Source organism: Oncorhynchus gorbuscha, unplaced genomic scaffold (assembly GCF_021184085.1).
Source record: "Oncorhynchus gorbuscha isolate QuinsamMale2020 ecotype Even-year unplaced genomic scaffold, OgorEven_v1.0 Un_scaffold_550, whole genome shotgun sequence".
In the NCBI taxonomy this organism is placed as follows: Eukaryota; Metazoa; Chordata; class Actinopteri; order Salmoniformes; family Salmonidae; genus Oncorhynchus; species Oncorhynchus gorbuscha.
The window spans coordinates 167,501-230,265 of record NW_025745378.1 but is presented as its reverse complement, the minus strand read 5'-3'; the positions used below and the strand labels follow the sequence as shown (position 1 = coordinate 230,265).

Genomic DNA, 62,765 nt, shown 5'->3' with positions numbered 1-62,765 from the left:
ATATCTCTACCACTACACCGTTCCCTCTGTCTGTCTGTCTCTACCACTACACCGTTCTGTCTATATCTCTACCACTACACTACGTTTCCCTCTGTCTGTCTACTGTTATATCTCTACCACTACACTGTTCCCTCTGTCTGTCTACTGTTATATCTCTACCACTACACCGTTCCCTCTGTCTGTCTACTGTTATATCTCTACCACTGTCTGTCTGTCTGTTCCTCTGTCTGTCTACTGTTATATCTCTACCACTACACTGTTCCTCTGTCTGTCTGTGTTACACGTTCTGTCTGTCTGTCTGTCTGTCTATATCTCTACCACTACACCCTCTGTTCCTCTGTTCTGTCTACTGTTATATCTCTACCACTACACCGTTCCCTCTGTCTGTCTACTGTTATATCTCTACCACTACACCGTTCCCTCTGTCTGTCTACTGTTATATCTCTACCACTACACTGTTCCCTCTGTCTGTCTACTGTTATATCTCTACCACTACACCGTTCCCTCTGTCTGTCTACTGTTATATCTCTACCACTACACCGTTCCTGTCTGTCTGTCTACTGTTATATCTCTACCACTACACTGTTCCCTCTGTCTGTCTACTGTTATATCTCTACCACTACACCGTTCCCTCTGTCTGTCTACTGTTATATCTCTACCACTACACCGTTCCCTCTGTCTGTCTACTGTTATATCTCTACCACTACACCGTTCCTCTGTCTGTCTACTGTTATATCTCTACCACTACACCGTTCCCTCTGTCTGTCTACTGTTATATCTCTACCACTACACTGTTCCTCTGTCTGTTATATCTCTACTGTTATATCTCTACCACTACACCGTTCCCTCTGTCTGTCTACTGTTATATCTCTACCACTACACTGTTCCCTCTGTCTGTCTACTGTTATATCTCTACCACTACACCGTTCCCTCTGTCTGTCTACTGTTATATCTCTACCACTACACCGTTCCCTCTGTCTGTACTGTTATATCTCTACCACTACACCGTTCCTCTGTCTACTGTTATATCTCTACCACTACACTGTTCCCTCTGTCTACTGTTATATCTACTCTACCCCTCTGTCTACTGTTATATCTGTACCACTACTGTCTACTGTTATATCTCTACCACTCTGTCTGTCTCTGTTATATCTCTACCACTACACTGTTCCCTCTCTGTCTACTGTTATATCTGTCTGTCTGTCTGTCTGTTCCCTCTGTCTGTCTGTTATCTGTCTGTCTGTCTGTCTGTCTGTCTGTCTGTCTGTCTGTCTGTCTGTCTGTCTGTCTGTCTGTCTGTCTGTTATATCTCTGTCTTCCCTCTGTCTGTTGTCTGTCTGTCTGTCTACACTGTCTGTCTGTCTGTCTGTCTGTCTGTCTGTCTGTCTGTCTGTCTGTCTGTCTGTCTGTCTGTCTGTCTGTCTACTGTTATATCTCCACTACCACTACACCGTCTCTGTCTTCTACTGTTATACTCCCTCCACTACACTGTTCCCTCTGTCTGTCTACTGTTATATCTCTACCACTACACCGTTCCTCTGTCTGTCTACTGTTATATCTCTACCACTACACCGTTCCTCTGTCTGTCTACTGTTATATCTCTACCACTACACCGTTCCCTCTGTCTACTGTTATACTCTACCACTACACGCTGTTCCTCTGTCCACTGTCTACTGTTATATCTCTACCACTACACCGTTCCTCTGTCTACTGTTATATCTCTACCACTACACTGTTGTCTGTCTCTGTCTGTCTACTGTTATATCTCTACCACTACACCGTTCCTCTGTCTGTCTACTGTTATATCTCTACCACTACACCGTTCTGTCTCTGTCTGTCTACTGTTATATCTCTACCACTACACCGTTCCCTCTGTCTGTTATATCTCTACCACTACACCGTATCCCTCTCTACCACTACACCGTTCCCTCTGTCTGTCTACTGTTATATCTCTACCACTACACCTGTTCCCTCTCTGTCTACTGTTATATCTCTACCACTACACTCTGTCTCCCTCTGTCTACTGCTGTTATATCTCTACCACTACACCTGTTCCTCTGTCTGTCTACTGTTATATCTCTACCACTGTCTGTCACTGTTATATCTCTACTCTGTCTACTGTTATATCTCTACCACTACACCGTTCCCTCTGTCTGTCTACTGTTATATCTCTACCACTACACCGTTCCTCTGTCTGTCTACTGTTATATCTCTACCACTACACTGTTCCCTTCCTCTGTCTGTCTACTGTTATATCTCTCCCACTACACCTGTTCCTCTGTCTGTCTGTCTGTCTACTGTTATATCTCTACCACTACACCTGTTCCTCTGTCTGTCTACTGTTATATCTCTACCACTACACCGTTCCTCTGTCTGTCTACTGTTATATCTCTACCACTACACCGTTCCCTCTGTCTGTCTACTGTTATATCTCTACCACTACACTGTTCCCTCTGTCTGTCTACTGTTATATCTCTACCACTACACCGTTCCTCTGTCTGTCTACTGTTATATCTCTACCACTACACCACTGTTCCTCTGTCTGTCTACTGTTATATCTCTACCACTACACTGTTCCTCTGTCTACTGTTATATCTCTACCACTACACCTGTTCCCTGTCTGTCTGTCTGTCTGTGTATATCTCTACCACTACACCGTTCCCTCTGTCTGTCTACTGTTATATCTCTACCACTACACTTCCCTCTGTCTACTGTTATATCTCTACCACTACACCGTTCCCTCTGTCTGTCTACTGTTATATCTCTACCACTACACCGTTCCCTCTGTCTGTCTACTGTTATATCTCTACCACTACACCGTTCCCTCTGTCTGTCTACTGTTATATCTCTACCACTACACCGTTCCCTCTGTCTGTCTACTGTTATATCTCTACCACTACACCGTTCCCTCTGTCTGTCTACTGTTATATCTCTACCACTACACCGTTCCCTCTGTCTGTCTACTGTTATATCTCTACCACTACACCGTTCCTCTGTCTGTCTACTGTTATATCTCTACCACTACACCGTTCCCTCTGTCTGTCTCTACCACTACACTGTTATGTCTACTGTTATATCTCTACCACTACACCGTTCCCTCTGTCTGTCTACTGTTATATCTCTACCACTACACCGTTCCCTCTGTCTGTCTACTGTTATATCTCTACCACTACACCGTCCTCTCTGTCTACTGTTATATCTCTACCACTACACCGTTCCTCTGTCTGTCTACTGTTATGTCTGTCTGTCTGTCACTGTCTGTCTGTCTGTCTGTCTGTCTGTCTGTCTGTCTGTCTGTCTGTCTGTCTGTCTGTCTGTCTGTCTGTCTGTCTGTCTGTCTGTCTGTCTGTCTGTTGTCTGTCTGTCTGTCTGTCTACTGTTATATCTCTACCACTACACCGTTCCTCTGTCTGTCTACTGTTATATCTCTACCACTACACTGTTCCCTCTGTCTGTCTACTGTTATATCTCTACCACTACACCGTTATATCTCTCTGTCTACTGTTATCCCTCTGTCTGTCTACTGTTACTCACTACACCGTTCCTCTGTCTGTCTACTGTTATATCTCTACCACTACACCGTTCCCCTCTGTCTGTCTACTGTTATATCTCTACTACACTACACCGTTCCCTCTGTCTGTCTACTGTTATATCTCTACCACTACACCGTTCCCTCTGTCTGTCTACTGTTATATCTCTACCACTACACCGTTCCTGTCTGTCTACTGTTATATCTCTACCACTACACCGTTCCCTCTGTCTACTGTTATATCTCTACCACTACACCGTTCCTGTCTGTCTGTCTACTGTTATATCTCTACCACTACACTGTTCCCTCTGTCTGTCTACTGTTATATCTCTACCACTACACTGTTCCCTCTGTCTGTCTGTCTACTGTTATCTGTCTACTGTTATATCTCTCTACCACTACACCGTTCCTCTCTGTCTACTGTTATATCTCTACCACTACACCGTTCCCTCTGTCTGTCTGTTACTGTTATATGTCTGTCTGTCCACTACACCGTTCCCTCTGTCTGTCTACTGTTATATCTCTACCACTACACCGTTCCCTCTGTCTGTCTACTGTTATATCTCTACCACTACACCGTTCCCTCTGTCTGTCTACTGTTATATCTCTACCACTACACCGTTCCCTCTGTCTGTCTACTGTTATATCTCTACCACTACACCGTTCCCTCTGTCTGTCTACTGTTATATCTCTACCACTACACCGTTCCTCTGTCTGTCTACTGTTATATCTCTACCACTACACCGTTCCCTCTGTCTGTCTACTGTTACTGTTATCTCTACCACTACACCGTTCCCTCTGTCTACTGTTATATCTCTACCACTACACCGTTATATCTCTACTCTGTCTGTCTACTGTTATATCTCTACCACTACACCGTTCCTCTCTGTCTACTGTTATATCTCTACCACTACACCGTTCCTGTCTGTCTGTCTGTCTGTCTGTCTGTCTGTCTGTCTGTCTGTCTGTCTGTCTGTCTGTCTGTCTACTGTTATATCTCTACCACTACACCTGTTCTGTCTGTCTGTCTACTGTTATATGTCCACTACACTGTTCCTCTGTCTGTCTGTTCTCTGTCTGTCTATCTCTGTCACTGTCTGTCTGTTATATCTGTCTGTCTGTCTACTGTTATACTCTACCACTACACCGTTCCCTCTGTCTGTCTACTGTTATATCTCTACCACTACACCGTTCCCTCTGTCTGTCTACTGTTATATCTCTACCACTACACCGTTCCCTCTGTCTGTCTGTCTACTGTTATATCTCTACCACTACACCGTTCCCTCTGTCTGTCTACTGTTATATCTCTACCACTACACCGTTCCCTCTGTCTGTCTACTGTTATATCTCTACCACTACACCGTTCCCTCTGTCTGTCTACTGTTATATCTCTACCACTACACCGTTCCCTCTGTCTGTTATATCTCTACCACTACACTGTTCCTCTGTCTGTCTACTGTTATATCTCTACCACTACACCGTTCCCTCTGTCTGTCTACTGTTATATCTCTACCACTACACTGTCTACTGTTATATCTCTACCACTCCCTGTCTGTCTGTCTACTGTTATATCTCTACCACTACACCGTTCCCTCTGTCTGTCTACTGTTATATCTCTACCACTATCTCTACCACTACACCGTTCCTCTGTCTGTCTACTGTTATATCTCTACCACTACACCGTTCCCTCTGTCTGTCTACTGTTATATCTCTACCACTACACCGTTCCTCTCTGTCTGTCTACTGTTATATCTCTACCACTACACCGTTCCCTCTGTCTGTCTACTGTTATATCTCTACCACTACACCGTTCCCTCTGTCTGTCTACTGTTATCTGTCTCTCTACCACTACACCGTTCCTCTGTCTGTCTACTGTTATATCTCTCCCACTACACCGTTCTCCTCTGTCTACTGTTATATCTCTACCACTACACCGTTCCCTCTGTCTGTCTACTGTTATATCTCTACCACTACACCGTTCCCTCTGTCTCTACTGTTATATCTCTACCACTACACCTGTTCCCTCTGTCTGTCTACTGTTATATCTCTACCACTACACCGTTCCCTCTGTCTGTCTACTGTTATATCTCTACCACTACACTGTTCCCCTCTGTCTACTGTTATATCTCTACCACTACACCGTTCCTGTCTGTCTGTTATATCTTATATCTCTACCACTACTGTCGTTCTGTCTGTCTGTCTGTCTGTTATCTACCACTATCTGTCTGTCTACTCTCTCTGTCTGTCTGTCTATCTGTCTGTCTGTCTGTCTGTCTACTGTCTGTCTGTCTGTCTCTCTGTCTGTCTGTCTGTCTGTCTGTCTGTCTGTCTGTTATATCTCTACTGTACACTGTTCCCTCTGTCTGTCTACTGTTATATCTCTACCACTACACCGTTCCCTCTGTCTGTCTACTGTTATATCTCTACCACTACACCGTTCCCTCTGTCTGTCTACTGTTATATCTCTACCACTACACCGTTCCTCTGTCTGTCTACTGTTATATCTCTACCACTACACCGTTCCCTCTGTCTGTCTACTGTTATATCTCTACCACTACACCGTTCCCTCTGTCTACTGTTATATCTCTACCACTACACCGTTCCCTCTGTCTGTCTACTGTTATATCTCTACCACTACACCGTTCCCTCTGTCTGTCTACTGTTATATCTCTACCACTACACCGTTCCCTCTGTCTGTCTACTGTTATATCTCTACCACTACACCGTTCCCTCTGTCTACTGTTATATCTCTACCACTACACCGTTCCCTCTGTCTGTCTGTTATACTCTACCACTACACCGTTCCCTCTGTCTACTGTTATATCTCTACCACTACACCGTTCCCTCTGTCTGTCTACTGTTATATCTCTACCACTACACCGTTCCCTCTGTCTACTGTTATACTCTACCACTACACCGTTCCCTCTGTCTGTCTACTGTTATACTCTACCACTACACCGTTCCCTCTGTCTGTCTACTGTTATATCTCTACCACTACACCGTTCCCTCTGTCTGTCTACTGTTATACTCTACCACTACACCGTTCCCTCTGTCTGTCTACTGTTATATCTCTACCACTACACCTGTTCTCTCTCTGTCTACTGTTATATCTCTACCACTACACCGTTCCCTCTGTCTACTGTTATATCTCTACCACTACACTGTTCCCTCTGTCTACTGTTATATCTCTACCACTACACCGTTCCTCTGTCTGTCTACTGTTATATCTCTACCACTACACCGTTCCCTCTGTCTGTCACTGTTATATCTCTACCACTACACTGTCCCTCTGTCTGTCTGTTGTCTGTCTGTCTGTCTGTCTGTCTCTCTACCACTACACCGTCTGTCTGTCTGTCTGTCTGTCTGTCTGTTATATGTCTCTACCACTGTCTGTTCCTCTGTCTGTCTGTCTGTTATATCTCTACCACTACACCTGTTCTGTCTGTCTGTCTACTGTTATATCTCTACCACTACACTGTTCCCTCTGTCTGTCTACTGTTATATCTCTACCACTACACCGTTCCCTCTGTCTGTCTACTGTTATATCTCTACCACTACACCGTTCCCTCTGTCTGTCTACTGTTATATCTCTACCACTACACCCTGTCTGTTCCCCACTCTGTCTGTCTACTGTTATATCTCTACCACTACACCGTTCTGTTATATCTCTACCACTACACTGTTCCCTCTGTCTGTCTACTGTCTACGTTATATCTCTACCACTACACCGTTCCTGTCTCTGTCTGTCTACTGTTATATCTCTACCACTACACCGTTCCTGTCTGTCTACTGTTATATCTCTACCACTACACCGTCCTCTGTCTGTCTACTGTTATATCTCTACCACTACACCGTTCCCTCTGTCTGTCTACTGTTATATCTCTACCACTACACCGTTCCCTCTCTGTCTACTGTTATATCTCTACCACTACACCGTTCCCTCTGTCTACTGTTATATCTCTACCACTACACTGTTCCCTCTGTCTGTCTGTCTGTCTGTTGTCTATCTCTGTCTGTCTGTCTGTCTGTCTCTGTCTGTCTGTCCCTCTGTCTGTCTACTGTTATCTCTCTGTCACCGTTCCCTCTGTCTGTCTGTCTGTTATATCTCTACCACTACACCGTTCCCTCTGTCTGTCTACTGTTATATCTCTACCACTACACCGTTCCTCTGTCTGTCTACTGTTATATCTCTACCACTACACCGTTCCCTCTGGGACTACTGTTATATCTGTCTACTGTTATATCTCTACCACTACACCGTTCCTGTTATATCTCTGTCTGTCTACTGTTATATCTCTACCACTACACCGTTCCCTCTGTCTGTCTACTGTTATATCTCTACCACTACACCGTTCCCTCTGTCTACTGTTATATCTCTACCACTACACCGTTCCCTCTGTCTGTCTACTGTTATATCTCTACCACTACACCGTTCCCTCTGTCTGTCTACTGTTATATCTCTACCACTACACCGTTCCCTCTGTCTGTCTACTGTTATATCTCTACCACTACACCGTTCCCTCTGTCTGTCTACTGTTATATCTCTACCACTACACCGTTCCCTCTGTCTGTCTACTGTTATATCTCTACCACTACACCGTTCCTGTCTGTCTACTGTTATATCTCTACCACTACACCGTTCCCTCTGTCTGTCTACTGTTATATCTCTACCACTACACTGTTCCCTCTGTCTGTCTACTGTTATATCTCTACCACTACACCGTTCCCTCTGTCTGTCTACTGTTATATCTCTACCACTACACCGTTCCCTCTGTCTGTCTACTGTTATATCTCTACCACTACACCGTTCCCTCTGTCTGTCTACTGTTATATCTCTACCACTACACCGTTCCCTCTGTCTGTCTACTGTTATATCTCTACCACTACACCGTTCCTCTCTGTCTACTGTTATACTCTACCACTACACCGTTCCCTCTGTCTGTCTACTGTTATATCTCTACCACTACACTGTTCCCTCTGTCTGTCTACTGTTATATCTCTACCACTACACCGTTCCCTCTGTCTGTCTACTGTTATATCTCTACCACTACACTGTTCCTCTGTCTGTCTACTGTTATATCTCTACCACTACACCGTTCCCTCTGTCTACTGTTATATCTCTACCACTACACTGTTCCTCTGTCTACTGTTATATCTCTACCACTACACCGTTCCCTCTGTCTACTGTTATATCTCTACCACTACACTGTTCCCTCTGTCTGTCTACTGTTATATCTCTACCACTACACCGTTCCCTCTGTCTACTGTTATACTCTACCACTACACCGTTCCCTCTGTCTGTCTACTGTTATATCTCTACCCACTACACCGTTCCCTCTGTCTGTCTACTGTTATATCTCTACCACTACACTGTTGTCTGTCTGTCCTCTACCACTGTCTCTGTCTGTGTCTATCTGTCTGTCCCACTCTGTCTGTCTGTCTGTCTGTCTACGCTGTCTGTCTCTCTACCACTCTGTCTGTTCTGTCTGTCTGTCTGTCTGTCTGTCTCTACTACACTACACTGTCTGTCTGTCTGTCTACTGTTATATCTCTACCACTGTCTGTCTGTCTCTGTCTGTCTGTCTGTTATATCTCTACCACTACACTGTCTGTCTGTCTGTCTGTCTGTTATATCTCTCCACTACACTGTCTGTCTGTCTGTCTGTCTACTGTTATATCTCTACCACTACACCGTTCCCTCTGTCTGTCTACTGTTATATCTCTACCACTACACCGTTCCCTGTCTGTCTACTGTTATATCTCTACCACTACACCGTTCCCTTTGTCTGTCTACTGTTATATCTCTGTCTGTCTACTGTTATATCTCTACCACTACACCGTTCCCTCTGTCTGTCTACTGTTATATCTCTACCACTACACCGTTCCCTCTGTCTACTGTTATATCTCTACCACTACACCGTTCCCTCTGTCTGTCTACTGTTATATCTCTACCACTACACCGTTCCCTCTGTCTACTGTTATATCTCTACCACTACACCGTTCCCTCTGTCTGTCTACTGTTATATCTCTACCACTACACCGTTCCCTCTGTCTGTCTGTTATATCTCTACCACTACACCGTTCCCTCTGTCTGTCTACTGTTATATCTCTACCACTACACCGTTCCTCTCTGTCTACTGTTATATCTCTACCACTACACCGTTCCCTCTGTCTGTCTACTGTTATACTCTACCACTACACCGTTCCCTCTCTGTCTACTGTTATATCTCTACCACTACACTGTTCCCTCTGTCTGTCTACTGTTATATCTCTACCACTACACCGTTCCCTCTGTCTGTCTACTGTTATATCTCTACCACTACACCGTTCCCTCTGTCTGTCTACTGTTATATCTCTACCACTACACCGTTCCCTCTGTCTACTGTTATACTCTACCACTACACCGTTCCCTCTGTCTACTGTTATATCTCTACCACTACACCGTTCCCTCTGTCTGTCTACTGTTATATCTCTACCACTACACCGTTCCCTCTGTCTACTGTTATATCTCTACCACTACACTGTTCCCTCTGTCTGTCTACTGTTATATCTCTACCACTACACCGTTCCCTCTGTCTACTGTTATATCTCTACCACTACACTGTCCCCCCTGTCTGTCTGTCTGTCTGTCTGTCTGTCTGTCTGTCTGTCTGTCTGTCTGTCTGTCTGTCTGTCTGTCTGTCTGTCTGTCTGTCTGTCTGTCTGTCTGTCTGTCTGTCTGTCTGTCTGTCTGTCTGTCTGTCTGTCTGTCTGTCTGTCTGTCTGTCTGTCTGTCTGTCTGTCTGTCTGTCTGTCTGTCTGTCTGTCTGTCTATCTGTCTGTCTGTCTGTCTGTCTACTGTTATACTCTACCACTACACCGTTCCCTCTGTCTGTCTACTGTTATATCTCTACCACTACACCGTTCCCTCTGTCTGTCTACTGTTATATCTCTACCACTACACCGTTCCCTCTGTCTGTCTACTGTTATATCTCTACCACTACACCGTTCCCTCTGTCTGTCTACTGTTATATCTCTACCACTACACCGTTCCCTCTGTCTGTCTACTGTTATATCTCTACCACTACACCGTTCCCTCTGTCTGTCTACTGTTATATCTCTACCACTACACCGTTCCCTCTGTCTGTCTACTGTTATATCTCTACCACTACACCGTTCCCTCTGTCTGTCTACTGTTATATCTCTACCACTACACCGTTCCCTGTCTGTCTACTGTTATATCTCTACCACTACACTACACCCCTCTGTCTGTCTACTGTTATATCTCTACCACTACACCGTTCCCTCTGTCTGTCTACTGTTATATCTCTACCACTACACCGTTCCCTCTGTCTGTCTACTGTTATATCTCTACCACTACACCGTTCCCTCTGTCTGTCTACTGTTATATCTCTACCACTACACCGTTCCCTCTGTCTGTCTACTGTTATATCTCTACCACTACACCGTTCCCTCTGTCTGTCTACTGTTATATCTCTACCACTACACCGTTCCCTCTGTCTGTCTACTGTTATATCTCTACCACTACACCGTTCCCTCTGTCTGTCTACTGTTATATCTCTACCACGACACCGTTCCCTCTGTCTACTGTTATATCTCTACCACTACACCGTTCCCTCTGTCTGTCTACTGTTATATCTCTACCACTACACTGTTCCCTCTGTCTGTCTACTGTTATATCTCTACCACTACACCGTTCCCTCTGTCTACTGTTATACTCTACCACTACACCGTTCCTGTCTGTCTACTGTTATATCTCTACCACTACACCGTTCCCTCTGTCTGTCTACTGTTATATCTCTCTACCACTACACCGTTCCCTCTGTCTGTCTGTCTGTCTGTCTGTCTGTCTGTCTCTCCACTGTCTGTCTGTCTGTTATGTCTCTCTGTCTGTCTGTCTGTCTGTCTGTCTGTCTGTCTGTTATGTCTGTCTGTCTGTCTGTCTGTCTGTCTGTCTGTCTGTCTGTCTGTCTGTCTGTCTGTCTGTTATGTCTGTCTGTCTGTCTGTCTGTCTGTCTGTCTGTCTGTCTGTCTGTCTGTCTGTCTGTCTGTCTGTCTGTCTGTCTGTCTGTCTGTCTGTCTGTCTGTCTGTCTGTCTGTCTGTCTGTCTGTCTGTCTGTCTGTCTGTCTGTCTGTCTGTCTGTCTGTCTGTCTGTCTGTCTGTCTACTGTTATATCTCTACCACTACACCGTTCCCTCTGTCTGTCTACTGTTATACTCTACCACTACACCGTTCCGTCTGTCTGTCTACTGTTATATCTCTACCACTACACCGTTCCCTCTGTCTGTCTACTGTTATACTCTACCACTACACCGTTCCCTCTGTCTGTCTACTGTTATATCTCTACCACTACACCGTTCCCTCTGTCTACTGTTATATCTCTACCACTACACCGTTCCCTCTGTCTGTCTACTGTTATACTCTACCACTACACCGTTCCCTCTGTCTACTGTTATATCTCTACCACTACACCGTTCCCTCTGTCTACTGTTATATCTCTACCACTACACTGTTCCCTCTGTCTACTGTTATATCTCTACCACTACACCGTTCCCTCTGTCTGTCTACTGTTATATCTCTACCACTACACCGTTCCCTCTGTCTGTCTACTGTTATATCTCTACCACTACACCGTTCCCTCTGTCTGTCTACTGTTATATCTCTACCACTACACCGTTCCCTCTGTCTGTCTACTGTTATATCTCTACCACTACACCGTTCCCTCTGTCTACTGTTATACTCTACCACTACACCGTTCCCTCTGTCTGTCTACTGTTATACTCTACCACTACACCGTTCCGTCTGTCTGTCTACTGTTATATCTCTACCACTACACCGTTCCCTCTGTCTGTCTACTGTTATATCTCTACCACTACACCGTTCCCTCTGTCTGTCTACTGTTATATCTCTACCACTACACTGTTATATCTCTACCACTACACCGTTCCCTCTGTCTACTGTTATATCTCTACCACTACACCGTTCCCTCTGTCTACTGTTATATCTCTACCACTACACCGTTCCCTCTGTCTGTCTACTGTTATATCTCTACCACTACACCGTTCCCTCTGTCTACTGTTATATCTCTACCACTACACTGTTCCCTCTGTCTGTCTACTGTTATATCTCTACCACTACACCGTTCCCTCTGTCTACTGTTATATCTCTACCACTACACCGTTCCCTCTGTCTGTCTACTGTTATATCTCTACCACTACACTGTTCCCTCTGTCTGTCTACTGTTATATCTCTACCACTACACCGTTCCCTCTGTCTGTCTACTGTTATCTCTCTCTCCCACTACGCTGTTATCTCTCTCTCCCACTACGCTGTTATCTCTCTCTCCCACTACGCTGTTATCTCTCTCTCCCACTACGCTGTTATCTCTCTCTCCCACTACGCTGTTATCTCTCTCTCCCACTACGCTGTTATCTCTCTCTCCCACTACGCTGTTATATCTCTCTCCCACTACGCTGTTATATCTCTCTCCCACTACGCTGTTATCTCTCTCTCCCACTACGCTGTTATCTCTCTCTCCCACTACGCTGTTATCTCTCTCTCCCACTACGCTGTTATCTCTCTCTCCCACTACGCTGTTATCTCTCTCTCCCACTACGCTGTTATATCTCTCTCCCACTACGCTGTTATATCTCTCTCCCACTACGCTGTTATATCCCTCTCCCACTACGCTGTTAGCTCTCTCTCCCACTACGCTGTTATATCTCTCTCCCACTACGCTGTTCTCTCTCTACCAGGGACTACGCTGTTCTCTCTCTACCAGGGACTACGCTGTTCTCTCTCTACCAGGGACTACGCTGTTCTCTCTCTACCAGGGACTACACTGTTATATCTCTACCAGGGACTACACTGTTATATCTCTACCAGGGACTACACTGTTATATCTCTACCACTACACTGTCCCCCCTGTCTGTCTGTCTGTCTGTCTGCTGTTATATCTCTACCACTACACCGTTCCCTCTGTCTGTCTACTGTTATATCTCTACCACTACACCGTTCCCTCTGTCTGTCTACTGTTATATCTCTACCACTACACCGTCTACTGTTATATCCCCACTCTGTCTACTGTTATATCTCTACCACTACACCGTTCCCTCTGTCTGTCTACTGTTATATCTCTACCACTACACCGTTCCCTCTGTCTGTCTACTGTTATATCTCTACCACTACACCGTTCCCTCTGTCTGTCTACTGTTATATCTCTACCACTACACCGTTCCCTCTGTCTGTCTACTGTTATATCTCTACCACTACACCGTTCCCTCTGTCTGTCTACTGTTATATCTCTACCACTACACCGTTCCCTCTGTCTGTCTACTGTTATATCTCTACCACTACACCGTTCCCTCTGTCTGTCTACTGTTATATCTCTACCACTACACCGTTCCCTCTGTCTGTCTACTGTTATATCTCTACCACTACACCGTTCCCTACTGTCTGTCTACTGTTATATCTCTACCACTACACTACGTTCCCTCTGTCTGTCTACTGTTATATCTCTACCACTACACCGTTCCCTCTGTCTGTCTACTGTTATATCTCTACCACTACACCGTTCCCTGTCTGTCTACTGTTATATCTCTACCACTACACCGTTCCCTCTGTCTGTCTACTGTTATATCTCTACCACTACACCGTTCCCTCTGTCTGTCTACTGTTATATCTCTACCACTACACCGTTCCCTCTGTCTGTCTACTGTTATATCTCTACCACTACACCGTTCCCTCTGTCTACTGTTATATCTCTACCACTACACCGTTCCCTCTGTCTGTCTACTGTTATATCTCTACCACTACACCGTTCCTCTGTCTGTCTACTGTTATATCTCTACCACTACACCGTTCCCTCTGTCTGTCTACTGTTATATCTCTACCACTACACCGTTCCCTCTGTCTGTCTACTGTTATATCTCTACCACTACACTGTTCCCTCTGTCTGTCTACTGTTATATCTCTACCACTACACCGTTCCCTCTGTCTGTCTACTGTTATATCTCTACCACTACACCGTTCCCTCTGTCTGTCTACTGTTATATCTCTACCACTACACCGTTCCCTCTGTCTGTCTACTGTTATATCTCTACCACTACACCGTTCCCTCTGTCTGTCTACTGTTATATCTCTACCACTACACCGTTCCCTCTGTCTACTGTTATATCTCTACCACTACACCGTTCCCTCTGTCTGTCTACTGTTATATCTCTACCACTACACCGTTCCCTCTGTCTGTCTACTGTTATATCTCTACCACTACACCGTTCCCTCTGTCTGTCTACTGTTATATCTCTACCACTACTACACCGTTCCCTCTGTCTACTGTTATATCTCTACCACTACACCGTTCCCTCTGTCTGTCTACTGTTATATCTCTACCACTACACCGTTCCCTCTGTCTGTCTACTGTTATATCTCTACCACTGTCTGTCTACTGTTCTCCCACTGTCTGTCTACTGTTATATCTCTACCACTACACCGTTCCTGTCTGTCTACTGTTATATCTCTACCACTACACCGTTCCCTCTGTCTGTCTACTGTTATATCTCTACCACTACACCGTTCCCTCTGTCTGTCTACTGTTATATCTCTACCACTACACCGTTCCCTCTGTCTGTCTACTGTTATATCTCTACCACTACACCGTTCCCTCTGTCTGTCTACTGTTATATCTCTACCACTACACCGTTCCCTCTGTCTGTCTACTGTTATATCTCTACCCACTACACTGTTCCCTTCTGTCTACTGTTATATCTCTGTCTGTCTACTGTTATATCTCTACCACTACACCTGTTCCCTCTGTCTGTCTACTGTTATATCTCTACCACTACACTGTTCGTTCCCTCTGTCTGTCTACTGTTATATCTCTACCACTACACCGTTCCCTCTGTCTGTCTACTGTTATATCTCTACCACTACACCGTTCCCTCTGTCTGTCTACTGTTATATCTCTACCACTACACCGTTCCCTCTGTCTGTCTACTGTTATATCTCTACCACTACACCGTTCCCTCTGTCTGTCTACTGTTATATCTCTACCCTACACTGTTCCCTCTGTCTGTCTACTGTTATATCTCTACCACTACACCGTTCCCTCTGTCTGTCTACTGTTATATCTCTACCACTACACCGTTCCCTCTGTCTACTGTTATATCTCTACCACTACACCGTTCCCTCTGTCTACTGTTATATCTCTACCACTACACCGTTCCCTCTGTCTGTCTACTGTTATATCTCTACCACTACACCGTTCCCTCTGTCTGTCTACTGTTATATCTCTACCACTACACCGTTCCCTCTGTCTACTGTTATATCTCTACCACTACACCGTTCCCTCTGTCTACTGTTATATCTCTACCACTACACCGTTCCCTCTGTCTGTCTGTCTGTCTGTCTGTCTGTCTGTCTGTCTGTCTGTCTGTCTGTCTGTCTGTCTGTTATATGTCTGTCTGTACTGTCTGTCTGTCTGTCTGTCTGTCTGTCTGTCTGTCTGTCTGTCTGTCTGTCTGTCTGTCTGTCTGTCTGTCTGTCTGTCTGTCTGTCTGTCTGTCTGTCTGTCTGTCTGTCTGTCTGTCTGTCTGTCTGTCTGTCTGTCTGTCTGTCTGTCTGTCTGTCTGTCTGTCTGTCTGTTATCTGTCTGTCTGTCTGTCTGTCTGTCTGTCTGTCTGTCTGTCTACTGTTATATCTCTACCACTACACCGTTCCCTCTGTCTGTCTACTGTTATATCTCTACCACTACACCGTTCCGTCTGTCTGTCTACTGTTATATCTCTACCACTACACCGTTCCCTCTGTCTGTCTACTGTTATACTCTACCACTACACCGTTCCCTCTGTCTGTCTACTGTTATATCTCTACCACTACACCGTTCCCTCTGTCTACTGTTATATCTCTACCACTACACCGTTCCCTCTGTCTGTCTACTGTTATATCTCTACCACTACACCGTTCCCTCTGTCTGTCTACTGTTATATCTCTACCACTACACCGTTCCCTCTGTCTGTCTACTGTTATATCTCTACCACTACACCGTTCCCTCTGTCTACTGTTATATCTCTACCACTACACCGTTCCCTCTGTCTACTGTTATATCTCTACCACTACACTGTTCCCTCTGTCTACTGTTATACTCTACCACTACACCGTTCCCTCTGTCTGTCTACTGTTATATCTCTACCACTACACCGTTCCCTCTGTCTGTCTACTGTTATATCTCTACCACTACACCGTTCCCTCTGTCTGTCTACTGTTATATCTCTACCACTACACCGTTCCCTCTGTCTGTCTACTGTTATATCTCTACCACTACACCGTTCCCTCTGTCTACTGTTATATCTCTACCACTACACCGTTCCCTCTGTCTGTCTACTGTTATATCTCTACCACTACACCGTTCCCTCTGTCTGTCTACTGTTATATCTCTACCACTACACCGTTCCCTCTGTCTGTCTACTGTTATATCTCTACCACTACACCGTTCCCTCTGTCTGTCTACTGTTATATCTCTACCACTACACCGTTCCCTCTGTCTGTCTACTGTTATATCTCTACCACTACACCGTTCCCTCTGTCTGTCTACTGTTATATCTCTACCACTACACTGTTCCCTCTGTCTGTCTACTGTTATACTCTACCACTACACCGTTCCCTCTGTCTACTGTTATATCTCTACCACTACACCGTTCCCTCTGTCTACTGTTATATCTCTACCACTACACCGTTCCCTCTGTCTACTGTTATATCTCTACCACTACACCGTTCCCTCTGTCTACTGTTATATCTCTACCACTACACCGTTCCCTCTGTCTACTGTTATATCTCTACCACTACACTGTTCCCTCTGTCTGTCTACTGTTATATCTCTACCACTACACCGTTCCCTCTGTCTGTCTACTGTTATATCTCTACCACTACACCGTTCCCTCTGTCTACTGTTATATCTCTACCACTACACCGTTCCCTCTGTCTACTGTTATATCTCTACCACTACACTGTTATATCTCTACCACTACACCGTTCCCTCTGTCTACTGTTATATCTCTACCACTACACCGTTCCCTCTGTCTACTGTTATATCTCTACCACTACACCGTTCCCTCTGTCTGTCTACTGTTATATCTCTCTACCACTACACTGTTATATCTCTACCACTACACCGTTCCCTCTGTCTACTGTTATATCTCTACCACTACACCGTTCCCTCTGTCTACTGTTATATCTCTACCACTACACCGTTCCCTCTGTCTGTCTACTGTTATACTCTACCACTACACCGTTCCCTCTGTCTACTGTTATATCTCTACCACTACACCGTTCCCTCTGTCTGTCTACTGTTATACTCTACCACTACACCGTTCCCTCTGTCTACTGTTATATCTCTACCACTACACCGTTCCCTCTGTCTGTCTACTGTTATATCTCTACCACTACACTGTTCCCTCTGTCTGTCTACTGTTATATCTCTACCACTACACCGTTCCCTCTGTCTGTCTACTGTTATCTCTCTCTCCCACTACGCTGTTATCTCTCTCTCCCACTACGCTGTTATATCTCTCTCCCACTACGCTGTTATCTCTCTCTCCCACTACGCTGTTATCTCTCTCTCCCACTACGCTGTTATCTCTCTCTCCCACTACGCTGTTATCTCTCTCTCCCACTACGCTGTTATCTCTCTCTCCCACTACGCTGTTATATCTCTCTCCCACTACGCTGTTATCTCTCTCTCCCACTACGCTGTTATCTCTCTCTCCCACTACGCTGTTATCTCTCTCTCCCACTACGCTGTTATCTCTCTCTCCCACTACGCTGTTATCTCTCTCTCCCACTACGCTGTTATATCTCTCTCCCACTACGCTGTTATATCTCTCTCCCACTACGCTGTTATCTCTCTCTCCCACTACGCTGTTATCTCTCTCTCCCACTACGCTGTTATATCTCTCTCCCACTACGCTGTTCTCTCTCTACCAGGGACTACGCTGTTCTCTCTCTACCAGGGACTACGCTGTTCTCTCTCTACCAGGGACTACGCTGTTCTCTCTCTACCAGGGACTACGCTGTTCTATCTCTACCAGGGACTACACTGTTATATCTCTACCAGGGACTACACTGTTATATCTCTACCACTACACTGTCCCCCCTGTCTGTCTGTCTGTCTGTCTGCTGTTATATCTCTACCACTACACCGTTCCCTCTGTCTACTGTTATATCTCTACCACTACACTGTCCCCCCTGTCTGTCTGTCTGTCTGTCTGCTGTTATATCTCTACCACTACACCGTTCCCTCTGTCTGTCTACTGTTATATCTCTACCACTACACCGTTCCCTCTGTCTGTCTACTGTTATATCTCTACCACTACACCGTTCCCTCTGTCTACTGTTATATCTCTACCACTACACCGTTCCCTCTGTCTGTCTCTGTCTGTCTGTCTGTCTGTCTGTTCTGTCTGTCTGTTATATCTCTACTACACCGTTCCCTCTGTCTGTCTGTCTGTTATCTACTGTTATATCTCTACTGTCTACTGTCTGTCTGTCTGTCTGTCTGTCTACTGTTATATCTCTACCACTACACCGTCCCTCTGTCTGTCTACTGTTATATCTCTACCACTACACCGTTCCCTCTGTCTGTCTACTGTTATATCTCTACCACTACACCGTTCCCTCTGTCTGTCTACTGTTATATCTCTACCACTACACCGTTCCCTCTGTCTGTCTACTGTTATATCTCTACCACTACACCGTTCCCTCTGTCTGTCTACTGTTATATCTCTACCACTACACCGTTCCCTCTGTCTACTGTTATATCTCTACCACTACACCGTTCCCTCTGTCTGTCTACTGTTATACTCTACCACTACACCGTTCCCTCTGTCTACTGTTATATCTCTACCACTACACCGTTCCCTCTGTCTACTGTTATATCTCTACCACTACACCGTTCCCTCTGTCTACTGTTATATCTCTACCACTACACCGTTCCCTCTGTCTGTCTACTGTTATATCTCTACCACTACACCGTTCCCTCTGTCTACTGTTATATCTCTACCACTACACCGTTCCCTCTGTCTGTCTACTGTTATATCTCTACCACTACACCGTTCCCTCTGTCTACTGTTATATCTCTACCACTACACCGTTCCCTCTGTCTGTCTACTGTTATATCTCTACCACTACACCGTTCCCTCTGTCTACTGTTATCTCTCTCTCCCACTACGCTGTTATCTCTCTCTCCCACTACGCTGTTATATCTCTCTCCCACTACGCTGTTATCTCTCTCTCCCACTACGCTGTTATCTCTCTCTCCCACTACGCTGTTATCTCTCTCTCCCACTACGCTGTTATCTCTCTCTCCCTGTTACGCTGTTATACACGCTCTCTCTCCCACTACGCTGTTATATCTCTCTCCCACTACGCTGTTATCTCTCTCTCCCACTACGCTGTTATCTCTCTCTCCCACTACGCTGTTATCTCTCTCTCCCACTACGCTGTTATCTCTCTCTCCCACTACGCTGTTATCTCTCTCTCCCACTACGCTGTTATATCTCTCTCCCACTACGCTGTTATATCTCTCTCCCACTACGCTGTTATCTCTCTCTCCCACTACGCTGTTATCTCTCTCTCCCACTACGCTGTTATCTCTCTCTCCCACTACGCTGTTCTCTCTCTACCAGGGACTACGCTGTTCTCTCTCTACCAGGGACTACGCTGTTCTCTCTCTACCAGGGACTACGCTGTTCTCTCTCTACCAGGGACTACACTGTTATATCTCTACCAGGGACTACACTGTTATATCTCTACCACTACACTGTCCCCCCTGTCTGTCTGTCTGTCTGTCTGCTGTTATATCTCTACTCACTACACGCTGTTATCCCTCTGTCTACTGTTATATCTCTACCACTACACTGTCCCCCCTGTCTGTCTGTCTGTCTGTCTACTGTTATATCTCTACCACTACACTGTTCCTCTCTGTCTACTGTTATATCTCTACCACTACTACCGTGTCCCTCTGTCTACTGTTATATCTCTACCACTACTACGCTGTTCCCTCTGTCTACTGTTATATCTCTACCACTACACTGTTCCTGTCTGTCTGTCTGTCTGTCTGTCTGTTATATCTCTGTCCACTACTGTCTGTCTGTCTGTCTGTCTGTCTGTCTGTCTGTCTGTTGTCTCTCTGTCCTGTCTGTCTGTCTGTCTGTCTGTCTGTCTGTCTGTCTGTCTGTCTACTGTCTGTCTGTCTGTCTGTCTGTCTGTCTGTCTGTTATATCTCTGTCACTACACCGTTCCTCTGTCTGTCTACTGTTATATCTCTACCACTACACCGTTCCCTCTGTCTGTCTACTGTTATATCTCTACCACTACACCGTCTGTCTACTGTTATATCTCTACCACTCTGTCCCTCTGTCTACTGTTATATCTCTACCACTACACCGTTCCCTCTGTCTGTCTACTGTTATATCTCTACCACTACACCGTTCCCTCTGTCTGTCTACTGTTATATCTCTACCACTACACCGTTCCCTCTGTCTGTCTACTGTTATATCTCTACCACTACACCGTTCCCTCTGTCTGTCTACTGTTATATCTCTACCACTACACCGTTCTGTCTGTCTACTGTTATATCTCTACCACTACACCGTTCCCTCTGTCTGTCTACTGTTATATCTCTACCACTACACCGTTCCCTCTGTCTGTCTACTGTTATATCTCTACCACTACACCGTTCCCTCTGTCTGTCTACTGTTATATCTCTACCACTACACCGTTCCCTCTGTCTGTCTACTGTTATATCTCTACCACTACACCGTTCCCTCTGTCTGTCTACTGTTATATCTCTACCACTACACCGTTCCCTCTGTCTGTCTACTGTTATATCTCTACCACTACACCGTTCCCTCTGTCTGTCTACTGTTATATCTCTACCACTACACCGTTCCCTCTGTCTGTCTACTGTTATACTCTACCACTACACCGTTCCCTCTGTCTACTGTTATATCTCTACCACTACACCGTTCCCTCTGTCTGTCTACTGTTATATCTCTACCACTACACCGTTCCCTCTGTCTGTCTACTGTTATATCTCTACCACTACACCGTTCCCTCTGTCTGTCTACTGTTATATCTCTACCACTACACCGTTCCCTCTGTCTGTCTACTGTTATATCTCTACCACTACACCGTTCCCTCTGTCTGTCTACTGTTATATCTCTACCACTACACCGTTCCCTCTGTCTACTGTTATATCTCTACCACTACACCGTTCCCTCTGTCTACTGTTATATCTCTACCACTACACCGTTCCCTCTGTCTGTCTACTGTTATATCTCTACCACTACACCGTTCCCTCTGTCTGTCTGTTATATCTCTACCACTACACCGTTCCCTCTGTCTGTCTACTGTTATATCTCTACCACTACACCGTTCCCTCTGTCTACTGTTATATCTCTACCACTACACCGTTCCCTCTGTCTACTGTTATATCTCTACCACTACACCGTTCCCTCTGTCTGTCTACTGTTATATCTCTACCACTACACCGTTCCCTCTGTCTACTGTTATATCTCTACCACTACACCGTTCCCTCTGTCTGTCTACTGTTATATCTCTACCACTACACCGTTCCCTCTGTCTGTCTACTGTTATATCTCTACCACTACACCGTTCCCTCTGTCTACTGTTATATCTCTACCACTACACTGTTCCCTCTGTCTGTCTACTGTTATATCTCTACCACTACACCGTTCCCTCTGTCTGTCTACTGTTATCTCTCTATCCCACTACACCGTTCCCTCTGTCTGTCTACTGTTATCTCTCTCTCCCACTACGCTGTTATCTCTCTCTCCCATTACGCTGTTATCTCTCTCTCCCACTACGCTGTTATCTCTCTCTCCCACTACGCTGTTATCTCTCTCTCCCACTACGCTGTTATCTCTCTCTCCCACTACGCTGTTATCTCTCTCTCCCACTACGCTGTTATCTCTCTCTCCCACTACGCTGTTATCTCTCTCTCCCACTACGCTGTTATCTCTCTCTCCCACTACGCTGTTATCTCTCTCTACCAGGGACTACGCTGTTCTCTCTCTCCCACTACGCTGTTATCTCTCTCTACCCACTACGCTGTTATCTCTCTCTCCCACTACGCTGTTATCTCTCTCTCCCAGGGACTACGCTGTTCTCTCTCTACCAGGGACTACGCTGTTCTCTCTCTACCAGGGACTACGCTGTTCTCTCTCTACCAGGGACTACGCTGTTCTCTCTCTACCAGGGACTACGCTGTTCTCTCTCTACCAGGGACTACGCTGTTCTCTCTCTACCAGGGACTACACTGTTCTCTCTCTCCCAGGGACTACACTGTTATCTCTCTCCCACTACGCTGTTATATCTCTACCAGGGACTACGCTGTTATCTCTCTACCAGGGACTACGCTGTTCTCTCTCTACCAGGGACTACGCTGTTATATCTCTACCAGGGACTACGCTGCTATATCTCTACCAGGGACTACACTGTTATATCTCTACCAGGGACTACACTGTTATATCTCTACCAGGGACTACACTGTTATATCTCTACCAGGGACTACACTGTTATATCTCTACCAGGGACTACACTGTTATATCTCTACCAGGGACTACACTGTTATATCTCTACCAGGGACTACACTGTTATATCTCTACCTGGGACTACACTGTTATCTCTCTACCAGGGACTACACTGTTATCTCTCTACCAGGGACTACACTGTTATCGCTCTACCACTACACACACACACCTGGGGCAGCGATGGGTACTCCGTTGATGCTGGTGAGTTCCTCGGCAGGGCGCTCCTCGATGACAATGTGCCGGCCGCTCTCCAGACTCAGGTCACATGACGTGCTGGGCGCCGCCACGTAGAACGGGATCCCATGGTGCTTTGCGGCGATGGCCAGCTGGTACGTGCCGATTTTGTTGGCCGTGTCACCGTTAGCAACCACCCTGTCCGCCCCTACGACAACAGCTGAGACGGGGAGAGGAAGAGAGAGGAAGAGGGGGAAGGGGTAGGCAGAGGAGAGAGAGAGAGAGAGAGAGAGAGAGAGAGAGAGAGAGAGAGAGAGAGAGAGAGGGGATAGACAGAGAGAGAGAGAGAGAGAAGGGATAGACAGAGAGAGAGGGAGAGAAGGGATAGACAGAGAGAGAGAGAGAGAAGGGATAGACAGAGAGAGAGAGAGAGAGAGGGAAGGGATAGACAGAGAGAGAGAGGGAAGGGATAGACAGAGAGAGAGAGAGAGAGAGAGAAGGGATAGACAGAGAGAGAGAGAGAGAAGGGATAGACAGAGAGAGAGAGAGAGAGAGAGAGAGAGAGAGAGAGAGAGGGAAGGGATAGACAGAGAGAGAGAGGGAAGGGATAGACAGAGCGAGAGAGAGAGGGAGAGGGAAGGGAGAGAGAGAGAGAGAGAGAGAAGGGATAGACAGAGAGAGAGAGAGAGAGAGAAGGGATAGACAGAGAGAGAGAGAGAGAGAGAAGGGATAGACAGAGAGAGAGAGAGAGAGAGAGAAGGGATAGACAGAGAGAGAGAGAGAGAGAGAGAGGGATAGACAGAGAGAGAGAGATAGACAGAGAGAGAGAGAGAGAGAGAAGGGATAGACAGAGAGAGAGAGAGAGAGAGAAGGGATAGACAGAGAGAGAGAGAGAGAGAGAGAGAGAGAGAGAGAGAGAGGGAAGGGATAGACAGAGAGAGAGAGAGAGAAGGGATAGACAGAGAGAGAGAGAGAGAAGGGATAGACAGAGAGAGAGAGAGAGAAGGGATAGACAGAGAGAGAGAGAGAGAGAGAGAGGGATAGACAGAGAGAGAGAGGGAAGGGATAGACAGAGAGAGAGAGAGAGAGAGAGAGAGAGAAGGGATAGACAGAGAGAGAGAGAGAGAGAGAGAGAGAGAGAGAAGGGATAGACAGAGAGAGAGAGAGAGAGAGAGAGAGAGAGAGGGAAGGGATAGACAGAGAGAGAGAGGGAAGGGATAGACAGAGAGAGAGAGAGAGAGGGAAGGGATAGACAGAGAGAGAGAGGGAAGGGATAGACAGAGCGAGAGAGAGAGAGGGAGAGGGAAGGGATAGACAGAGAGAGAGAGGGAAGGGATAGACAGAGAGAGAGAGAGAGAGAGAGAGAGAGAGAGAGAGAGAGAGAGAGAGAGGGATAGACAGAGAGAGACAGAGAGAGAGAGAGAGAGAGAGAGAGAGGGAAGGGATAGACAGAGAGAGAGAGAGAGAGAGAGAGAGGAAGGGATAGACAGAGAGAGAGAGAGAGAGAGAGAGAGAGAGAGAGAGAGAGAGAGAGAGACAGAGAGAGAGAGGGAAGGGATAGACAGAGCGAGAGAGAGAGAGAGAGAGAGGGAAGGGATAGACAGAGAGAGAGAGGGAAGGGATAGACAGAGCGAGAGTGAGAGAGAGAGAGGGAAGGGATAGACAGAGAGAGAGAGGGGAAGGGATAGACAGAGAGAGAGAGAGAGAAGATAGACAGAGAGAGACAGGGATAGACAGAGAGAGAGAGAGAGAGAGAGGGAAGGGATAGACAGAGAGAGAGAGGGGGATAGACAGAGAGAGAGAGGGATAGACAGGGAGAGAGAGAGAGAGGGAGGGATAGAGAGGATAGAGAGAGAGAGGGAGAGAGAGAGAGAGGGAAGGGATAGACAGAGAGAGAGAGGGAAGGGATAGACAGAGAGAGAGGGAAGGGATAGACAGAGAGAGAGAGGGGAAGGGATAGACAGAGAGAGAGAGGATAGAGAGAGAGAGAGAGAGGGAAGGGATAGACAGAGAGAGAGAGGGAAGGGATAGACAGAGAGAGAGAGGAAGGGATAGACAGAGAGAGAGAGAGAGGGATAGACAGAGAGAGAGGAAGGGATAGACAGAGAGAGAGAGAAAAGGGATAGACAGAGCGAGAGAGAGAGAGGGAGAGGGAAGGGATAGACAGAGAGAGAGAGAGAGGGGAAGACAGAGAGAGAGAGGGAAGGGATAGACAGAGAGAGAGAGGGAAGGGATAGACAGAGAGAGAGAGAGGGAAGGGATAGACAGAGAGAGAGAGGAAGGGATAGACAGAGAGAGAGAGAGAGAGAGAGGGATAGACAGAGAGAGAGAGAGAGAGAGAGGGATAGACAGAGAGAGAGAGAGAGAAGGGATAGACAGAGAGAGAGAGGGAAGGGATAGACAGAGAGAGAGAGAGAGAGAGGGAAGGGATAGACAGAGAGGGAGAGAGAGAGAGAGAGAGAGAGGGAAGGGATAGACAGAGAGAGAGAGGGAAGGGATAGACAGAGAGAGAGAGGGAAGGGATAGACAGAGAGAGAGAGGGAAGGGATAGACAGAGAGAGAGAGAGAGAGAGAGAGAGAGAGAGAGAGAGAGGGAAGGGATAGACAGAGAGAGAGAGGGAAGGGATAGACAGAGAGAGAGAGGGAAGGGATAGACAGAGAGAGAGAGAGAGAGGGAAGGGATAGACAGAGAGAGAGAGGGAAGGGATAGACAGAGAGAGAGAGGAAAGGGATAGACAGAGCGAGAGAGAGAGAGGGAGAGGGAAGGGATAGACAGAGAGAGAGAGAGAAGGGATAGACAGAGAGAGAGAGAGAGAGAGAGAGGGAAGGGATAGACAGAGAGAGAGAGAGAGAAGAAGATAGACAGAGAGAGAGAGAGAAGGGATAGACAGAGAGAGAGAGAGAAGGGATAGACAGAGAGAGAGAGAGAGAGAGAGAGAGAGAGAGAGAGAGAGAGAGGAAAGGGATAGACAGAGAGAGAGAGGGAGAAGGATAGACAGAGAGAGAGAGAGAGAGGGGAAGGGATAGAGAGAGAGAGAGAGGGAAGGGATAGACAGAGAGAGAGAGAGAGAGGGGAAGGGATAGACAGAGAGAGAGAGGGAAGGGATAGACAGAGAGAGAGAGAGAGAGGGAAGGGATAGACAGAGAGAGAGAGGAGAAGGGATAGACAGAGAGAGAGAGAGAGAGAAGGAAGGGATAGACAGAGAGAGAGAGAGAGAAGGGATAGACAGAGAGAGAGAGAGAAGGGATAGACAGAGAGAGAGAGAGAGAGAGAGAGAGAGAGAGAGAGAGAGAGAGAGAGGGAAGGGATAGACAGAGAGAGAGAGGGAAGGGATAGACAGAGAGAGAGAGAGAGAGAGAAGGGATAGACAGAGAGAGAGAGAGAGAGGGAAGGGATAGACAGAGAGAGAGAGAGAGAGGGAAGGGATAGACAGAGAGAGAGAGAGAGAGAGGGAAGGGATAGACAGAGAGAGAGAGGGAAGGGATAGACAGAGAGAGAGAGAGAGAGAGGAAGGGATAGACAGAGAGAGAGAGAGAGAGGGAAGGGATAGACAGAGAGAGAGAGAGAGAAGGGATAGACAGAGAGAGAGAGAGAGAGAAGGGATAGACAGAGAGAGAGAGAGAGAGGGAAGGGATAGACAGAGAGAGAGAGAGAGAGAGAGAGGGAAGGGATAGACAGAGCGAGAGAGAGAGAGGGAAGGGATAGACAGAGAGAGAGAGAGAGAGAGAGGGATAGATAGACAGAGCGAGAGAGAGAGAGAGGGAAGGGATAGACAGAGCGAGAGAGAGAGAGAGAGAGAGAGAGAGAGAGAGAGAGAGAGGGAAGGGATAGACAGAGCGAGAGAGAGAGAGAGAGAGGGAAGGGATAGACAGAGAGAGAGAGGGAAGGGATAGACAGAGAGAGAGAGAGAGAGAGAAGGGATAAACAGAGAGAGAGAGAGAGAGAGAGAGAGGGAAGGGATAGACAGAGAGAGAGAGAGAGAATGGATAGACAGAGAGAGAGAGAGGGAAGGGATAGACAGAGAGAGAGAGAGGGAAGGGATAGACAGAGCGAGAGAGAGAGAGGGAGAGGGAAGGGATAGACAGAGAGAGAGAAGGGATAGACAGAGAGAGAGGAAGAGAGAGAGAGAGAGAGTCAGAGAGAGAGGAGAGTAGACAGAGAGAGAGAGAGAGAGAGAGAGAGAGAGAGAGAGAGAGAGAGAGAGAGAAGGGATAGAGACAATGATAGACAGAGAGAGAGAAGGGATAGACAGAGAGAGAGAGAGAGAGGAAGGGATAGACAGAGAGAGAGAGAGGGAGAGGGAAGGGATAGACAGAGAGAGAGAGGGAAGGGATAGACAGAGAGAGAGAGGCAGTCAGAGAGAGAGAGAGAGAGAGAGAGAGAGAAGGGATAGACAGAGAGAGAGAGAGAGAGAGAGAGAGGAGAGAGAGAGAGAGGAGAGAGAGAGAGAGAGAGCAGGAGGGAGAGAGAGAGAGAGAGAGGGAAGGGATAGACAGAGAGAGCAGTCAGACAGAGGGATAGACAGAGAGAGAGGAAGGGATAGACAGAGAGAGAGAGAGGAGGAAGGGATAGACAGAGAGAGAGAGAGAGAAGGGATAGACAGAGAGAGGAAGGGATAGACAGAGAGAGAGAGGGAAGGGATAGACAGAGAGAGAGAGAGAAGGGGCCTCAGAGAGAGAGAGAGAGAGAGAGAGAGAGAGAGAAGGGATAGACAGAGAGAGAGAGAGAGAGACAGGAGACAGAGAGAGAGAGAGAAGGGATAGACAGAGAGAGAGAGAGAGAAGGGATAGACAGAGAGAGAGAGAGAGAGAGAGAGAGAGAGAGAGAGAGAGAGAGAGAGAGAGAGAGAGAGAAGGGATAGACAGAGAGAGAGAGAGGAAGGGATAGACAGAGAGAGAGAGAGAGAGGGAAGGGATAGACAGAGAGAGAGAGGAAGGGATAGACAGAGCAGAGAGGGAGAGGGAGAGGAAGGGATAGACAGAGAGAGAGGGGAAGGGATAGACAGAGAGAGAGAGAGAGAGAGAGGGGATAGACAGAGAGAGAGAGAGAGAGAGAGAGAGAGAGAGAGAGAGGGAAAGGGACAGACACAGAGAGAGAGAGAAGGGATAGACAGAGAGAGAGAGAGAGAAGGGATAGACAGAGAGAGAGAGAGAGATGACAGAGGAGAAGAGACCAGAGGGAAGGGATAGACAGAGAGAGAGGGAAGGGATAGACAGAGCGAGAGAGAGAGAGAGGGAAGGGATAGACAGAGCGAGAGAGAGAGAGAGAGAGAGAGAGAGAGAGAGAGAGAGAGAGAGGGAGAGGGAAGGGATAGACAGAGAGAGAGAGAAGAAATAACAGTATAGTGATAAGAGATGGATAGAACATCAAACCAGAGCAGTTATTGGAGAAGAAGAGAGAGTAAAGACAGGCAGTCAGTCAGACAGGCAGTCAGGCAGGCAGTCAGTCAGTCAGTTAGACAGGCAGTCAGACAGACAGGCAGTCAGTCAGACAGGCAGTCAGGCAGTCAGTCAGACAGGCAGTCAGGCAGGCAGGCAGGCAGGCAGGCAGGCAGGCAGTCAGTCAGTCAGTCAGTTAGACAGGCAGTCAGACAGACAGGCAGTCAGACAGGCAGGCAGTCAGGCAGGCAGTCAGGCAGTCAGACAGGCAGGCAGTCAGGCAGGCAGGCAGGCAGTCAGGCAGTCAGGCAGGCAGGCAGTCAGACAGACAGTCAGGCAGGCAGTCAGACAGACAGGCAGTCAGACAGACAGGCAGTCAGACAGTCAGTCAGTCAGTCAGAGGCAGGCAGGCAGTCAGACAGGCAGTCAGGCAGGCAGACAGGCAGTCAGACAGGCAGTCAGACAGGCAGTCAGACAGACAGTCTGTGTATACCTGTGATGCTCTTCTCTCTCATGGTGAGTGCAGCCATGCTGTCTGTGATGAGAGTAGCAGGGAAACCTTCAGCCACGGCCTCATAGGCTGTCAGTCTGGCCCCTTGGTTATAGGGTCTGGTCTCTGTACAATACATCCGCTTCAGTCTGCCGAGAGCATGGAGGGAACGCACCACACCTGGAGACACACACACTGGTTATAGTCTGGTACTAGAGCATGGAGGGAACACACCACACCTGGAGACACACACACTGGTTATAGTCTGGTACTAGAGCATGGAGGGAACGCACCACACCTGGAGACACACACACTGGTTATAGTCTGGTACTAGAGCATGGAGGGAACACACCACACCTGGAGACACACTCTGGTTATAGTCTGGTACTAGAGCATGGAGGGAACACACCACACCTGGAGACACACACTGGTTATAGTCTGGTACTAGAGCATGGAGGGAACACACCACACCTGGAGACACACACACTGGTTATAGTCTGGTACTAGAGCATGGAGGGAACACACCACACCTGGAGACACACACACTGGTTATAGTCTGGTACTAGAGCATGGAGGGAACACACCACACCTGGAGACACACACACTGGTTATAGTCTGGTACTAGAGCATGGAGGGAACACACCACACCTGGAGACACACACACTGGTTATAGTCTGGTACTAGAGCATGGAGGGAACACACCACACCTGGAGACACACACACTGGTTATAGTCTGGTACTAGAGCATGGAGGGAACACACCACACCTGGAGACACACACACTGGTTATAGTCTGGTACTAGAGCATGGAGGGAACACACCACACCTGGAGACACACACACTGGTTATAGTCTGGTACTAGAGCATGGAGGGAACGCACCACACCTGGAGACACACTCTGGTTATAGTCTGGTACTAGAGCATGGAGGGAACACACCACACCTGGAGACACACACACTGGTTATAGTCTGGTACTAGAGCATGGAGGGAACGCACCACACCTGGAGACACACTCTGGTTATAGTCTGGCACTAGAGCATGGAGGGAACACACCACACCTGGAGACACACACACTGGTTATAGTCTGGTACTAGAGCATGGAGGGAACACACCACACCTGGAGACACACTCTGGTTATAGTCTGGTACTAGAGCATGGAGGAACCACCACACCTGGAGACACACACTGGTTATAGTCTGGTACTAGAGCATGGAGGGAACGCACCACACCTGGAGACACACACTGGTTATAGTCTGGTACTAGAGCCCAGAGACTCTCTGGTTATAGTCTGGTACTAGAGCCCAGAGACTCTCTGGTTATAGTCTGGTACTAGAGCCCAGAGACTCTCTGGTTATAGTCTGGTACTAGAGCCCAGAGACTCTCTGGTTATAGTCTGGTACTAGAGCCCAGAGACTCTCTGGTTATAGTCTGGTACTAGAGCCCAGAGACTCTCTGGTTATAGTCTGGTACTAGAGCCCAGAGACTCTCTGGTTATAGTCTGGTACTAGAGCCCAGAGACACACTGGTTATAGTCTGGTACTAGAGCCCAGAGACACTCTGGTTATAGTCTGGTACTGGAGCCCAGAGACACTGGTTATAGTCTGGTACTGGAGCCCAGACACACTGGTTATAGTCTGGTACTAGAGCACAGAGACACACTGGTTATAGTCTAGTACTAGAGCACAGAGACACACTGGTTATAGTCTGGTACTAGAGCACAGAGACACACTGGTTATAGTCTGGTACTAGAGCCCAGACACACTGGTTATAGTCTGGTACTAGAGCCCAGAGACTCTGGTTATAGTCTGGTACTAGAGCACAGAGACACACTGGTTATAGTCTGGTACTAGAGCCCAGAGACACACTGGTTATAGTCTGGTACTAGAGCCCAGACACACTGGTTATAGTCTGGTACTAGAGCCCAGAGACTCTCTGGTTATAGTCTGGTACTAGAGCACAGAGACACACTGGTTATAGTCTGGTACTAGAGCACAGAGACACACTGGTTATAGTCTGGTACTAGAGCCCAGACACACTGGTTATAGTCTGGTACTAGAGCCCAGAGACACACTGGTTATAGTCTGGTACTAGAGCCCAGAGACTCTCTGGTTATAGTCTGGTACTAGAGCATGGAGGGAACACACCACACCTGGAGACACACACACTGGTTATAGTCTGGTACTAGAGCATGGAGGGAACGCACCACACCTGGAGACACACACACTGGTTATAGTCTGGTACTAGAGCATGGAGGGAACACACCACACCTGGAGACACACTCTGGTTATAGTCTGGTACTAGAGCATGGAGGGAACGCACCACACCTGGAGACACACACACTGGTTATAGTCTGGTACTAGAGCATGGAGGGAACGCACCACACCTGGAGACACTGGTTATAGTCTGGTACTAGAGCCCAGAGACTCTCTGGTTATAGTCTGGTACTAGAGCCCAGAGACTCTCTGTTTATAGTCTGGTACTAGAGCCCAGAGACTCTCTGGTTATAGTCTGGTACTAGAGCCCAGAGACTCTCTGGTTATAGTCTGGTACTAGAGCCCAGAGACTCTCTGGTTATAGTCTGGTACTAGAGCCCAGAGACTCTCTGGTTATAGTCTGGTACTAGAGCCCAGAGACACACTGGTTATAGTCTGGTACTAGAGCCCAGAGACACACTGGTTATAGTCTGGTACTGGAGCCCAAAGACACACTGGTTATAGTCTGGTACTGGAGCCCAGACACACTGGTTATAGTCTGGTACTAGAGCACAGAGACACACTGGTTATAGTCTAGTACTAGAGCACAGAGACACACTGGTTATAGTCTGGTACTAGAGCACAGAGACACACTGGTTATAGTCTGGTACTAGAGCCCAGACACACTGGTTATAGTCTGGTACTAGAGCCCAGAGACTCTCTGGTTATAGTCTGGTACTAGAGCACAGAGACACACTGGTTATAGTCTGGTACTAGAGCCCAGAGACACACTGGTTATAGTCTGGTACTAGAGCCCAGACACACTGGTTATAGTCTGGTACTAGAGCCCAGAGACTCTCTGGTTATAGTCTGGTACTAGAGCACAGAGACACACTGGTTATAGTCTGGTACTAGAGCACAGAGACACACTGGTTATAGTCTGGTACTAGAGCCCAGACACACTGGTTATAGTCTGGTACTAGAGCCCAGAGACACACTGGTTATAGTCTGGTACTAGAGCCCAGAGACTCTCTGGTTATAGTCTGGTACTAGAGCCCAGAGACACACTGGTTATAGTCTGGTACTAGACCTCGGAGACTCTCTGGTTATAGTCTGGTACTAGAGCCCAGACACACTGGTTATAGTCTGCTACTAGAGCCCAGAGACTCTCTGGTTATAGTCTGGTACTAGAGCCCAGACACACTGGTTATAGTCTGGTACTAGAGCCCAGACACACTGGTTATAGTCTGGTACTAGAGCACAGACACTGGTTATAGTCTGGTACTAGAGCCCAGACACACTGGTTATAGTCTGGTACTAGACCTCGGAGACTCTCTGGTTATAGTCTGGTCTCCCAGACACTGGTTATAGTCTGGTACTAGAGCCCAGACACACTGGATAAGAGCGTCTGCTAAATGACTCTGTAAATGTGGTACTAGAGCACAGACACACTGGTTATAGTCTGGTACTAGAGCCCAGACACACTGGTTATAGTCTGGTACTAGAGCCCAGACACACTGGTTATAGTCTGGTACTAGAGCCCAGACACACTGGTTATAGTCTGGTACTAGAGCCCAGACACACTGGTTATAGTCTGGTACTAGAGCCCAGAGACTCTCTGGTTATAGTCTGGTACTAGAGCCCAGACACACTGGTTATAGTCTGGTACTAGAGCACAGAGACACACTGGTTATAGTCTGGTACTAGAGCACAGAGACACACTGGTTATAGTCTGGTACTAGAGCCCAGAGACTCTCTGGTTATAGTCTGGTACTAGAGCCCAGAGACTCTCTGTCTTACCCAGTGCGGTGCCGTATCCTGCCGTGGCCAGTGACCCGGTGTTGCAGTGAGTTAAGATAGTGACAGAGTCTCGGGGAACACCAGACAGGATGTGTTGAGCTCCGTAGTTACCGATCTTCTTGTTGTCATTGACATCCCGCTCCAGCATCTCCTCGATCCAGCCAATCACACTGCAGAATGGGCGGGGATTAGAGGAGAGGGAGTGTCTGTCATTAAGCAGTCTTCCCTTTTCACCTTCTGATCTACTCTTTAGTTTAGTCCACTTTCATGTTCTGACTGTCTGGTCTCCCTCTCTCTCTCTGAGTCTCCCTCTCTCTCTCTCTCTCTGGGTCTCCCTCTCTCTCTCTCTCTGGGTCTCCCTCTCTCTCTCTGAGTCTCCCTCTCTCTCTCTCTCTGGGTCTCCCTCTCTCTCTCTGGGTCTCCCCCTCTCTCTCTCTCTCTGGGTCTCCCTCTCTCTCTCTCTGGGTCTCCCTCTCTCTTTCTCTGGGTCTCCCTCTCTCTCTCTCTGGGTCTCCCTCTCTCTCTCTCTGGGTCTCTCTCTCTCTCTCTCTGGGTCTCCCTCTCTCTCTCTCTGGGTCTCCCTCTCTCTCTCTCTGGGTCTCCCTCTCTCTTTCTCTGGGTCTCCCTCTCTCTTTCTCTGGGTCTCCCTCTCTCTCTCTCTCTGGGTCTCCCTCTCTCTCTCTGGGTCTCCCTCTCTCTCTCTCTCTCTGGGTCTCCCTCTCTCTCTCTGGGTCTCCCTCTCTCTTTCTCTGGGTCTCCCTCTCTCTCTCTCTCTCTGGGTCTCCCTCTCTCTCTCTCTCTCTGGGTCTCCCTCTCTCTCCTCTCTCTCTGGGTCTCCCTCTCTCTCTCTCTCTCTGGGTCTCCCTCTCTCTCCCTCTCTCTCTGGGTCTCCCTCTCTCTCTCTCTCTCTCTGGGTCTCCCTCTCTCTCTCTCTCTCTCTGGGTCTCCCTCTCTCTCTCTCTCTCTCTGGGTCTCCCTCTCTCTCTCTCTCTGGGTCTCCCTCTCTCTCTCTCTCTCTCTGGGTCTCCCTCTCTCTCTCTCTCTCTCTCTCTCTCTGGGTCTCCCTCTCTCTCTCTCTCTCTCTCTGGGTCTCCCTCTCTCTCTCTCTGGGTCTCCCTCTCTCTCCCTCTCTCTGGGTCTCCCTCTCTCTCCCTCTCTCTGGGTCTCCCTCTCTCTCCCTCTCTCCCTCTCTCTGGGTCTCCCTCTCTCTCCCTCTCTCTGGGTCTCCCTCTCTCTCCCTCTCTCTGGGTCTCCCTCTCTCTCCCTCTCTTTCTCTCCCTCTCTGGGTCTCCCCCTCTCTCTCTCCCTCTCTCGGTCTCCCCCTCTCTCTCTCTCTCTGGGTCTCCCCCTCACTCTGGGTCTCCCTCTCTCTCTGGGTCTCCCCCTCTCTCTCTCTGGGTCTCCCTCTCTCTCTCTCTCTGTCTCCCTCTCTCTCTCTCTGGGTCTCCCTCTCTCTCTCTCTGGGTCTCCCTCTGGGTCTCCCTCTCTCTCTCTCTCTGGGTCTCCCTCTCTCTCTCTCTCTGGGTCTCCCTCTCTCTCTCTCTCTGGGTCTCCCTCTCTCTCTCTCTCTGGGTCTCCCCCTCTCTCTCTCTCTGGGTCTCTCTCTCTCTCTGGGTCTCCCTCTCTCTCTCTCTCTCCCATCCTCCTCGCTCTCTGGGTCTCCCTCTCTCTCTCTCTCTCTCTGGGTCTCCCTCTCTCTCCCTCTCTCTCCCTGGGTCTCCCCCTCTCTCTCTGGGTCTCCCCCTCTCTCTCTGGGTCTCCCCCTCTCTCTCTGGGTCTCCCCCTCTCTCTCTCTCCCTCTCCCCCTCTCTCTGGGTCTCCCCCTCTCTCTCTGGGTCTCCCTCTCTCTCTCTCTCTCCATCTCCCTCTCTCTCTCTCTCTGGGTCTCCCTCTCTCTCTCTCTCTGGGTCTCCCTCTCTCCCTCTCTCTCTGGGTCTCCCTCTCTCTCTCTCTCTGGGTCTCCCTCCTCTCTCTCTCTGTGTCTCCCCCTCTCTCTCTCTCTCTCCGTCTCCCCTCTCTCTCTCTCTCTGGGTCTCCCCCTCTCTCTCTCTCTCTGGGTCTCCCCCTCTCTCTCTCTCTCTGGGTCTCCCCCTCTCTCTCTCTCTCTCTCTGGGTCTCCCCCTCTCTCTCTCTCTCTGGGTCTCCCCCTCTCTCTCTCTGTGTCTCCCTCTCTCTGGGTCTCCCTCTCTCTCTGGGTCTCCCTCTCTCTCTGGGTCTCCCTCTCTCTCCCTCTCTGGGTCTCCCCCTCTCTCTGAGTCTCTCTCTCTGGGTCTCCCTCTCTCTCTCTCTGGGTCTCCCCTCTCTCTCTCTCTCTCTGGGTCTCCCCCTCTCTCTCTCTCTGGGTCTCCCCCTCTCCCTCTCTGGGTCTCCCCCTCTCCCTCTCTGGGTCTCCCCCCTCTCCCTCTCTCTCCCCCTCTCTCTCTCTGGGTCTCCCCCTCTCTCTGAGTCTCTCTCTCTGGGTCTCCCTCTCTCTCTCTCTCTCTCTCTGGGTCTCCCTCTCTCTCTCTCTCTCTCCCTGGGTCTCCCCCTCTCTCTCTGGGTCTCCCCTCTCCTCTCTGTCTCCCCCTCTCTCTCTGGGTCTCCCCCTCTCTCTCTGGGTCTCCCCCTCTCTCTCTGGGTCTCCCCCTCTCTCTCTCCCTCTCCCTCTCTCTCTCTCTCTGGGTCTCCCTCTCTCTCTCTCTCTCTGGGTCTCCCTCTCTCTCTCTCTCTGGGTCTCCCTCTCTCTCTCTCTCTGGGTCTCCCTCTCTCTCTCTCTCTGGGTCTCCCTCTCTCTCTCTCTCTGGGTCTCCCCTCTCTCTCTCTCTGGGTCTCCCTCTCTCTCTCTCTGGGTCTCCCCCTCTCTCTCTCTCTGGGTCTCCCCCTCTCTCTCTCTCTCTGGGTCTCCCCCTCTCTCTCTCTCTCTCTCTCTCTGGGTCTCCCCCTCTCTCTCTCTCTCTCTGGGTCTCCCCCTCTCTCTCTCTCTCTGGGTCTCCCCCTCTCTCTCTCTGTGTCTCCCTCTCTCGGTCTCCTCCTCTCTGGGTCTCCCTCTCTCTCTGGGTCTCCCTCTCTCTCCCTCTCTGGGTCTCCCCCTCTCTCTGGTCTCTCTCCTGGGTCTCCCTCTCTCTCTCTGGGTCTCCCCTCTCTCTCTCTCTCTGGGTCTCCCCTCTCTCTCTCTCTCTCCCTCTCCTCCCTCCCTCTCTCTCTCCTCTCTGGGTCTCCCCTCTCTCTCTCTCTGGGTCTCCCCTCTCCTCTCTGGGTCTCCCCCTCTCCCTCTCTGGGTCTCCCCCTCTCTCTCTCTGGGTCTCCCCCTCTCCCTCTCTGGGTCTCCCTCTCCACCCTCTCTGGGTCTCCCCTCTCTCTGGGTCTCCCCTCTCTCTGGGTCTCCCCCCTCCCTCTCTCTGGGTCTCCCCCTCTCCCTCTCTCTGGGTCTCCCTCTCTCTCTCTCTGGGTCTCCCCTGGGTCTCCCTCTCTCTCCCTGGGTCTCCCTCTCTCTCCCTGGGTCTCCCTCTCTCTCCCTGGGTCTCCCTTCCTCTCTCTCTCTGGGTCTCCCTCCCTCTCTCTCTCTGGGTCTCCCTCTCTCTCTCTGGGTCTCCCTCTCTCTCTCTGAGTCTCCCTCTCTCTCTCTCTCTCCGAGTCTCCCTCTCTCTCTGAGTCTCCCTCTCTCTCTGAGTCTCCCTCTCTCTCTGAGTCTCCCTCTCTCTCTGAGTCTCTCTCTCTCCAGTCTCTCTCTCTCTCATCCAGTCTCCTCCTCTGAGTCTCTCTCTCTCCTGACATCCACCCATCCCTCTCTCTCTCCCTACATCCATCCCTCCCTACATCCATCCCTCCCTCTCTCTCCCTACATCCATCCCTCCCTCTCTCTCCCTACATCCATCCCTCCCTCTCTCTCTCCCTACATCCATCCCTCCCTCTCTCTCTCCCTACATCCATCCCTCCCTCTCTCTCCCTACATCCATCCCTCCCTCTCTCTCCCTACATCCATCCCTCCCTCTCTCTCCCTACATCCATCCCTCCCTCTCTCTCCCTACATCCATCCCTCCCTCTCTCTCCCTACATCCATCCCTCCCTCTCTCTCCCCTACATCCATTCCTCCCTCTCTCTCTCCCTACATCCATCCATCCCTCCATCTCTCTCCCTGGGTCTCCCTCTCTCCCTACATCCATCCCTCCCTCTCTCTCCCTACATACATCCATCCCTCCCTCTCTCTCTCTCCCCCTACATCCATCCCTCCCTCTCTCTCTACATCCATCCCTCTCTCTCTCCCTACATCCATCCCTCCCTCTCTCTCTCTCCCCTACATCCATCCCTCCCTCTCTCTCTCCCTACATCCATCCCTCCCTCTCTCTCCCTACATCCATCCCTCCCTCTCTCTCTCCCTACATCCATCCCTCCCTCTCTCTCTCCCTACATCCATCCCTCCCTCTCTCTCTCTCTCCCTACATCCATCCCTCCCTCTCTCTCTCTCCCTACATCCATCCCTGCCTCCCTCTCTCTCTCCCTACATCCATCCCTCCCTCTCTCTCTCCCTACATCCATCCCTGCCTCCCTCTCTCTCCCTCCATCCATCCCTCCCTCACTCTCTTCCCCTACATCCATCCCTCCCTCTCTCTCCCTACATCCATCCCTCCCTCTCTCTCTCCCTACATCCATCCCTCCCTCCCTCCCTCCATCTCCCTACATCCATCCCTCCCTCCATCCCTCCTTCCATCTCTCTCCCTGGGTCTCCCTCTCTCCCTACATCCATCCCTCTCTCTCTCTCTCCCTACATCCATCCCTCCCTCTCTCTCTCTCCCTACAGCCATCCCTCCCTCCCTCCATCTCCCTACATCCATCCCTCCTTCCATCTCTCTCCCTGGGTCTCCCTCTCTCCCTACATCCATCCCCCTCTCTCTCTCTCTCCCTACATCCATCCCTCCTCTCTCTCTCTCTCTACATCCATCCCTTCCTCCCTCTCTCTCTCCCTACATCCATCCCTTCCTCCCTCTCTCTCTCCCTACATCCATCCCTCCCTCTCTCTCTCTCTCTCCCTACATCCATCCCTCCCTCTCTGTCTCTCTCTCCCTACATCCACCCCTCCCTCTCTCTCCCTACATCCACCCTCCCTCTCTCTCTCCCCTACATCCACCCATCCCTCTCTCTCTCTCTACATCCACCCTCCACCCATCTCCTCTCTCTCCCCTACATCCACCCCTCCCTCTCTCTCTCCCTACATCCACCCATCCCTCCATCTCTCTCCCTACATCCACCCATCCCCCTCTCTCTCCCTACATCCACCCATCCCCCTCTCTCTCCCTACATCCACCCATCCCCCCATCTCTCTCTCTCTCTCCCTACATCCATCCCTCCCTCTCTCTCTCTCTCCCTACATCCATCCCTCCCTCTCTCTCTCTCCCTACATCCACCCCTCCCTCTCTCTCTCTCCCTACATCCACCCCTCCCTCTCTCTCCCTACATCCACCCCTCCCTCTCTCTCCCCCTACATCCACCCATCCCCCCATCCCTCTCTCTCTCTCCCTACATCCATCCCTCCCTCTCTCTCTCCCTACATCCACCCCTCCCTCTCTCTCTCTCCCTACATCCACCCTCCCCTCTCTCTCTCTCCCTACATCCACCCCTCCCTCTCTCTCTCTCCCTACATCCACCCCTCCCTCTCTCTCTCTCCCTACATCCACCCCTCCCTCTCTCTCTCTCCCTACATCCACCCCTCCCTCTCTCCCTACATACACCCCTCTCTCTCTCCCTACATACACCCCTCTCTCTCTCTCTCCCTACATCCACCCCTCTCTCTCTCTCTCCCTACATCCACCCCTCTCTCTCTCTCTCCCTACATCCACCCCTCTCTCTCTCTCTCCCTACATCCACCCCTCCCTCTCTCCCTCCCTACATCCACCCCTCCCTCTCTCCCTACATCCATCCCTCTCTCCCTCCCTACATCCACCCCTCTCTCTCTCTCCCTACATCCATCCATCCCTCTCTCTCCCTCTCCCTACATCCATCCATCCCTCTCTCTCTCTCTCCCTACATCCATCCATCCCTCTCTCTCTATAGTCATCCCTCTCTCTCTCCATACATTCATCCCTCTCCCCATCTCTCTCCCTCCATCCATCTCTCTCCCTACATCCATCCCTCCCTCCATCTCTCTCCCTCCACCCATCCCTCCCTCCATCTCCATCTCTCTACACCCATTCCTCTCTCCCTCCCTCCCTCCACCCATCCCTCCCTCCATCTCTCTCCCTACATCCATCCCTCCCACCCATCCATCCATCCCTCCCTCCATCTCCATCTCTCAACACCCATTCCTCTCTCCCTCCCTCCACCCATCCCTCTCTCCATACCTCTCTGTGAGTTGTTCTGGGTTTTTCTCCATGCTCTCGTTCTCGGCAAACTCCATCAGTTCTCGGGCGGCCCGGCCCATATTGACAGCCGTGGGTCTTGCAGAAGTCAGGTGACACAGAGACTCCCGGATGAAGGTCACGGGGTCGTTGCCCCCGGCACCTGCGCGCAGCTCCACTGCCAGGCTCAGACAGCCTACGATGGCGATGGCAGGAGCCCCCCGTACCTGAAGGGAGAGAAGGAATGGAGGAGGAGAAGGAATGGAGGAGGAGAAGGAATGGAGGGGGAGAAGGAATGGAGGGAGAGAAGGAATGGAGGGGGAGAAGGAATGGAGGAGGAGAAGGAATGGAGGAGGAGAAGGAATGGAGGAGGAGAAGGAATGGAGGAGGAGAAGGAATGGAGGGAGAGAAGGAATGGAGGAGGAGAAGGAATGGAGGGGGAGAAGGAATGGAGGGGGAGAAGGAATGGAGGGGAGAAGGAATGGAGGGGAGAAGGAATGGAGGGGAGAAGGAATGGAGGGGAGAAGGAATGGAGGGGAGAAGGAATGGAGGAGGAGAAGGAATGGAGGAGGAGAAGGAATGGAGGGGGAGAAGGAATGGAGGAGGAGAAGGAATGGAGGAGGAGAAGGAATGGAGGAGGAGAAGGAATGGAGGGGAGAAGGAATGGAGGGGGAGAAGGAATGGAGGAGGAGAAGGAATGGAGGGGAGAGAATGGAATGGAGGGGGAGAAGGAATGGAGGGGAGAAGGAATGGAGGGGAGAAGGAATGGAGGGGGAGAAGGAATGGAGGGGGAGAAGGAATGGAGGAGGGAGAAGGAATGGAGGAGGAGAAGGAATGGAGGAGGAGAGAAGGAATGGAGGAGGAGAAGGAATGGAGGGGAGAAGGAATGGAGGGGAGAAGGAATGGAGGGGAGAAGGAATGGAGGGGGAGAAGGAATGGAGGAGGAGAAGGAATGGAGGGGAGAAGGAATGGAGGGGAGAAGGAATGGAGGGGAGAAGGAATGGAGGAGGAGAAGGAATGGAGGAGGAGAGGGAATGGAGGGGGAGAAGGAATGGAGGAGGAGAAGGAATGGAGGGGGAGAAGGAATGGAGGAGGAGAAGGAATGGAGGGGGAGAAGGAATGGAGGAGGAGAAGGAATGGAGGAGGAGAAGGAATGGAGGAGGAGAAGGAATGGAGGAGAAGGAATGGAGGAGGAGAAGGAATGGAGGAGGGAGAAGGAATGGAGGAGGGAGAAGGAATGGAGGAGGAGAAGGAATGGAGGAGGAGAAGGAATGGAGGAGGAGAAGGAATGGAGGAGGAGAAGGAATGGAGGAGGAGAAGGAATGGAGGAGGGAGAAGGAATGGAGGAGGGAGAAGGAATGGAGGAGGGAGAAGGAATGGAGGGGGAACCAGACATCATATTGGAATTGAGCCTTTGAACATTTCTTGTAATCCTCCAGGTAAACCAGAGAGGGAGGACCTGTGTGTCTATCGAACTCTTATTGGTCTTTATCATACACGTGTCTCCTCCCATCTCTCCTCGCCTGCTGGAACCCCCACACTCCTCTAGAACTCTCCTGTCCAAAAGACTGAAACTATGCAGTACGAGGCTATACCAGACAGGACCGTATGCAGGCAACACCAGACAGGACCGTATGCAGGCAATAACCAGACAGGGCCGTATGCAGGCAATAACCAGACAGGGCCGTATGCAGGCAATAACCAGACAGGGCCGTATGCAGGCAATAACCAGACAGGACCGTATGCAGGCAATAACCAGACAGGACCGTATGCAGGCAATAACCAGACAGGACCGTATGCAGGCAATAACCAGACAGGACCGTATGCAGGCAATAACCAGACAGGACCGTATGCAGGCAATAACCAGACAGGACCGTATGCAGGCAATAACCAGACAGGACCGTATGCAGGCAATAACCAGACAGGACCGTATGCAGGCAATAACCAGACAGGGCCGTATGCAGGCAATAACCAGACAGGGCCGTATGCAGGCAATAACCAGACAGGGCCGTATGCAGGCAACACCAGACAGGGCCGTATGCAGGCAACACCAGACAGGGCCGTATGCAGGCAACACCAGACAGGACCGTATGCAGGCAACACCAGACAGGACCGTATGCAGGCAACACCAGACAGGACCGTATGCAGGCAACACCAGACAGACAGGACCCAGACATGACAGGCAACACCAGACAGGACCGTATGCAGGCAACACCAGACAGGACCGTATGCAGGCAATAACCAGACAGGACCGTATGCAGGCAATAACCAGACAGGACCGTATGCAGGCAATAACCAGACAGGACAGTATGCAGGCAATAACCAGACAGGACCGTATGCAGGCAATAACCAGACAGGACCGTATGCAGGCAATAACCAGACAGGACCGTATGCAGGCAATAACCAGACAGGACCGTATGCAGGCAATAACCAGACAGGACCGTATGCAGGCAACACCAGACAGGACCGTATGCAGGCAACACCAGACAGGACCGTATGCAGGCAACACCAGACAGGGCCGTATGCAGGCAACACCAGACAGGGCCGTATGCAGGCAACACCAGACAGGGCCGTATGCAGGCAACACCAGACAGGGCCGTATGCAGGCAACACCAGACAGGACCGTATGCAGGCAACACCAGACAGGACCGTATGCAGGCAACACCAGACAGGACCGTATGCAGGCAACACCAGACAGGACCGTATGCAGGCAACACCAGACAGGACCGTATGCAGGCAATAACCAGACAGGACCGTATGCAGGCAATAACCAGACAGGACCGTATGCAGGCTATAACCAGACAGGACCGTATGCAGGCAACACCAGACAGGACCGTATGCAGGCAATAACCAGACAGGGCCGTATGCAGGCAATAACCAGACAGGGCCGTATGCAGGCAACACCAGACAGGGCCGTATGCAGGCAACAACCAGACAGGGCCGTATGCAGGCAACACCAGACAGGGCCGTATGCAGGCAACACCAGACAGGGCCGTATGCAGGCAACACCAGACAGGGCCGTATGCAGGCAATAACCAGACAGGACCGTATGCAGGCTATAACCAGACAGGACCGTATGCAGGCAACACCAGACAGGACCGTATGCAGGCAATAACCAGACAGGGCCGTATGCAGGCAATAACCAGACAGGGCCGTATGCAGGCAACACCAGACAGGGCCGTATGCAGGCAATAACCAGACAGGGCCGTATGCAGGCAACACCAGACAGGGCCGTATGCAGGCAACACCAGACAGGGCCGTATGCAGGCAACACCAGACAGGGCCGTATGCAGGCAATAACCAGACAGGACCGTATGCAGGCAATAACCAGACAGGACCGTATGCAGGCAATAACCAGACAGGACCGTATGCAGGCAACACCAGACAGGGCCGTATGCAGGCAACACCAGACAGGGCCGTATGCAGGCAACACCAGACAGGACCGTATGCAGACAACACCAGACAGGACCGTATGCAGGCAATACCAGACAGGACCGTATGCAGGCAACACCAGACAGGACCGTATGCAGGCTATACCAGACAGGACCGTATACAGGCTATACCAGACAGGACTGTACACACACGCCCAACCCTCTAACCACTAGGCTACCTGCCGACACAAAGCAGGGCGATAGTCAGGACACACAGACAGCAGGACAGTGAGTAGTTGGGTTCATCCATCCCCAGAGACACTACCATTACTATCACCATGACGACATCATACTGTTTAAGAGGCGTTCCATCACAGGTCTGAAGTTGGACTGATGCTCAGATGGAGAGTATCTCAGTGTGCGTGTGTGTGTGTGTGTGTCTGTGTGTCTGTGTGTGTGTGTGTGTGTGAGACAAAGAGGGAGATGAAGAGAGGGTGTCTGTATCAATGGAAGGAGGTTTATTATGAAGAATAAAAAGATAAGAGAACGAGTCTATTTGACGATCAACCAAACACCTCTCCTCGTCAGAACCGCTCTGATAAAAGCCGTCGCCAAACACCTCTCCTCGTCAGAACCGCTCTGATAAAAGCCGTCGCCAAACACCTCTCCTCGTCAGAACCGCTCTGATAAAAGCCGTCGCCAAACACCTCTCCTCGTCAGAACCGCTCTGATAAAAGCCGTCGCCAAACACCAATAAAAGGAGTCAACAGGCGGCAGAGGCACCGACTGCAGGAGCGAACAAAACCCCGGGAGTCGGTCATTAATAATGCATAGACAATCTTTACAGTGAGAGCAAGATAAAGGGAGCGAAGGGGGTGGGCGTTTTCATGGGTGGGTGCGGATACCTGGCACGGTGGTTTTGTCGGTGGCACGGGTTAACGTTAAACGGTAAATACATAATTGGATCCATTGTCGCTTAGGATCACGTTAAATTGAGAAACCGGGCCGGTAAAAACGAACGAGTGACACACTGTGTGTGTGATCCAACCCCGAGCGTCCACACCGGGACCGCTATTCCATGCAATACGGCGCTGCGGACGGTAGTAAAATCCGTGGAAATAGCAGGGACGGTCAAAACACACAGGCCTTCAACAAAGAGCCTGTCACAGGCCACAAGCCCTTCGCACAACACCGCCCAGATATGCTCTGTGACAGAACCGAGGGCAGGGTGCACAGCTCACACTAAATACCCACCCGGTCTGACACAAAGACACCCGTAGTCAGCATAGCTACACACACTGTGGTGGAAACACTGATAACTAGAAACACACCCACACGGGGGTTTGACACGTAGTGAGCGTGGAATCGGACAGGAAACGAACGAGGGAGAAGACAGAGAGTGATATTTCTTACCTTCATGGACTTTATCGCTTCATAGCCGTCCTGCACTGTGCGGACCTCGTCGAACACAGTCTCCTGCGGTAGGAGCAGCTGGTTAAGAATCTGCAGAGACCCGGCCCGGTAACGGATCGCCTCGAGCGTCATGACCCGTGAACGAGATGGATCGGATGGCACAACACACACACACGCTCCTCCCGGTTGTCGTTTCGAATCGTCGTGGGTTGGTAGAGGATAAAAGTGCTGGAAAATGAATATTAACTGTCTGGGGGGGAAAAGAGAGGGGGAGCTCAGAAAACCTCTGTCTGACACACATACGGAACCACGTGCTTACCCCGGCAGGAAACCGACCCTGCCTTTCCGAACTTTGTCCACGCCCACCTCTCGCGCGCTCTTTTTCGGCGATGACAGGCCTGCTCTCTGCTCTCTTCTCTCTTCTCCCTTCTCCCCCTCTTCTCTCTTCTCTCTCTTTTCTCTCTTCTCCCCCTCTTCTCTCTTCTCTCTCCCCCTCTTCTCTCTTCTCCCCTCTTCTCTCTTCTCCCCCTCTTCTCTCTTCTCCCCCTCTTCTCTCTTCTCCCCCTCTTCTCTCTTCTCCCCCTCTTCTCTCTTCTCCCCCTCTTATCTCTGCCCTCTGTTTTGATTGTAGACACGTAGCGTTCAGATTAAATGTATCAGCGTAACTGGAGGAGTTGAGCCGGTGCTCTGTTTTACCCTTCAACAACGGAGCAGGCTGCAGCCCCCTCTCATGTCGGGGTTTAGGGAGAACGAAGGAACATATTGAAACATACTGAAGCCATTGTCTAGTCCTCTCTCTGCAGCTATAGAGCTAGACAGATTATACTGTACAGACTAGATTAGCGCTACAGTCTGAGCTATATACAACATAATAAACCTCTCTATATAGACTGTACTATAGTCCTCTCTGTATAGACTGTACTATAGTCCTCTCTGTATAGACTGTACTATAGTCCTCTCTGTATAGACTGTACTATAGTCCTCTCTATATAGACTGTACTATAGTCCTCTGTATAGACTGTACTATAGTCCTCTCTATATAGACTGTACTATAGTCCTCTCTGTATAGACTGTACTATAGTCCTCTCTGTATAGACTATACTATAGTCCTCTCTATATAGACTGTACTATAGTCCTCTCTATATAGACTGTACTATAGTCCTCTATATATAGACTGTACTATAGTCCTCTGTATAGACTGTACTATAGTCCTCTCTATATAGACTATACTATAGTCTTCTCTATATAGACTGTACTATAGTCCTCTCTATATAGACTGTACTATAGTCCTCTCTATATAGACTGTACTATAGTCCTCTCTGTATAGACTGTACTATAGCCCTCTATATATAGACTGTACTATAGTCCTCTCTATATAGACTGTACTATAGTCCTCTCTGTATAGACTGTACTATAGTCCTCTGTATAGACTGTACTATAGTCCTCTCTATATAGACTATACTATAGTCTTCTCTATATAGACTGTACTATAGTCCTCTCTATATAGACTGTACTATAGTCCTCTCTATATAGACTGTACTATAGTCCTCTCTGTATAGACTGTACTATAGCCCTCTATATATAGACTGTACTATAGTCCTCTCTGTATAGACTGTACTATAGCCCTCTATATATAGACTGTACTATAGTCCTCTCTATATAGACTGTACTATAGTCCTCTCTGTATAGACTGTACTATAGTCTTCTCTGTCTAGACTGTACTATAGTCCTCCTTATAGACTGTACTATAGTCCTCTCTGTATAGACTGTACTATAGTCCTCTCTGTATAGAATGTACTATAGTCCTCTATATATAGACTGTACTATAGTCCTCTGTATAGACTGTACTATAGTCCTCTCTATATAGACTATACTATAGTCTTCTCTATATAGACTGTACTATAGTCCTCTCTATATAGACTGTACTATAGTCCTCTCTGTATAGACTGTACTATAGTCCTCTCTATATAGACTGTACTGTACTATAGTCCTCTCTGTATAGACTGTACTATAGTCCTCTATATATAGACTGTACTATAGTCCTCTGTGTAGACTGTACTATAGTCCTCTCTATATAGACTATACTATAGTCTTCTCTATATAGACTGTACTATAGTCCTCTCTATATAGACTGTACTATAGTCCTCTCTATATAGACTGTACTATAGTCCTCTCTGTATAGACTGTACTATAGCCCTCTATATATAGACTGTACTATAGTCCTCTCTATATAGACTGTACTATAGTCCTCTCTGTATAGACTGTACTATAGTCTTCTCTGTCTAGACTGTACTATAGTCCTCCTTATAGACTGTACTATAGTCCTCTCTGTATAGACTGTACTATAGTCCTCTCTGTATAGAATGTACTATAGTCCTCTCTATAGACTGTACTATAGTCCTCTCTGTATAGACTGTACTATAGCCCTCTATATAGACTGTACTATAGTCCTTTCTGTATAGACTGCACTATAGTCTTCACTGTATAGACTGTACTATAGTCCTCTCTGTATAGACTGTACTATAGTCCTCTCTGTATAGACTGTACTATAGTCCTCTGTATAGACTGTACTGTACTATAGTCCTCTCTGTATAGACTGTACTATAGTCCTCTCTGTATAGACTGTACTATAGTCCTCTCTGTATAGACTGTACTATAGTCCTCTCTATATAGACTGTACTATAGTCCTCTCTGTATAGACTGTACTATAGTCCTCTCTGTATAGACTGTACTATAGTCCTCTCTGTATAGACTGTACTATAGTCCTCTCTGTATAGACTGTACTATAGTCCTCTGTATAGACTGTACTATAGTCCTCTCTGTATAGACTGTACTATAGTCCTCTCTGTATAGACTGTACTATAGTCCTCTCTGTATAGACTGTACTATAGTCCTCTCTATATAGACTGTACTATAGTCCTCTCTATAGACTGTACTATAGTCCTCTCTATATAGACTGTACTATAGTCCTCTCTGTATAGACTGTACTATAGCCCTCTATATATAGACTGTACTATAGTCCTCTCTGTATAGACTGTACTATAGTCTTCTCTGTCTAGACTGTACTATAGTCCTCCTTATAGACTGTACTATAGTCCTCTCTGTATAGACTGTACTATAGTCCTCTCTGTATAGAATGTACTATAGTCCTCTCTATAGACTGTACTATAGTCCTCTCTGTATAGACTGTACTATAGCCCTCTATATAGACTGTACTATAGTCCTTTCTGTATAGACTGCACTATAGTCTTCACTGTATAGACTGTACTATAGTCCTCTGTATAGACTGTACTGTACTATAGTCCTCTCTGTATAGACTGTACTATAGTCCTCTCTGTATAGACTGTACTATAGTCCTCTCTATAGACTGTACTATAGTCCTCTCTGTATAGACTGTACTATAGTCCTCTCTGTATAGAATGTACTATAGTCCTCTCTATAGACTGTACTATAGTCCTCTCTGTATAGACTGTACTATAGCCCTCTATATAGACTGTGCTATAGTCCTTTCTGTATAGACTGCACTATAGTCTTCACTGTATAGACTGTACTATAGTCCTCTGTATAGACTGTACTGTACTATAGTCCTCTCTGTATAGACTGTACTATAGTCCTCTCTGTATAGACTGTACTATAGTCCTCTCTGTATAGACTGTACTATAGTCCTCTGTATAGAGACTGTACTATAGTCCTCTCTGTATAGACTGTACTATAGTCCTCTCTGTATAGACTGTACTATAGTCCTCTCTGTATAGACTGTACTATAGTCCTCTGTATAGACTGTACTGTACTATAGTCCTCTCTGTATAGACTGTACTATAGTCCTCTGTATAGACTGTACTATAGTCCTCTCTATATAGACTGTACTATAGTCCTCTCTATATAGATACTATAGTCCTCTCTATATAGACTGTACTATAGTCCTCTCTATATAGATACTATAGTCCTCTCTGTATAGACTGTACTGTACTATAGTCCTCTGTATAGACTGTACTATAGTCCTCTCTGTATAGACTGTACTATAGCCCTCTCTGTATAGACTGTACTATAGTACTCTCTGTATAACTGTACTATAGTCCTCTCTGTATAGACTGTACTATAGTCCTCTCTATATAGACTGTACTATAGTACTCTCTGTATAACTGTACTATAGTCCTCTCTGTATAGACTGTACTATAGTCCTCTCTGTATAGACTGTACTATAGTCCTCTATATATAGACTGACTGTACTATAGTCCTATATATATAGACTGACTGTACTATAGTCCTCTCTGTATAGACTGTACTATAGTCCTCTATATATATAGACTGACTGTACTATAGTCTTCTCTGTCTAGACTGTACTATAGTCCTCCTTATAGACTGTACTATAGTCCTCTCTGTATAGACTGTACTATAGCCCTCTATATAGACTGTACTATAGTCCTTTCTGTATAGACTGCACTATAGTCTTCACTGTATAGACTGTACTATAGTCCTCTGTATAGACTGTACTGTACTATAGTCCTCTCTGTATAGACTGTACTATAGTCCTCTCTGTATAGACTGTACTATAGTCCTCTCTGTATAGACTGTACTATAGTCTTCTCTATATAGACTGTACTATAGCCCTCTATATAGACTGTACTATAGTCCTTTCTGTATAGACTGCACTATAGTCTTCACTGTATAGACTGTACTATAGTTCTCTGTATAGACTGTACTGTACTATAGCCCTCTATATAGACTGTACTATAGTCCTCTCTGTATAGACTGTACTATAGTCCTCTCTGTATAGACTGTACTATAGTCCTCTCTATAGACTGTACTATAGTCCTCTGTATAGACTGTACTGTAGTCCTCTGTATAGACTGTACTGTACTATAGTCCTCTCTGTATAGACTGTACTATAGTCCTCTCTGTATAGACTGTACTGTACTATAGTCCTCTCTATATAGGCTGTACTATAGTCCTCTCTGTATAGACTGTACTATAGTCCTCTGTATAGACTGTACTGTACTATAGTCTTCTCTATATAGACTGTACTATAGTCCTCTCTGTATAGACTGTACTATAGTCTTCACTGTATAGACTGTACTATAGTCCTCTCTGTATAGACTGTACTATAGTCCTCTCTGTATAGACTGTACTGTAGTCCTCTGTATAGACTGTACTGTAGTCCTCTGTATAGACTGTACTGTACTATAGTCCTCTCTGTATAGACTGTACTGTAGTCCTCTGTATAGACTGTACTGTAGTCCTCTGTATAGACTGTACTGTACTATAGTCCTCTCTGTATAGACTGTACTATAGTCTTCACTGTATAGACTGTACTATAGTCCTCTGTATAGACTGTACTATAGTCCTCTCTGTATAGACTGTACTATAGTCCTCTGTATAGACTGTACTATAGTCCTCTATATAGACTGTACTATAGTCCTCTCTGTATAGACTGTACTATAGTCCTCTATATATAGACTGTACTATAGTCCTCTATATAGACTGTACTATAGTCCTCTGTATAGACTGTACTATAGTCCTCTATATAGACTGTACTATAGTCCTCTCTGTATAGACTGTACTATAGTCCTCTCTGTATAGACTGTACTATAGTCCTCTGTATAGACTGTACTATAGTCCTCTATATAGACTGTACTATAGTCTTCACTGTATAGACTGTACTATAGTCCTCTATATAGACTGTACTATAGTCCTCTGTACTGTATCTGTACTGTAGTCCTCTGTATAGACTGTACTATAGTCTCTCTGTATAGACTGTACTATAGTCTTCTCTGTATAGACTGTACTATAGTCCCATAGACTGTACTATAGTCCTCTCTGTATAGACTGTACTATAGTCCTCTGTACTGTACTATAGTCCTCTATATATAGACTGTACTATAGTCCCTCTCTGCAGACTACTATAGTCCTCTGTATAGACTGTACTATAGTCATCTGTATAGTATATCTGTATATCTGGTGACTGGAAACTCCACCTATTTCATCAATTATTTTCTCTCTCTCTCTCACAGCTCTGTCTCACACTGTATAGACTCTCACTCTCTCTCACTCTCTCACACTCTCTCAGACACTCTCTCTCTCACACACTCTCTCTCTCTCACACACTCTCTCTCTCTCTCACACACTCTCTCTCTCACACACTCTCTCTCTCACACACTCTCTCTCTCTCACACACTCTCTCTCTCTCACACACTCTCTCTCTCTCACTCTCTCTCTCACACACTCTCTCTCTCTCACACACTCTCTCTCTCTCACACACTCTCTCTCTCTCACACACTCTCTCTCACACACTCTCTCTCTCTCACACACTCTCTCTCTCTCACACACTCTCTCACACACACACTCTCTCACACACACACACTCTCTCTCTCTCTCTCTCTCTCTCTCACACACACAAATAAATTAAACACAATATACAGGCTTAATTCATTGTGGTATTTTAATCCAACCATGATTCCCCTCCCAAGACATTTGACCACATCATTATAATGCCAGTTAATAGTTCATTATCCATCACCTCTGGACACACACACGTTCTTCATTTAAAAATAGAGCCATAGTCAATGCTGTATATATAATATATTAACAGGGCTTTTCTGACTGATTGCCAACAATGGATACATGTTTATAACATAAAAAACAAACTAAACAAAAAACGGTGCTGATCTGGGATCAGTTTAGCCACCAGGACTGGGGGACTGGGCCTGTTTCCATAAAGCTTCTCAGAGCAGCAGTGCTGATCTGGGATCAGTTTAGCCACCAGGACTGGGGGACTGGGCCTGTTTCCACAAAGCATCTCAGAGCAGCAGTGCTGATCTGTGATCAGTTTAGCCACCAGGACTGGGCCTGTATCCACAAAGCATCCCAGAGCAGCAGTGCTGATCTGGGATCAGTTTAGCCACCAGGACTGGGCCTGTATCCACAAAGCATCTCAGAGCAGCAGTGCTGATCTAGGATCAGTTTAGCCACCAGGACTGGGGGACTCTGCCTGTATCCTCAAAGCATCCCAGAGTAGCAGTGCTGATCTGGGATCAGTTTAGCCACCAGGACTGGGGGACTCTGCCTGTATCCTCAAAGCTTCTCAGAGTAGATCTAGTATGGAGTGATGTCATAATGTAGGATCAATTTTGCCTTTTAGCTCATAAGGAATCAGATTATATGGACAGGTTGGAACCTGATCCTGGATCAGCATTCCAACTCAGATGCTGTGGATACAGAGACAGATCACACTACAGTAGGCTACTAAATTACTGTTGTAGTGTAGAGAGAGAGAGAGGAGAGAGACCGATAGGGGGTACAGGAGGAGACCTCAGGGTGTCTGGGTATATAGAGGCGTAGAGGAGGAGACCTCAGGGTGTCTGGGTCTATAGAGGGGTAGAGGAGGAGACCTCAGGGTGTCTGGGTATATAGAGGGGTAGAGGAGGAGACCTCAGGGTGTCTGGGTCTATAGAGGGGTAGAGGAGGAGACCTCAGGGTGTCTGGGTCTATAGAGGGGTAGAGGAGGAGACCTCAGGGTGTCTGGGTCTATAGAGGGGTAGAGGAGGAGACCTCAGGGTGTCTGGGTCTATAGAGGGGTAGAGGAGGAGACCTCAGGGTGTCTGGGTCTATAGAGGGGTAGAGGAGGAGACCTCAGGGTGTCTGGGTCTATAGAGGGGTAGAGGAGGAGACCTCAGGGTGTCTGGGTCTATAGAGGGGTAGAGGAGGAGACCTCAGGGTGTCTGGGTCCCCTCTGACAAGCTCTGCCTGTGTCCCCTCTGTCCCTCTCTCTGCCCGTCTGTCCCCCTCTCTGCCTGTCTGGAAGTCAGTAAGAAGTAAAGCGCACATTTCCTGCCCATGACATTCGGAACGAGGAACAGGAAGTGCACTGAAGCCTCTTCTTCTCATTCTTAGAGGATCCCTGTAGGATTTGGGGCCGACATCAGGCCAGCTTGGACACGGGTTAAGTCACATACTGTATCTGCTTCAGGTTCTGATTCAGGGTATAGTGACAGTTTACTCATTGTGCTTTATTCTGGGATTCTGACATCATAATTGGATGTAGCCCTTTGTAGAACATTCCAACTGATGACATCACAACCAGATGAAGGGATCCTTTGTTAAACATTCTGGTTGCGTCTCTCTGCTCAGATGTCACATGCATCAACCACTGGTTGAACGCCACGTCATCAACGGTGCACCAGATTGCTTTAACATGTGATGTGTTTAGCTGATCTGTAAAATACCTATCCAGGCGATGTAAGATCTGGCGTCACACCCTCTAATTGATGACATCACAATGTGGTGATGACACAGTCCTTTGAACATTCTGATGATGTCATAGTGACAGGACGCAAGCCTAATTGATGACATCACAATAGGCTAAATATGGTCCTATAAGAGGGGTCCCAGACTCCGCACCATAGCATTACAATGAATAGAGAACCTCTATCCCAATTCAAAGATAACCCTGTGGGTTTTACAGCTACTGGTCTGTTCTACACTAATTCTAATCCTGTCCTCTTCAATTTAACCCCTGGGGTACCTCCTCTCCTCACTTCCCTGAATGAGACATCTCCATGGCGACACCAGTGTTAGCTAATCCCTCATTATGGGATATAGTTCCCGTTTCCGTGTAGTTCCCATATCACACAGCACCAAACGGGTCATATTACAGTAATCTGGGAATAGTGGAGCAGACAGATTAGATTAAACTCATTAACATCGCACGCATGCACACACACACACACACACAATGCGGAGACCAGGAGTTACACACACCACTCTCTGAACAGAGAGAAAGAGAGAGAGCCATTGAAGGACTTTAAAGACTATAGTGAAGGCGGCAAGGTTTTGGTAATAATCGGTAGTGTTTTTGTTTTCAAGTGCAAATAAGCCTTTCTCTGTCCTGCCCTGCATTCTGTCTTCATGTCACTATCAATCCCACAGGATCCCATTCTGCCGTGTATCTCAATGGTGCCCTATTCCCTATATTAGTCCCTATGGGCCCTGGTCTAAAGTAGTGCACTATATAGGGAATAGGGTGCCATTTGGGAGGCAGCCCTGTTTTACTCAAACGGGTTCTTCTTCCTAACTGATTGAATGAATGACAATACAAAGTAAAGAACAGAGTAAAAGGAAGAGCATTAGTGGAGGAGGCAGAGAGGAGCAGAGAGGAGCGGCAGGGAGATGTTGAAGGTGATTGGCTGTGTCTGTGTGAGTAACATAACAGTACTCCAGACAACTCTCCAGTCCCTCTGTCCTCTTCTCAGACCAGGCGTTTCCTCTTGAGAGATTCCAACTGATGAATGGAGAGAGAGATAGAGAGAGAGAGAGGGAGGGGGGGAGAGAGAGAGGGAGGGGGAGAGAGAGAGAGAGGAGAAGGGGAGAGAGAGAGAGGGGAGGGAGAGAGAGAGAGGGGGGGAGAGAGAGAGAGAGGGAGGGAGAGAGAGAGAGAGAGAGAGAGGGGAGAGAGAGAGAGAGAGAGAGAGAGAGAGAGAGAGAGAGAGAGAGGGAGAGAGAGGGGGAGAGAGAGAGGGGGGAGAGAGGGGAGGGAGGGAGAGAGGGAGAGAGAGAGAGAGAGAGGGATAAGATGGGGAGAGAAGGAGTGGGAGATGAGAGTGAGAGAAAGAGAGAGGGAGAGGTGAGGCAGGGAGGGAAGGAGGGGAGGTGAGGGAGGATAGGAGAGGTAAGAGAGGAAAGGAGAGGTGAGGAGAGGAGGAATGGAGAGAAGGTGAGGGAGGAAAGGAGTGGAGGTGAGGGAGGAAAGGAGAGGAGGGAGGGAGGAAAAAGAGGAGGTGAGGGAGGAAAGGAGAGGTAAGAGAGAAAGGAGGTGAGGTGAGGGAGGAATGGAGTGAAGGTGAGGGAGGAATGGAGTGAAGGTAGTGAAGGTGAGGGAGGAAAGGAGAGGTGAGGTGAGGAAGGAAAGGAGAGGAGGTGAGAGAGGAAAGGAGAGGAGGATAGCAGTGGAGGTGAGGGAGAGAGGAGGGCAAGGGGTAGGTGTCAGATACAATTCAAACTAAATGATATTACACATCACATGGTGCTCGTATACACGATGTGGTCCGATGAATACAGGCTGTTTAAACAGGCAGTCGGTTCTGATCTTTTGACACTAATTGGTCTTTTTTATATTTTTATTTTGACCAGTCACATCAGATCTTTTGCCAATAAAAAGTCAAAAGATCAGAATTGGGCTGCCTGTGTAAACTCAGACATACAGTCATATATACACTAATATGTACAGATTATTAGGTATAACCATCTAGTACCAGGTCAGAGCCCCCTTTGCCGCCAGAACAGCCTAAATTCTTTGGGGTGTGGAATCGTTGCTAACGTGTGACAGGAAGACGTTCCCCCCACCATTACACCCCCAGTCTGTAGCGTTGACACCAGGCAGGACGGGGCCATGGATCCCCCCACCATTACACCCCCAGTCTGTACCGTTGACACCAGGCAGGACGGGGCCATGGATCCCCCACCATTACACCCCCAGTCTGTACCGTTGACACCAGGCAGGACGGGGCCATGGATCCCCCACCATTACACCCCCAGTCTGTACCGTTGACACCAGGCAGAACGGGCCATGGATCCCCCCACCATTACACCCCCAGTCTGTAGCGTTGACACCAGGCAGGACGGGGCCATGGATCCCCCACCATTACACCCCCCCAGTCTGTACCGTTGACACCAGGCAGGACGGGGCCATGGATCCCCCACCATTACACCCACAGTCTGTACCGTTGACACCAGGCAGGACGGAGCCATGGATCCCCCACCATTACACCCCCAGTCTGTAGCGTTGACACCAGGCAGGACGGGGCCATGGATCCCCCCACCATTACACCCCCAGTCTGTACCGTTGACACCAGGCAGGATGGAGCCATGGATCCCCCCACCATTACACCCCCAGTCTGTATTCGTTGACACCAGGCAGGACGGGGCCATGGATCCCCCCCATGTTGGTGACCCCCCAGTCTGGGGAGCGTTGACACCAGGCAGGACGGGGCCATGGATCCCCCACCATTACACCCCCAGTCTGTACCGTTGACACCAGGCAGGACGGGGCCATGGATCCCCCCCTACCATTACACCCCCAGTCTGTACCGTTGACACCAGGCAGGACGGGGCCATGGATCCCCCACCATTACACCCCCAGTCTGTACCGTTGACACCAGGCAGGATGGGGTTATGGATCCCCACCATTACACCCCCAGTCTGTAGCGGTTTACTCCAAACCCTGACATCAGCGTGACGCAACAGGAACCTGTATTCCTTGGACCAGGCAATGCTTTCCACTCCTCAGTGTTGGTGACGGCCTGCCCACTGGGGACGCTTCTTCCAGGTCTGTATAGCTGATAGGAGTGGAACCCGCTGTGGTACCTAACACTGCTGTAAAAGCCCATCAGTGACAAGGAGGGCGAGTTGTGTTTTCCGAGATGCCGTTCTGCACCACGGTTGTACTGCGCTGTTATTTGCCTGTTTGTGGGCCGCCTGGTAGTTTGCGCGAGTCTTCCGTTTTCCTCCCACAGGACAGCGGTTAACTGGATGTTTTGTGTTCATTCTTCAGAGAGAGAGAGAGAGAGAGAGAGAGAGAGAGAGAGAGAGAGAGAGAGAGGGAGACACATCATTCTCTGTAAACCCTAGACTGTAGTGTGTGAAAAGCCCAGGAGGGACGTTTCTGTATGAGAGAGATGGTGTACCTGGCACCAATGATCAAACCACGCTCAGAGTCTCTTAGGTCACTAGTTTTGTCCATTGTAACGTTCAATGGAACAGTAACTGACTGCCTGTGATGTCTGTCTGCCTATTTTATATAGCAAGACAGTGGCTCACTGTCTGTAGGAGCTGACCATGTCGGTGTACCAGGTGGTGTACCTAACACTGTCTGTAGGAGCTGACCATGTCGGTGTACCAGGTGGTGTACCTAACACTGTCTGTAGGAGCTGACCATGTCGGTGTACCAGATGGTGTACCTAACACTGTCTGTATATAACAGTGTTTACCTCAGTCTCCACCATCTTCAGCCGTCCTAGAGCGTCCTTAGCAGCATCCTGAATAGGCAGAGGGACACGTTACACACAGACAAACACGCCGTAACACAAACACACAACCCCGACCCTTTGCTCACCCTGTTGCCTTGGCTGGAAAACCTCTTCACTGACTCAGCAAGTCCCTGGGCAAAACGCTGCAAAATGAAAACCACCTATTCTCATACTCTACAGAGAGACGGAGAGAGAGATAGAGAGAGGGGAGAGAGAGGGGAGAGAGAGAGGGGGGAGAGAGAGGGAGAGAGAGAGAGAGAGAGAGACTGGTAGAGAGAGATGTTAAGAGAGAGAGAGAGAACAGTTAGACAGAGAGAGAGAGAGAGAGAGAGAGAGGAGGGTGATGAGAAAGAGATGGATGGAGTGAGGGAGATGCATGTTAGAGAGATGGATTAAGGGAGAGAGAGGGATGGATGGAGTGAGAGAGTGGGATGGATGTATGGAGGGAGAGAGATGGATTGAGGACTGGAGAGAGAGATGGATAGAGGGAGAGAGAGAGATGGATAGAGGGAGAGAGAACATGGATAGAGGGAGTTAGAGAGATGGATAGAGGGAGAGATGAGATGGATAGAGGGAGAGAGAGAGACATGGATGGATTGAGGGAGGGAGGTTAACTCTGACAGAGATAAATATATAGAGGAGTATGTTGAGCCTCTCTCTAGCTGGGCTTATTAATGCCACTGCAGCCTGTGTGTGTCTGTGTGTGTGTCTGTGTGTGTGTGTGTGTGTCTGTGTGTTACCTGACAGTAGAGTAGGGAGCCTCTCTCTAGCTGAGCTTTCTGCCACTGCAGCCTGTGTGTGTGTGTGTGTCTGTGTCTGTGTGTCTGTGTGTTACTGACAGTAGAGGTAGGGAGCCTGTGGTATGTGTGTTACCTGACAGTAGAGTAGGGGAGCCTCTCTCTAGCTGAGCTTTCTGCCACTGCAGCCTGTGTGTGTCTGTGTGTGTGTGTTTACCTGACAGTAGAGTAGGGAGGCTCTCTGACAGAGCTGGGCTTTCTGCCACTGCAGCCTGTGTGTGACCTCCTTGTGTTGCTGTACCAGGTCAGATGGAGGATCCCGCCTACTCTTCCTGTAATCACCAATCTGACGGACACACAGGGTGATTGACATCATCTTAGACCAATCACAGCATAGATTGGCTACCTCCAATTCTGAACAGATCTAGAGTAAACGTTCCCACGGAGACGAGGAGAGGAAAATAAAAGATAGACAGAAAAGAAGAGAGAATGAAAACACACCTGTCTCTCCAGTCTCTCCTTATCGTAGTGCAGTAGACTGAAACTGTGGAGTTTATACTGGGGAGGAGAGTGGCTGGACTGGTTAGACTGCTTGTTCCTCCCATTGTCACTCTTTGGTTTGGAGCGAGGAGAGGGGCCCTGGGGGGGGGGGGGGGGGACTTCAGTTAGACTGGTATTAATATAACATGTTAACTGACAGAGACTGGTATTAATATAACATGTTAACTCTGACAGAGACTGGTATTAATATAACATGTTAACTCTGACAGAGACTGGTATTAATATAACAACATGTTAACTCTGACAGAGACTGGTATTAATATAACATGTTAACTCTGACAGAGACTGGTATTAATATAACATGTTAACTCTGACAGAGACTGGTATTAATATAACAACATGTTAACTCTGACAGAGACTGGTATTAATATAACATGTTAACTGACAGAGACTGGTATTAATATAACATGTTAACTGACAGAGACTGGTATTAATATAACATGTTAACTCTGACAGAGACTGGTATTAATATAACAACATGTTAACTCTGACAGAGACTGGTATTAATATAACATGTTAACTGACAGAGACTGGTATTAATATAACATGTTAACTCTGACAGAGACTGGTATTAATATAACATGTTAACTCTGACAGAGACTGGTATTAATATAACATGTTAACTCTGACAGAGACTGGTATTAATATAACATGTTAACTGACAGAGACTGGTATTAATATAACATGTTAACTCTGACAGAGACTGGTATTAATATAACATGTTAACTCTGACAGAGACTGGTATTAATATAACATGTTAACTGACAGAGACTGGTATTAATATAACATGTTAACTCTGACAGAGACTGGTATTAATATAACATGTTAACTCTGACAGAGACTGGTATTAATATAACATGTTAACTCTGACAGAGACTGGTATTAATATAACATGTTAACTCTGACAGAGACTGGTATTAATATAACATGTTAACTCTGACAGAGACTGGTATTAATATAACATGTTAACTCTGACAGAGACTGGTATTAATATAACAACATGTTAACTCTGACAGAGACTGGTATTAATATAACAACATGTTAACTGACAGAGACTGGTATTAATATAACATGTTAACTCTGACAGAGACTGGTATTAATATAACATGTTAACTCTGACAGAGACTGGTATTAATATAACATGTTAACTCTGACAGAGACTGGTATTAATATAACATGTTAACTCTGACAGAGACTGGTATTAATATAACATGTTAACTCTGACAGAGACTGGTATTAATATAACATGTTAACTCTGACAGAGACTGGTATTAATATAACATGTTAACTCTGACAGAGACTGGTAGTTAAACATAAAAACATGTTAACTCTGACAGAGACTGTCTGTGGTGATTAATATAACAACATGTTAACTCTGACAGAGACTGGTATTAATATAACAACATGTTAACTCTGACAGAGACTGGTATTAATATAACATGTTAACCTGTTCTCTCTCTGACAGAGACTGGTATTAATATAACATGTTCTCTCTCTGACAGAGACTGGTATTAATATAACATGTTAACTCTGACAGAGACTGGTATTAATATAACATGTTAACTCTGACAGAGACTGGTATTAATATAACATGTTAACTCTGACAGAGACTGGTATTAATATAACATGTTAACTGACAGAGACTGGTATTAATATAACATGTTAACTCTGACAGAGACTATACCCCTGCTAGTCCTGAACAGTCCAAAAGGTCCCGGTCTCTCTCTCCCCCTCAGCTCTCTCCTCCTTACCTGTTGTTCTCTCTCAGACAGTCTGGGGTGGTGATTGGTTCAGGGTGGAGGACCAGCCATCTCTCATCTCTCCTTACCTGTTGCTCTCTCTCTCTGTTGGGGGTGGTGATTGGTTCAGGTGGAGGACCAGTGTCTCTCTCTCTCCTTACCTGTTGCTCTCTCTCTGTTGGGGGTGGTGATTGGTTCAGGGTGGAGGACCAGCCATCTCTCTCTCTCCTTACCTGTTCTCTCTCTCTGTCAGGGGTGGTGATTGGTTCAGGTGGAGGACCAGCCATCTCTCTCTCTCCTTACCTGTTCTCTCTCTCTGTCAGGGTGGTGATTGGTTCAGGGTGGAGGACCATCTCTCTCTCTAAAACCTGTTGCTCTCTCTCATCTGTCAATTGGGTGGTGATTGGTTCAGGGTCAAGGACCAGCCATTTCTCTGTGGTGATCTGAAGCTGTGCTCCTCCCTGACGGCAGGTAGTCTAGTGGTTAGAGCGTTGGACTAGTAACCGAAAGGTTGCAGATCGAATCCCTGAGCTGACAAGGTAAAAATGTGTCGTTCTGCCCCTGAACAAGGCAGTTAACTCACTGTTCCCCGGTAGGCGTCATTGTAAATAAGAATTTGTTCTTAACTGACATGCCTAGTCAGTTAAGACTAAATGACTATTGTAGCTGGAAATAGCAGATTTTTTAAATGGAATATCTACAGAGGCTCATTATCAGCAACCATCACTCCTGTGTTCCAATGGCACGTTGTGTTAGCTAATCCAAGTTTATCATTTTAAAAGGCTAATTGATCATTAGAAAACACTTTTGCAATTATGTTAACACAGCTGAAAACGGTTCTGATTAAAGAAGCAATAAAACTGGCCTTCTTTAGACTAGTTGAGTATCTGGTGGGTTCAATTACAGGTTCATCAGCATTTGTGGGTTCAATTACAGGTTCAAAATGGCCAGAAACAAAGAACTTTCTTCTGAAACTCTGGTGTGGTCTGGTTTTAACCAGGTCTGGTGTATTAACCAGGTGTGGTGTGTTAATTAACCAGGTCAGGTCTGGTGTATTAACCAGGTGTGGTGTGTTAACCAGGTGTGGGTGTGTTTTACCAGGTCTGGTGTGTATTAACCAGGTGTGGTGTGTTAACCAGGTGTGGTGTGTTAACCAGGTGTGGTGTATTAACCAGGTGTGGTGTGTTAACCAGGTGTGGTGTGTTAACCAGGTGTGGTGTTAACCAGGTGTCTCTGATCTCACCCCTTGTGGATGATGTCAAACTTGATGCCTTTGGCCTGGACGACCCTCTTGAAGCCTCTGTGTTGACGGTTGATGTTCAGGTTAAACTTCTCTTTAAACTCTGGACTGTTGCTGTTCTTCACTGTACTGGTCTTATCCCTCTGGGCCTCCTCCTGCACACACACACACGCACACGCACACGCACACACACACACACACACACACACACACACACACACACACACACACACACACACACACACACACACACACACACACACACATGCACACACACAAACCAAAGACAGAGAGAGTATATTTTAGTGGATCTAAGTGGAAATGTGTGCATGCAAAATGGTTGTGTGTTGCGTGTATGTGTGAGTGTGTGTGTGTGTAGTGAGTGTGAGTCTTACCATACTAGGAAAAGGAAACTCAAAGCGCACACTGGTGTCCAGATCACTGGCAGAGACTCCTGAGGAGAGGGATCAGAAGAGAGAGAGAGACATCAGAAAAGAGAGAGAGAGATCAGAAGAGAGAGACATCAGAAGAGAGACATCAGAAGAGAGAGAGAGAGAGAGAGATCAGAAGAGAGAGAGAGATCAGAAGAGAGAGATCAGAAGAGAGAGATCAGAAGAGAGATCAGAAGAGAGAGATCAGAAGAGAGAGAGAGATCAGAAGAGAGAGAGACAGATCAGAAGAGAGAGAGAGACATCAGAAGAGAGAGAGAGATCAGAAGAGAGACATCAGAAGAGAGACATCAGAAGAGAGACATCAGAAGAGAGACATCAGAAGAGAGAGAGAGACATCAGAAGAGAGACATCAGAAGAGAGACATCAGAAGAGAGACATCAGAAGAGAGACATCAGAAGAGAGACATCAGAAGAGAGAGACATCAGAAGAGAGAGATCAGAAGAGAGAGAGAGAGAGACATCAGAAGAGAGAGATCAGAAGAGAGAGACATCAGAAGAGAGACATCAGAAGAGAGAGACATCAGAAGAGAGAGAGATCAGAAGAGAGAGATCAGAAGAGACATCAGAAGAGAGACAGATCAGAAGAGAGAGATCAGAAGAGAGAGATCAGAAGAGAGAGATCAGAAGAGAGAGATCAGAAGAGAGAGAGAGACCAGAAGAGAGAGAGAGACCAGAAGAGAGAGAGAGACCAGAAGAGAGAGACATCAGAAGAGAGAGAGAGACCAGAAGAGAGAGACATCAGAAGAGAGAGACATCAGAAGAGAGAGATCAGAAGAGAGATCAGAAGAGAGAGAGAGAGATCAGAAGAGAGAGACATCAGAAGAGAGAGATCAGAAGAGAGAGACATCAGAAGAGAGACATCAGAAGAGAGACAGATCAGAAGAGAGACATCAGAAGAGAGAGATCAGAAGAGAGAGATCAGAAGAGAGAGAGAGAGATCAGAAGAGAGAGAGAGAGATCAGAAGAGAGAGACATCAGAAGAGAGAGACATCAGAAGAGAGAGATCAGAAGAGAGAGACATCAGAAGAGAGACATCAGAAGAGAGACATCAGAAGAGAGACAGATCAGAAGAGAGACATCAGAAGAGAGAGATCAGGAGAGAGGGGTCATCAGAGAGGGGTCATCAGAGAGGGGTCATCAGAGAGGGGTCATCAGAGAGGGGTCATTAGAGAGGGGTCAGGAGAGAGGGGTCAGGAGAGAGGGGTCAGAAGGAGGCATATAAAGTTCAAAACAACACACCTGAGGGAGCAGGTAGATTGATGCCCTTCACGATGTACAGCGTCATCTCATTGGCTGTCAGGTCAGGATACATTCTACAACAGACAGAAGACAGATCACTTCCCTCCTGCTGTGTATATATGTGTGTGTCAGAGATGTATTTTCATATGAATGTTAATTGTATAATATCATTCTGACGTGACAGTGTTGAAGGTCCTCAGTGTGGTATTAATATGGTAGTAACAGTATAGTACTTGACAGTGTTGAAGGTCCTCTCCTCAGTGTGGTATTAATATGGTAGTAACAGTATAGTACTTGACAGTGTTGAAGGTCCTCAGTGTGGTATTAATATGGTAGTAACAGTATAGTACTTGACAGTGTTGAAGGTCCTCAGCGTGGTATTAATATGGTAGTAACAGTATAGTACTTGACAGTGTTGAAGGTCCTCAGTGTGGTATTAATATGGTAGTAACAGTATAGTACTTGACAGTGTTGAAGGTCCTCAGTGTGGTATTAATATGGTAGTAACAGTA

At 48.0% G+C, this 62,765-nt stretch overlaps 2 protein-coding genes and 2 long non-coding RNA genes across 6 annotated transcripts in view; all 4 read right to left on the bottom strand.

Annotated features, from left to right (window-relative positions):
• Nucleotides 1–23,292: 23,292 nt before the first annotated feature.
• On the bottom strand, nt 23,293–44,604 carry LOC124018577 (methylthioribose-1-phosphate isomerase-like). Its single transcript, XM_046333910.1, has 5 exons — nt 44,267–44,604; nt 39,486–39,709; nt 33,172–33,341; nt 29,184–29,360; nt 23,293–23,531 (listed from the first exon to the last, which is right to left on the bottom strand). The coding sequence occupies exons 1-5, from the start codon at nt 44,396–44,398 to the stop codon at nt 23,293–23,295; spliced, it is 942 nt and encodes a 313-aa protein (XP_046189866.1). The 5' UTR covers nt 44,399–44,604.
• Nucleotides 44,605–51,887: 7,283 nt separating this feature from the next.
• LOC124018586 lies at nt 51,888–56,438 on the bottom strand. The gene is made up of 3 exons (XR_006835643.1): nt 56,373–56,438; nt 56,248–56,295; nt 51,888–53,543 (listed from the first exon to the last, which is right to left on the bottom strand). It is a non-coding gene; the product is annotated as an uncharacterized LOC124018586 (long non-coding RNA).
• An 832-nt stretch (nt 56,439–57,270) lies between these two features.
• Nucleotides 57,271–59,706, bottom strand: LOC124018583. 3 transcript variants are annotated; one of them, XR_006835641.1, is made up of 3 exons: nt 59,692–59,706; nt 57,525–57,662; nt 57,271–57,369 (listed from the first exon to the last, which is right to left on the bottom strand). It is a non-coding gene; the product is annotated as an uncharacterized LOC124018583 (long non-coding RNA). The 3 variants fall into 3 exon arrangements; XR_006835642.1 differs by lacking the exon at nt 59,692–59,706 and adding an exon at nt 59,485–59,505; XR_006835640.1 differs by lacking the exon at nt 59,692–59,706 and adding an exon at nt 59,413–59,464.
• An 853-nt stretch (nt 59,707–60,559) lies between these two features.
• LOC124018576 (coiled-coil and C2 domain-containing protein 1A-like) overlaps nt 60,560–62,765 on the bottom strand; it is a 19,568-nt gene continuing 17,362 nt past the window's right edge. The window contains exons 17-19 of the mRNA XM_046333909.1: nt 62,254–62,327; nt 60,959–61,017; nt 60,560–60,718 (exon numbers count right to left, since the gene is read on the bottom strand). Of these exons, the coding sequence (XP_046189865.1) occupies nt 60,563–60,718; nt 60,959–61,017; nt 62,254–62,327 (289 nt within the window). The 3' untranslated portion in view covers nt 60,560–60,562. The remainder of the gene's footprint in view (nt 60,719–60,958; nt 61,018–62,253; nt 62,328–62,765) is intronic.

Bases quoted from the DNA above. Each gene is read 5' to 3' on its own strand.
- LOC124018577 (XM_046333910.1), bottom strand. From the start codon at position 44,398: ATGACGCTCGAGGCGATCCGTTACCGGGCCGGGTCTCTGCAGATTCTT. The intron at 33,342-39,485 runs GTATGGAGAGAG...CCCATTCTGCAG, and splicing joins CCAGAACAACTCACAGAGAG to TGTGATTGGCTGGATCGAGG. The intron at 29,361-33,171 runs GTAAGACAGAGA...GTGTGTCTCCAG, and splicing joins AGGATACGGCACCGCACTGG to GTGTGGTGCGTTCCCTCCAT.